Source organism: Gallinula chloropus, assembly GCF_964237585.1.
Source record: "Gallinula chloropus genome assembly, chromosome: 26".
NCBI classification, from domain to species: domain Eukaryota; kingdom Metazoa; phylum Chordata; class Aves; order Gruiformes; family Rallidae; genus Gallinula; species Gallinula chloropus.
In genome coordinates, this window is record NC_140111.1 from 1,181,699 (window position 1) to 1,239,660 (window position 57,962).

The following is a 57,962-nucleotide window of genomic DNA, read 5'->3' on the forward strand; positions in this document are numbered from 1 at the left end:
GGAAAACACTGCTGGAAGAGGTGGCATGTTCTCATCCTACAGCTATTCGATACATGGAACAGAACAGTCCATCAGACAGGAGCAGTTAACAATGCTGAAGTCAGTGTAACTGCAGCTTGTTGGAAAACCAGGCTTTCCCCAAACAAGCATCCTGAAACCTTGTTCAAAAGCCACAGAAGTTACCTCCATTACTGAGAACGCAAGGAACCTGAAGGAAGAAACAACCAGATTATAGGACACAACACAACCTCATTGGAATCAGAACATGAGGGTAAGACCAGTGACTGGACAGGTACAGTACCAGATATCAGAACTCCTTGGGCCAGCGCTGCTAGGAGCTTTATTTGGGTCCTATACAGATCCAATCCTTGCAACCTCATTGAGGCCGAAACATAAAGTTCCTCAGAACTAGCGTCTGTGGTGTGCACAAAAGATCTGGGCCAGAACAGTACCAAGGGGAACTGATCTTTCAGGAGGGTACTGTACCAGCCAATCACAACAGCAACAGAACAACAGAGATCCCTAGGGTACTTCCTACTGTTGGGGTTCACTGGCTTCAGGAGCAATAGACAGTTAAGTTCCCTTAGGAGGGGTCCATTTCAAACAGCTGGGATCCATTATCTTATTGCTGTTGGATCTTTTGGCCTCTTTGGCTATCCATTCATCAATCAGATCCTAAGGGAAAGAGGATGAAAGGGGAGGTTAAAACAGAGGATCCACAACGGACAGCTATCTGTGGCACACCACCACAGCAGAAGACAAGAAGCCCAACAACTGCTCAGCCTGACAAAACACCTTTCCTCCACGGTGCTTTCTGCACACTGACATGGATGCTTTTAGCTGCAGTCAAGTCTCAGGGAGGGGATGATTTGGGGAGTTATAAACCACTTGTTTGTACCCTCATTAGATTTAAGACAAGACTCATTCAGAATTCCACCAGTTTGGTTCTCTTCTACACCATCCATCTGTCCAGGAAAGGGCAGGCATGTTGGGAACAGCGATCCGCTGCTCTCCTAACAAGCTGCTTCACGATGAGCAACACGACTCCACACATCAGGAAAGGCCAACACAGCCCTTTCCACACCACTGAAGGACCAGGCTGGATGCCCACGGTGTGTTCTGTCAGTTACTGCACTTGGAAATCATGGTGCTCCCACCACTAGAATGAAAAGGCTGGAAAACCCAGCGCAGTGCAAAGGGACAGGCTGCCCAGGGGGTGGGGAGGCTCCTCCTCTGGGGATATTCCAGCCCCATCTGGACACCGACCTGTGTGACCTGTTCCAGGGACCCTGCTTTGGCAGGGGGTTGGACCCCATGGGCTCTGGAGGTCCCTTCCAACCCCTAAACTGTGATTGTGATATACTGCTGTCAGCCAGTCTGCACAAACCTAACAGTGAACTTCAGGAAGCTACAAATGCAGAAACAGCCAGATCTTACCTGTCTTTTCAGGACCAGGTGTTTTCCCTTCCAGTACTTGAGCATCTGAAGCGCCTGCAACGTGCTAACGATGTCGACAGGGTTCACTGCAGTCTCCTGGCTGATTTCTGCAAACCAGGATCAGTTTATGTTAAAACAGCAACAAATTCCTCTGCAAAATGGCCTATAATTGTTCAGTTTTTTACTACAGCTTTTATGCAACTCCTTTTGAAGCAATAAACACAAAATGCCTTGGGGATACTAAGGAGTTACATGCAGTACTAGTTGCTGTTGGACTCAGGGCTTTTGAGTGCCCTGGTTATCTGTAGCACCGTCACACAACTTCCCTTGGCTTATTTCACTCCTGAAGGACCACAGGTTATGGATGCAAACCACACAGAGCCCTACAGAAACAGCCCAGCTCACCCAAAAACTGAGAGCCAGCCTAGGTATCACAATGGTTTAGTGATCCTGATTTTAGGTTCCAAGTTACTAAGGTGCAATCCTCTGAAAGAAGATGCAGATGCTATCTCTATGAGATCCCATATGCTCCTGTGTGCCATAAACATAAACACACTATGAAAACTCCAAATAGTTTTAGTATTTCTCCAAAGCATTTGAAAGCCTCTCAGTGGAGCCATTTTTCTTTTTAAAATTAACCTTCTCATACAGATGGGGAAAGTTTTTTGCTGAATCTTTTTAAAAATTTATTTTTTAAAAGAAGAATCCAGTACACACTCTGCAAAGTCTGGGAGTTGGCTTATCCTTAATGCTCCAGACTGGAAAGGAGCCATACCCAGCTCTAGGAATATTCCACTAACTAACTGTGCTGCTACACTAACAGTGATGTGAAATAGTCAAGCACAACCTGCCTGACGTTGGAGGGAAATGAGTGACTGAGATGCACAGGTATGTTCCCAAACCAACTCACTACAAGCTTATATAAAACATACCTTTAATGGAGATCTCTTTTCCTTGGAAATTATGCAGGTAACGAAGGAGAACTTCCTTCCAGTAACTACGGTAGCTGATGAGACCTAAATCAGACAGAGGGCGTTCCGGAGAGCCAACTTTTTCTTCTACTTTAGAAAGCAAATAGCCTGTGAAGGAAAAACAACCCTATTTACCTTGAAACTCCTCTCTCCTGACCATGAAATTCTTCAGCACATGCAGAAGTTAGTTAGAACTAAACCAGCTCAAGCACCACCACGGATAGGTTAGATTCCTTGGTGGAACTGTCACGTTGGAGAGAGGAAGTTTCCAGAATTTCCCTCTCTCTACTTACTGAAGTCAATGAGCATTTTGCCGTAACCTTGCCTCATGTACTGAGGCATTGTCAGGATACAGGAAACATTGTAGTTGAGAAAAGAATTCTTCTCCTAAAAATAAGAACACAGAGAGGAGAGATAAACAGGTCTAGATCTGCACAAAGGGCACACCATAATCCCAACAGACCAAACAAGCCTGTACAACTGATACAATACAAGGGGGAAGAAGCAACAGAAGAAAAACCTGCCTGACAACAAGTAACACCATCGTCCTTCAGCTACCAGCCTGGCTTAGTGTCTTATTTTCTCAGCCATTAATTTGGGTGTTTGGTGCACAATTTTAAGCCTAGGATGGCTGGCCATGGAGTTGTACCTGGGAAGGAGCCAGCAACACTCTCACCACCACCTCTGTCATCTCCCAGGTTTCCATGCAATGAGAAAGCGACTTAATCGCAGTGTTCCAAGCACCTGGTGCACATTGAGAGGTTCAGCCAAAGAACAGACTCAGCCACACTTATCCTCCCATCAAAACAGATTTTTCTTTAGACTGGATTTTTTTTTAGATATTTATTAGGTTTTCACCTCCCCTACAAGACAGGCTGAGGGAGCTGGGCTGGGTCAGCCTGGAGAAGAGAAGGCTGTGGGGGGACCTCACTGCAGCCTCCCAGTCCCTGAAGGGAGCAGAGGAACAGGAGGGGAATCAGCTTGTTAAAGGGCAGAGACTGGCAGGACAAGGGGGATGGGTTAAAGCTAAAGAAGGGAAGGTTTAAATTAGATATTAGGGGGAAGTTCTTTGCAGAGAGAGTGGTGAGGGGCTGGAACAGGCTGCCCAAAGAGGGGGTGGGTGCCCCATCCCTGGGGGTGTTCAAGGCCAGGTTGGATGGGGCCCTGAGCAACCTGGTGTAGCTCCAGGCCTGGAGGTTGGTGTCCCTGCCTGTGGCAGGGGGTTGGAGCTCTGTGACCCTTGGGGTCCCTTCCAACCCAGACTAGGCTGGGATTCTATGACTTAGGTGGTTTAAGGAATATACTTTCCTGCACTTTCTTTGGGAGAGTATTCTCCCTACCCACACAATTTCACTGCCTGAGGTATCCACACTGCATTACATGCTACTACCAAGGCCGGAAGGGCGATTGCTTTTTCTGTCCTGAAATAAGACCCACCAGGAAACACGTTGCACCAACGTGCAGCAGAGATTAAACAAACAGATAGGCTGTTTTCTAGGTGACATGTCTGAGCAAACAGTTCAGAACACTGGCTCCTGCTCTAAGCTTGGCCAGCGACTTGTGGGATCTGCTTAAGCTGCTTCAATTGTATCTTAGCTTCTCCACCCAAAGACTTTTATTCCTTCACCTACTTTACTAAAAAAATAAATGGCAACTAATACATATTTTAATATATTTCTCTCTACATTTATTAATAATTTTGATCCTTACTTTTGCCTACATTTAAGACACTGTTATGCCTGCCAGCAAGAAGTTCATTGGAGCTGATTTGGATTTCACTAGTGACAAGGGAAGATGCTCCAGCAAAGCACCTGCAGCAGAGTAAGAGCAATTCATGCTGATCAGGTTTGAAACTTTACCTACTCCTAAAAGCAGCAAATACTGACACTGTAAAAGCTCATAGGGATGGTCCAGTACTGATAATTGGTGTCCTAAACCTCGTTCTAGTGAGGTAGTAACGCGTACGTGTGTGTTTTCAACTAACCTTGGAGAAATATCCTATCAGGTGACAGCCAGTGTTGTCAGCTTCTGTCATGACATAGAAGAGGAAGGGTTCAACATCGTAATACAGTGTTTTATGGTCCAAGAAAAGTTTTGCCAGCAGACACAGGTTTTGACAGTAGATCTAGAAGCAAAAGGAGAGTAGGATACAGCCATTTATTACAGTGGAACATCCCAAGAGTGGACAAACAACAGGCATACATGGGAAATGATAAGAGAGTCCTGAATCATCTGAGAAATGACATAGTCTTTCAAACAGAGCAGCTGGGCCAGGGCAGGAAACAATGTGATTTGTGATGAAACCTGATAAGCCCAAAGGGTGGGAACTGATGTTTGCAATACCAGCCTCTGAATGCCCAAAACATCACATCCTCAGTGAAGCGGAGCAGGAGGTTGGAGCTCTGCCTGCTTGCTCTGCAATGCATTAATCCCACGCTTCAAGGTTACCTCTGGTAACTAGAACAGACTCCTCCCAACTTCCACCAGTGGAGAATTTAGATTTAGAAACTGTTTCTTTGTTCCTTCCTCTAAAGCCTCCAGACCAGACACGAACAGACACAGGGCATAAGTATGGTGCTACTACCAAGCATTGAACCTGCAGCTGCAGATTAACACTGCACCCTTCAATTCAGAAACTGGGGTCACCCTCCCGAACACCAGGCTGCTCCCCACGCTGCCCCAACCCTGACCCTCACAGCAAACAGGAGAGGGGCAGCAGTGAGAGACACAGGCAAAGCACAGAGTCCCCCTGCTAACATTCAGAAAGGGGTCTTGATACACATCTCCAAACACAGCAGGAGACAACAGATGGAACTGCTGGAGCACGACAGGGCTGAGGAATAACCACAAAGAAAACACAGACAAATCTACTGCCAGAAGTGCACGAACAGACAGATGAGACTCTCAGCAGCGTTTCTGCAACAGGAGGGAGAAAGAGCCATTTGCATCGTTGCTCTGCAGGAAAAGCAGCACCCAGACCTCTGAAACACACTCAAGACTGACCCAAGGCTGGCAGTGAGTTACCTTGTTCTTCTTCCCGTCCACCTCGAACACCGAGATGGAGCCTTTGCGGTAGATTTCATCACCTGGAGGATGTTTCCAAACGCATTTTGCCTATGAAAGAAAAACAAAGTGAGGGTGTTTTAAGGGCAGAAATGGTTACCACAGCTGCTGGATACACCAGGAAACAAGCAGCCTTCTCACCTCCTAAAGCGAGCAACTGAACTAACAGCAGGAATCATAGAATGGTCTGGGTTGGAAGGGACTCCAAGGATCACAGAGCTCCAACCCCCTGCCACAGGCAGGGACACCAACCTCCAGGCTTGGAGCTACACAAGGTTGCCCAGGGCCCCATCCAACCTGGCCTTGGACACCCCCAGGGATGGAGCACCCACCCCCTCTCTGGGCAGCCTGTTCCAGCCCCTCACCACTCTCTCTATAAAAAACTTCCCCCCAATATCTAATTTAAACCTTCACTGCTTCAGCTTTAATCCATTCCCCTTTGTCTTGCCATTATCTACCCTTTAACAAGCTGATTCCCCTCCTGTTTCTCTGCTCCCTTCAGGGACGGGGAGGCTGCAATGAGGTCCCCCCACAGCTTCTCTTCCCCAGGCTGACCCAGCCCAGCTCCCTCAGCCCGTCTCCATAGGGGAGCTGCTCCAGCCCTCTGCTCATCTCCGTGGCCCTCCACAAGCTGACATCAGATGCAGGAGAGAGGGATGAGCTCTGGCCTCACCATGTGTCTGCGCAGGATCGTCTGACTCTTCATGTACTTGAGGCAGAACTCGCACATGTAGAGCCGGCCCAGGCGCGCGTACTCCTCCGGGTAGGGGGAGTGGTACCAGGTGTCCAGCTCGTAGCGCCCGAACGCGATGGTTTTAATCATGTTGCTGCCTTCTGTGATCTGGCCCTGCAGCCGCAGCTTTTCCTACCCGGGAAAACCAAAAGCAGGATCGTTAAAAGGAAGGAGGCAGAGAGGAAGAGAGCCCTGTTTACTTCCAGGAAGGAAAGAACTTTGTCTCCTGAATGAAAACCTTTCAGCTAGTGACCCCTTCCACAAAGCTTTCCCCGATCAAACCCCACCTGAGCCCTGTCCACGAGCAGAAGAGTTACTGCCTGTCCCTTTCATTGGGGAGCCTAACTGTACTCTAACTCTAGGACCATGCTCTTTCTGTCACAGAAGCAATATAAGCTTCTTGCCAGCTCTTTCTGGAGGGAGAGGCCTAATGTAAGCAAGAAAGTGTCTGTTGGTTCATCTCTGAAGACAGAAGGTCGCTGTGGAAAGCACCTACAGAAGCCTCAAGGTTTTGAACTCGATTCCACAGCCACCAGCTGCTGTCAAGATGTCTTCTGTTACCATCACTCCTTAGCCATTCTTCCAGCTAGTGAAGCTGTCTGTTCTTTCCCCAAAACCAAATACCTATTAAATGGGACTGCTATTAATTACTCCTCTTGCAGGCACTGCAGCATTCATGACTGCAAATGCTTTGCTCAAGCTGTACATTAACCATTATCCCATGTAACGCTGCTGACTTGGCTGGGCTGCAGCTGCTCTTACACACTGATTCTCTCAGCACAAGTACACCACCACCCCCCAGAAGTCAGTCGCCTTTCTAACCAAGACATTTGCTGTGAGGTGTGTGATGAGTTGGAAGCCTCACCAGGTCCTCAGAGGCCCGTGCCTGCGCTCTGCGGAATAGCTCAAGGTCATACTCGCTCGTCAGGTTTTCAAGCAGCGGTTCCCTAGTGTTGCCATAGGTTTGTCTGTGCTCCTGGAACAGGAAAACAACAGAGGTTTTGCTGCCTTGCTGCTAGGAAGCTGTGGCATCTTGCAGCTTTTTTAGCTGCAAATGTTTCAGGATGACTAGGAAAGCCAAGCTCATTCCAGCAGCCTCATTCCAGACAGGAGGGAAGGAAAGAATAAAATGACTGCTTTTACCATGTATTTTTCCTTTTGCTCCTTGCTCAGTCCTGAGTTTCTCTTCTTCCTGAGCTCAGCTACTTTCTCTTTGTATCGCAGCTGCCTCTCTGTCGGTGCCTGAAAGAAACCAGAGGTGGAAACAAACCCTCACTAGGCTTCAACCACCTCAAACACTTTTCTTCGCCTTCCCACTCTGTCCTGGCTTCCATTTTATCAGGTTTGTAGCTTCTGAACCAAATCCCACGCTAGTAAGGCAGCTCTGTGGGTACAGCACAGGTTTGTAAAGCAGGAAGCTGTTCTTCCTACTGCAGGTTGCCTTTGCCAATGCACCTCAGTCTCAGAGGACAGGGCGCTCCTTATGTGCTGCTTAATCATGTGGACAAGCTCAGAGCCAACTCATTAAGTCACTTTGACTCAAGTCCAAGACTCATGAACTGAAAAATGTAATTCCCCTGGGTTTATTCTTTTCTATTTAGTCAGAGTAAAATTGCAGTTTACAGTCCTGCAGGAATTCTCTTGTCCTGCACATCAAAGCACACAGAAAAAAATCATCCTGAGAACAGCTCCAGCCTCCTTTGTGCTATTACTGACCAATGCTCTCTGCTCTCACTACCTGCTTTGGTCCCTCATTTCAGGGACACAAGAGCTGCCCTTGCTGAAACAAACGAGATGACAACAGCTTACAGGGGAAGTGAAGAAGGGAGGTCAAGTTAAAATCATCGTTGCTGAAAACCAGGAGCTGAGGTTGTTCCACTTCTGAGGGAGCAGCCCCTCCATGACATGGCTTACCTGGTGTCTGGTGGCGTGCCTGTTGTTGTCGTCCTGCCGGTGGGCCAGCATTCTCTCCTCAATCTGCTTGTCCCGGCTCTGTGCTCGAACCTGGAAGCCAAAACTCATCTGTCAGTGCTACAGCAAAGCATTGTCGCTGCCTTGGTCTCTTCTGCTTCTCATGGAGGTGAGCAGTCATTCACAGATGATTCCATACACAAAATGCTGCTGCCTTACAGCTAAAGGCATCAGCCAAAACACACAAACTCTATTTACTGTTCATGAATCACAGGTGTTTTGTTCCAAAAAGGCATAAACAAGACAAACCACAAGACTTGATTACCTTGCACTCATCTGCAGAGAGATTATGATACAACGGGCATCCCGAGATGGAGAAGTGTCGCTCGTGCTTTCCAGTTAGGTGCCCTGCAAAGGATCAGAAAAAAGACCCCAACTTTTATGATCTGATCAGAAAGAGGTTTCTAAAGTCTCTCAGATGGGCAGACACCTCGTATGAGCCTCTCAGGGAGCAGAGCAATAGGAGGAGCATGCTCTGTGGTTCATGGCACAAGCTTTAAGAACAAAGAAGGAAAACCTTTTCCATGCTAACTCAAAAGCTGCACTCCATGCCAGCAGCCAGGTACGAGAGGGCTGCAATCACTTGTTCCTGAAAACCTGCTTCTGGTAGAGACCAGCACCCTACCTGCAAGGCTCTGCACCTTCCTCCCACACCTGTGCTCATGCTCCAAACTCAGGCTTTACTCTATCATCCCCCAAACTCTCCTAGCTAGAAAAAAAAAATGCCAGGAAGAATATACCTGGAGATAAGCTTCATATCCCTTCTCTATACCCACTTCTCAGCAATACTTCTGGCCCTAATTAAGTTCCTGTCATTAGGATGAATAACTCAACTGGGCGGGACTTTGAATATCACATCAGGAAGGCAAAACCCAACAGATTAATCCTGGAGCTGAAATTACCTAAAGAGTTACAACCAGGAGTGGGACATTTCATGTTGAAATTGTAGCTTTCATGGAAGCGGCGGCGCTTAGGGCGGTGAGACAGGTCACTTCCAGAATCCTTCATGGACATGTCCTTGGCAATGCTCTCATCATGGGATACATTTGGACTGGAGATATCAATATCAGACTCTGAGGAAGGGGCATTCCCGGTGGGGGTACGAGGTGGAGACTCATCGTGATCCGCTGCATTTTTTGTGTCTGAATAAGGATCAAGATATTACAAATTTGCCTGGAAGAAAGCTTTCAAAACAAGAGGTAAAGCAACCCCGGAGAGTCGTCTCAAACCATCTGTCCTCAGGAACATTACCCAGCGCCCGCAGAGAAAACGGGGTCACGTCATCTGCCTGACAGCACCCGGCGCACCCGGCGTACCTCTGTCCGAGAAGTCCACCACTTGCTCGGTCTCGGAGCCGGAGGAGCGGGTCTGCCGGAGCGGGTACTTCTTTGGAGTCACAGGGGCTGGCTGCTGCTGGCTGCGGGTCACTCTCCTCGTGGAGTAGACGGGCTCCTCCGCGCCGAAGGACGGCGGGTTGCGAACGGGGCTGGAATCTAATTCCACAGAGACACCATCGTGACCCCCGCAGGAACACGCTCTGAGGTCTGAGAGACCGACATCTGGTGGGAAGGTTGGACCAGGTGGTCCCTGAGGTCCCTTATCTGGTGGAAAGGTTGGACCAGGTGGTCCCTGAGGTCCCTTCCAACCTGGGATTCTGTGATTACAACTGATAACTGGGTGTCAGCAGAGCTCTGTCCTACTGCTGACCTCCACACATCATCACCAAGATAAGATACACTTTGTTCTTCTAAGCTTAAACCTTTGGACACTTTTACCAACACAGAGGAATCTGGAATTAGATCAGCTTTCTCTGAGCTTAATTAACTAGTAATTACAAACCAGCTCCTGTCTTGGAAAGCTGAAGAACCAGAACCGTTAGTTTAGATAAGAATTAACAGTGTTTAGACAACTCTTGGGAACAGCAAGACTGCTTCTGGTGTGGAGCTGTATTTGGGACCCTGTGGATGGTTTTGTGATCCCATAGTGATCCTAAGGCTATAAAACAATTATGAACTGCATGAAAATAATGCTTTTATAACCTAGGAATATCACAGGCATCCCATAACCACCCAACCCACCTTCCCTCTTGTTCTTAAGACCTAATTACAAGATCATCACACACGTGTATTTCTTAACAGCCTAGATGGAATGATGGAAAACCATCAAGATTCCTGTACCAGTCTGTATGGAAAGCAAATTTGTAGTGTTCTCAGAAAAAAATAGGCAAAACTGGCAGGAGCCACGGGGTTTGATTCCCACTTCCTTTAACAATTAGTCAGCTTAGCTTTTTGAGCTGAGTGTTGACTTCCAGCACCAGTATAATCTTTAGATGATGCTACCTCATTCGTGCACTTATAAAGCCTGCTTTTTGCAGTGCCTTGAGAGCCAACGGGGAGGGAAGTTTAATGTTTCTACTTGGGTGTAAACGCCACACATTTAAGCTCTAAAGATCAGGAATAAGGAGCAGATGGACCCTCTTGCTGCCCAAGAGGCTGCTTCGCTTTCCCTTAAGAAAATAAAGCGTTTACCTTGAGAGCTCTGACTGAGTCTGGCTGAGGACCGGGTCACTCGGGCGGATCGCCGTGACGTGCCATCGCTTTCAGAGCTGTCTGTGTGCTCAGGATCAGTAGAGAAATCAGAGTCTTCTGTCCCATCAGAGCTACTGCCCGCGTTCCTCTGCAATACCACAGACCCAGCCATTAGCACAGCAGCACTCAAACTTGCATGCTTTATTTATACTGCTAAAAGAAACGAAAATGTTTGATGCTGGATGGGTAAATTCAAGCTAGCACCATGATATATGTAAACTAGTAAGTGAGTGTTCCTAAGAAACATCACAACACCAGCCAGTTCTATTTAAAACAAAAGATAAAGGGAGTTTCAAGGCCGGACTGGGTATGCTCAGTGTTCTTGGTCCACCCTGCCAAGCCAACAGCACTCCTGCACCATCTGCCTCTCCAAACCAGCAGACAGAGCCCAGCAGCACACCAGGCACCAGGGGAGCAGGTGCTGGAGAAAACAGATGGGCTCCAGCAATGCCAAACTGACTCTTCACCCCTCAGCAGTTCAGGGCAGCGTCAGGGCTCCCCAGGGTGAAGCAAGGCAGAGGAAAGGCCTTCTGCACCGTGCAGTGGGGCTGGGCAGCTCTGGGCAGCAGTGGGCCCAAGGGGGGGCTGCTGGGGAAGGCAGTGGGCCTGAGAAAGGGGCTCTGAGGGGGAAGGGGGGCAGAGGGCCCAGGGAGGGGGCTCTGAGGGGGAAGAGGGGCAGTAGGCCTGAGGAGGGGCTGCTGGGGAAGGCAGTGGGCCTGAGAAAGGGGCTCTGAGGGGGAAAGGGGGCAGTGGGCCTAGGGAGGGGGCTCTGAAGGGGGAAGAGGGGCCATGGGCCCAGGGAGGGGGCTCTCAGGAAGGGCAGTGGGCCTGCAAAGGAGGCTTTAAGGGGGGAAAAGGGCCTGAGCAGGGTGTTCTCAGGGAGGCCAGAGGGCCCCAGGAGGGGGCAGCGAGCCCAGGGAGGCTGCTTCAAGCGGGGAAGGGGGACAGCGGGCCTGAGGAGGAGACTCTCAGGGAGGAAGGGGGGCAGCAGGCCCGAGGAGGGGGCTCCCAGGCAGGCAGCGGGCCACAGGAGGCGGCAAGCAGCAACCAGGCCTCCTCCTTCCCTCGCCCCGCAGCCCTGCCCGGCGGTAACGGCCGCTCGGGAGAGCCGGACCCGCGGCCGGAGCGGCCCCGGCGCAGCCGCGGCCCTGAGGGGAGGGGAGGGGAGGGGGGGGGGGGGGGGCGGGGCGGGGCGGGCTGCCGCGGCCCCGCGCGCACAGCGGCGCGAGCGCGGTCCCTGCGCCCCCCTCCATTTTTTTTTCATCCTCCTTTTTTTGCGCCCAGCCGAGCCGCGCCGGCCGCCAGCCAATCACAAGGCTCGTGGGCGGGGCCGAAAGGGAGAAGTAGCCAATGGCAGCCGCCAGAGGGAAAAAAGGCGTGGCCGCCGGGGGTGACTGACGGCGGCCGGCAGCCTATCAGCGCAAGCCTTGCTCCCACAGAAACATCAACACGGGGGGAGGGCGGAGTGGGATGGGGGGAAGGGAAGCGGGGAGAAACAAGGCACGCGCGGGGAGGTGACCGTTGGGGGCGTAGACAGGCAGCCGAGGAAGCCAATCAGCGGTCAGCCCGGCAAGGCAGTCCGGCCAATAGGCGAGCAGGTCGCCAACCACTTGCCCAATCGGAAAAGCCAAGAGGCGGGCCGCGCTCGAGGCGCGGGGGAGGGGAAACGGTAACCGTTGGGGGCGATGAGTGACGCGCAAAGCGGCCAATCAGCGCCCAGCGGGCCCGTGCGGGAGCCACTCGGCGAGCGAGCGGGGCGGGCGCTGGGGGCTGAAGGCCGCTATTTTCCCCCCGGTTTTGTGCCCGTGAGAGGTACCGGAGGGGTGTAGGAAGGGGGAAAAGCTGCGGCCCGAACGCGCCCGTTCTCCCGTCGGGCTCCTCCCCGCTTTCCCGGCCGCACTCACCTTCCTGCGCGGCATCCTCGGCGGGGGCGGGGGCAGCGAGGTTGGCTGGTCCCCGGCGCCCCCGGCCCGCGAAGCGGCTGTCGCCGCCGTGTTAGCGCCGGCGGGCTCCGTGGTGACAGCCGTGTCTCCCGTCCTGCGGCACGTCTGCTCCGGCGGCGCCAGCCCGCTCCCGCCGCCGCCGCCAGTCCCTGTTCCCTGCTCGGTCCCTCACGCTTCCGCCGGGACACGGTCCACACCCCCCACCCCCCCCTCTCCTCCCCCGTCACGTGACCCCGAGCCAGCCTCACGCCAGCGGGGGCTGCCATCTTGGATTCGGACAGGTATCCTGGTGAAGCTGCTGGCGGCCATCTTGGGTTCGGGCTGAAGGCTTTTCTCGGAGCGGAGGGAGGGCGGCGGCCATCTTGGGTGCGGGCATGAAGTCAGAGGGGCCTCCCAGCGACGCCCGGCGACGTCGTTTTCCCTTGCGGAGCCATATTGGATTCGGGCAGCCTAAGCCCTTCCTCCGGGGCCCACCTTGGGGCTGGGCAGGGGCGCGCCGCCGGCTCCGTGCAGCGACTGGGCGGAGGAAGGCGCTGGGTGAGTCCCCGTTGCTCTCCAGGCGGGCAGCGCCGCGCCTGCGGCTCCCGGCCCTCCCTTCCCGCTCAGAGCGCCGCTGCCGCCAGCCCCGCTGCGGCCTTGCTGGAGGGCGAGGCCTGTGCTGGGCCTGGCGGGGCCGCGCCGGGCGGAGGGGCGGTCCGCCCCCGCCTCAGCCCTCCAAACGCGCTTCAGGGGGGTTGGTTTGAGTCGCTGCCCGCTGGAGCTTTGCCTGCGTCGGTCTGACAGGCTGTGTGAGCCCCAAGGGCTGTTCCCGGGCCTGGAGCGGGGAGGCGGGAGCGGCGGGGCCGCTTCCCGCCCTAGGGCCGGGCTGGCAGCGCCTGAGGCCTCAGGCACCGAGGGCAGCAGCGCTCTGCCCGGCAGCCCGGGGAGGGACGGGGCTGCGGAGGCGAACGCGGGGCCCTGAGAGTTCCGTGGTCCCCGCCTGAGTGCCTGTTGTTTGGGGGTGACAGGCTGGCCCTGAGCAGGATCCTGGAGTGCATAAGGAGTGTGGGCAGCAGGAGGGGATCCTCCCCCTCTGCTCTGCCCTGCTCAGGCCCCACCTGGAGTGTTGTGTCCAGGGCTGGGCTCCCTGGGATCAAACAGACAGGGATCTCCTGGAGAGAGTCCAGAGGAGGGACAGAGATGCTGAAGGGCCTGGAGCATCTCCCCTGGGAGGAAAGACTGAGGGAGCTGGGGCTGTTCAGCCTGGAGAGAAGAAGCCTGAGAGGGGATCTGATCAATGGGGATCAATAGCTGAAGGGTGGGACACAGGGGGACATGGGCAGCCCCTTCTCAGTGTCTGTGGGGACAGGACAAGGGGGATGGCCTCAAGTTGGAGCACAGGGAGTTCCCCCCCAGTGTGGGGAAGAACTTCTTCCAAGTGAGGGTGAGGGAGCCCTGGGACAGGCTGCCCAGGGGGTGTGGAGTCTCCTTCTCTGGAGAGATTCCAGCCCCTGTCCTAGGGACCCTGCTTGGGCAGGGGGTTGGACTTGATGATTTCTGGAGGTCCCTTCCAACCCCTATGATTCTGTGATTCTGTGATCTTCAGGCAGGCAAATAACTCTGTTTCTCTCCTTCCAGCTTGTCACAGGTGTTCTGATCTCCCACGAAATGGTGAAAGGCAAACCTGAAGGAGTCAAGATGATGAAATACCTCTGCCCTAGCCCAGGCAGAGAGGGATGGGAGCCAGTATGTGTGGTACGTGAAGTGGGAGCGTGTGTGTCAGTCACAGATGGCCACATGTTTCAGCTAAAGACTCAGCACATCAAGCCCAGGAAAACCTAAGGGTGGGTGTAGAAGTAAGGCTGGTTAATTAAGTGGCCTGACTTGCAAATGTACTGAAAGTGGCAGCAGGAGAAAATGCTGCTCTGGAAACACATGTGGTTTTCCTGCCTTGTAAGAAAAAAGAATTATTCCTGGAATTAAATAAAACTTCAGATTGCTAGGGTAACAAGCACTGTGCTCTGGAGTTATTAGACTGATTTGAAATGTTGAAGATAAATGTGGGTGAAGTGAAGCATCACCTCACAGGGCAAGAGGAATGGAAGCCAAGAGGAGAGGTGCTATTCCTTAGTACTGAGAGGGGAAAGGAGGAGTTAGTTAGAACACTTTGTAGTTGCTTGTCTCCTGTATATTTTCTGGGACAAAGCCTGGGCCCCACAAGAGTGGATGTGTCTCATGCTGTAAACTGAGAAAAAAGGGTCTGGTGGAATTGGGCAGAGCTTGTGCAGAGTTTACAGATGGACCAGGAGAACACACTGCAGGGATTTAACTCACTCCTGCTGAGCTGCAGCTCACAGTCCAGCCTGAACTGGGGGAGCTTATGGCAGGAATACAAACTCAGGGAAATCCTGTGCCATGAATGTGCATTAGAAGATGCTTAAAGCCCTTGGCCACGTTCTGGTGGTCAGTAAAGAAGAAGCTCCAGCCCTGGCCGCTGTTGGGAGCTCAAACTGCAGGTGTTTCCTAAGGGAAAAACCCCACAACAGTGACAGGAGCGGCCAGCAGCGCCTTTCCCTTTGGCACCGCCACTAGATGTCAGTGCATGAAACGGCTTCAGCGCCCAAAACCAGCCACCGAGGTGGGGACCCGTTCCTTTGGGGTGGCTGCTGCTCACAAGGCTCCCTGCTGGGGTTAAGCTCCCTCAGTCAGGTTCTTGGGACAGGCTTGTGGTCTCACCTCTGTCAGAATTTTCCAGGTAGGAAAGTGGGAATTTCCTGATGTTACAGCAGAAGGAAGTTTACTGAGTGCTGGATGAGTTGAAATGTCATGTTAAACAACACAGAAGTGGTTTGGTTTCTTAATAACCAAGGATTTAAATACATGGAGGTGCCAGACTGCTGCTGATAGCAGTAACTGGAACTCTCTTGGCCCTGAAGATGTCACTGAAGCTGCTGAAATCTCTCTAGGTCTGTACAGGCTCACAAAAACTCTTTGGAATTTAGGGTCAGTTACATTTGATGTCATTAAAAAAAAATCAAAACCATCTCAATCTCTGTCAGAACCTTAGAAAATAGAGGCAATGAAAAGGGACTTTTCACCAAAACCAAGCTCTGTGAAGGCTACAGGCACTGAGGGGTTGAAACCAGATTAAAAACTCTCCTCTCCTGCCTTGGGTCCCACTTGTTCTGCAGACGTGGTATTGAAGCAGCTGCCTGGGGGATCTTGATGCAGCCATCCCTCACATTAGTGGTAACAGAAGTGGGCTTGCTTGTGCCAGAATTGCTGTGAAGCAGAAGAAATGCTTGTAAAGCACTTGAGGTGTTTCAGCTGCAGAGTGCTTTGTAAGTGGTAAAGCATTTTCTGTAATTGCTTTGTGTGGTGGTTGCTGTGGTGTGTTCCTGCAGGGCTCCTGTGCCTGCTTCAGGGCAAGAGAAACTCTATCTAATGAAAACAGGCTATAAAAATACCTGAAGTGCTACACTTGAGTAACTCTGGCTTGCTTTTAGGTATCATCTCAGCCCAGCTCTGGGGGCTGGAGTTACAGAAAGGCTGTGATGGAGGGAGTGCTGCAGGAATCCAGAGCGCTGCTGCACAGATCTGAAGATCCAGGGCAGCTGCTGCTTTTCCTTCTGCACCTTCAGGAGGTGAGTGGAGGTTTCCCACTGCTCTGGGGTCCAGCTTCATGGTTGTCAGTGTTTCAGGAGTGGCAGGGCTGGGTGGTGAGAGCAGCATTGAAGAACCTCTTGAGCCAAACGTGTCAAGCTTGAGTGGGAGTGGATCTGCCTCTCAGGGCACTTGTGTCATCCAGCAGCTGAGGGCTTGCTCCTGTTTGCTGGCTGTCTTCCTGGGCAGTGTCTCAGCCTAAATGAGCTGAGAAGTTTGAAGTTGGTTCTTCATGAAGTGCAGTCAGTGATGTGCAGACAGGTTAAAGGTGTATCCAGCTGGTGCAAGCTGCAGAATTTACTGTGGAGCCTGGGCAAGCAGAGAGCTTGGCTCTCTGCATCTCTGAGCCTTGACTTCTGTTTACAGCTGAAGAAGCCAAGCTCTCCAGGAGTCCTTAGTCCACCTTTGAACCAAACCCAACAGCAGTGACTGCATTTAGCTCAGACATTCCTCATCCTGGAGCCTGTGGGGTTCCTTTGCAGATTCACATCCTATTTTTCACATTCACATTAAAAAAAGAGATCTCATCAGCTGCTGCACCTCAGGAGAGCTCCAGTTCTTGAGAGAATGTCTTCGCAGACAGCTCAGCAAACAGCTCTGGGGTGTCCTTATTTTCCCTAAAGCCTGAAGCTGGTTTAAATGTGAATGGGTCTAGTATATAAATAATCACAGAACCCCCTGTGTGGAGGGTTGTGGTGTGGAGGATTGTGGCTGCACCATGCCTTGAGCTGGAGGTCTTGCAGAACACACCGAGCTGTGGGTGGGTGGTGGGTGTTTCAGTGAAGTTGATCAGAGTCCACGTGGCTGCTCTTTCCCAGGGCTCTGGCACGCTGACATCTGAGCAGCACCCCTGTGTTCTGGCACCAGGAGCAAGGTCAATCTCTCTTTGCTTTTTTTTATTGTAATGAGGGGGGGGAAAAAAGATCCAGTCTGAGTTTTGCTGAAAGCAGAAGTTTTTCCTGGAGTGACAGCTGAATATAGCCACACTCCCTGGTCCCCTCCCTCCCTCCCCTGGGCCTCAGAGGATAATCTAATTATTAAATAACTGCAGTAAAAGTACATTTTGCCCTGGCAGGACTAAAGCCTGTTGAAAAGCCAGATATTTTTATGCCATCCTCGTCCTGTTCCTGACAAAATGGGTTGTTTTTCTGGATTCTCTTGTCTGCTTTTGGATTAGGAATCTGTTCCTTTAATACATTCCTTCCAGGCTAGGCAGCCTCTCCAACTGCCTGGCACTGGTCGTAGTGCCTTGCTTCCTAATCAATCAGGGCCACTGCATGCTTCCTTAAAGGAAAACTCTGCTCATGGTGTTCAGCCCAACGACACAGGCTCCTTACACAAGGTGTAAGAAACTCTTGTCACCAACAATGACACTGATGGGGGAAGTAAAGGCGAAACTTCATCCTGTTGGGCACTTCTGAGCCCATCCTGTGGGCAGCTCTTGTTCCTAACACTGGCTGTGGAGGGCTGGCCACAGCCTTTGTAGCTCGGGTTTGATTGTAGTAAGAACTCCAGGGATATGAAGAACAGGTTATGTTGTGAGTATTGTAGGGCCAGAATTTGCCTTTGCCAGCTCTGCTAATTAAAGAGTGGTCCCTCATTACCATATGCTGTGCCTCAGGTAGTGGAAGTAGAGGGACAATTTAGGATGCGCCTGCTGTTTAGGTCCAAAGAGGAGGCAGGTAACAGTGAAACCAAATGGCACCCCAAACTAAAGGGTGGTGTGCACTTGTGGGCTTGGCCAAAGGGTAAGCAAACAAGCAGCCCTAAAGACCAGGAGTAAGAGAGGATTGGTGTAAGAGAGGATCAGAGTAAGACAAGGTGTGAGTAAGAACCAGACCTAGGCAGAATGACTTTGAGAACAACAAACTACTACCAGTTTGATACACTGAGCTGAGCTGTTGCTGGGATGGTCTGATTTACTCCAATACCAAATATGCATCAATTTTCCCTCTCCCCTGTTGAGGCAGGTTTATCTTTCCCTTAGTTTCCTGGGAGACTGATTAGCTCCATGCCTTAATGCTGCAGGAGCCAAAGAAACACCACATGGAATGCAAATTGCCAGCACAGAGTGGATGGAGAACAGGGGGGTCTATCTGGAGGGAGCCCGTTGCAGGATGGGAGCAGCAGCTTTTACAGGGCTGTGATACACCACAGATCACTGTCCTTTATACCTCTAAGAGAAAAAAAACCCCATCTCTTAGGTGGAGAAGTTTGTCAGCCAAGCAAAGACTGGGCAGAGCAGCGTTGCCTGCGCAGGGGCTCGTGTCCTGTGCGAAGCGCAGACTGGCTGTTCCCAGGATGAGGTTTCTGTGCCAGCTGGAACTACTGATTTCCTTTGAAACTCCTGGGTTTGTAATTATTCATGGCAAAACCAAAAGGTTTCTTCCCCATACGAACTCCTGGCTTGCTGAGCTCTGAGGTGAGCCAAGGAGGTTGTTTTCATCAGCATCTGCATTTTTTCCTAATTACGCTGTGCCGGTTCTTACAGCACCATTTTCTTCTCCTTTATTGCTCCTGAATTCTTAAGTTCCATGTTCTGGAAAAGTTTGTAGGCATTTCTTGGGGAGCTTGTCTTGGGATTGCCTTGTGCCTGTGAGGGAATAACGTTCTCATGCCAGATACCACTCTTTAGGTAAGCCTTTGTTTCGATGTCACGTTTCTAATGCTTCAGATCCAGTTTGGCTTCAGGGAATGGGGAGGCAGTGCTGTGTGACTGAGCTGCCCTGCTTTGCCAGACAGTAGCTAATGGATGAAGTAGAGCTCTAATTGCTGACACTCTTTAGTGCAAGCTGAGAAACCCTGGGTTTACCCAGCCTAAAACCATGGAGCTTCTTTTAACACCTTCCCCCAGGCGAGCTGTTACTCCGTAGCGGTGAATGTTTCACACCTGGCACAGCTCATGGTATTCAGGGGAGTCTTAAAAAGTCTCTGATGTTTAACTCCTGAATCCGTGTGGCTGGGTCCTCCTCCATGGGAGGAGAGACTAGACCCTCTCTTAGGATGAGTGGGATCCACCAGCACAGATCACAAGTCCCAGTGTCCCGCTGTCTGTCCCTTTGAACTGTCAAACACCAGCTGCTGCATAGACACACAGCCTGGCACAGAGCAGGGAACTGCTCTGAATGCCAGCAGTGCTGATGGTGGTGATAGAAAATGGGAAATCACCTCCCCAAACCTATGGAAGTGTGTGATGAAAGGATCCCAAAGAATGTAACAAACTTTGTCCCTGCTGCATCTGTTTTCCAGCAGGAGAAGCTGCGGGGTCACAGCAGTGGGGTGATGGCCCGGCTCTTGCAGGGGGCAGAAGGAACCCAGGCAGCAGTGGAGGGTGCTGCAGCAGCAGATATGGGACAGGTTTCATTGCAGCTGCAGTGTTGAGTCCCTTGCCTGCTTTGGGTTGACTTGTCAGGATGTGACAGGGTGTGACTGACGTGCTCCCCTTGCTCTCCTTGTGTTGCTGTACACCCTCTGGTACGATGTTGGTAGTGGTGGCCATCAGTGATTGCTCTTTAAGTGTGCTCTTTCTTGCTCTCTGGGATGTTGGTGATTCATGCTGTTAGGAGAGGCTTCCTGCCATTCTGTGACTTAGTGAAAACCATCTCTTTCATAATGCCTCCTTCCTCCTAGCAGGGCTTGTGCTCTGCTCCCAAAACTCCCACTGTTTTCACTGCAGGCATGACCAGACTGTGAAATAGCTTGGCTGGTCTGGTGAATAATCTGTTAGTCTCTTTTAATAAACTGCAGTTTTATTTATCTTGCTGCTCTTTAGAGCTTTTCATCTCAAAACATTTGAGTGCAGAAAACATCCAGTAGTGAAACTCAGCCATCTCTCTTGGGGATAGAGTGGGAGGCAGACAGGCAGGCATTTTACTCCACGGTTTAGAGCAAGAGGAATTTTGTTCAAGGACAATGAGGGAAAGCTTAGCTTGTATGCTGAATGACCCTTTGATCTTCCACGTTCATGCTCAGCTGATCAGGACTTTAAATCTAAGCTCTGTCTCCCTCCTACCCACAGCAAACAGCCAGAAATACAATCTCATTTAGGACCTGAGCGCTGGACCAGAACGACAGGACTGCTGTGGCAGCTCCTCAGCCTGTTTCCTGTTTGCCATCACCTCTCCAGTGGCACTGACAAAGAACAGTGGGAAGTGGTCCTGGGATGTGTAGTCAGAGGGGCCTGTGGGGAGCTGGTGATGCAGAAATCACTCTCCCTCGTGCCTGTAAACACTGAGGAGCCAGGCAGCCCTGTGCTGTTACCACACACAGGGAGAAGGTTGGTCCACAGCCACGAGGTGTGGTCAGTAATTCTGAGGTGTCCCTGGAGATGAGGTGACTGGCTTTCCAAAGCTCTGCGAGCTGGGAGGGGTTACCTGCTGGTGGGGTGGGTCAGCTCCCCTTCCCCACAGAGAGAGGAGGCTGCAGGAGCTGCTGTGGCAGAAGCAGTTTGGAAAGGAGCAGGCAGAGCGTGCTGAGAACTTGCATCCTTGACCCACAGCCCTGGAGCAGCCCTAAAAGGATTGTGTTACTGCTGCTACTACACAGCACATCGTTAGGAACCTTAATTACAGGGAGATGACTGCATTGTGTAGGCTGGAGTGGAGCCTGCAGGGAATGTGGGAGCTTTAATTTTATAACCCTGGCTCTGTGGTGTGTGGGGAAGGGCAGCAAAAGGCCTCTGCTCGTGGTGCATAAACCTGGCTGGCTGAAAACATGCAGCTCCTCTGAGCCAGAGTGGCTGCAGCCCCACTGGGTGGGTGACATGGGTAACATGGGTGCTTTGCTGCCTCTTCCTGCACGTCAAAGAAAAATGGGGCTCCTCAGACCTTCAGGGAAACACTCACTGAAAGCAAAGCTTGGATCTGAGAGGGAGTGCTGCTTAGCTTAGTTGTGCTGAACCCCTTCATTAGTCCTTCTTTCCCCCCAGTGCCCCCTGTTGTATTTATAGCAGGAGCTATGGTGAGAACAGAGGCCCAGCTGTGTGACCTCCTGCGTGCTGAAACAAGAAGGGGGGAGTATTTTTAGTTTGTTCCAGCTGTGGGTATTGGATTCAAATCTCAGGGCCTTAAAAAGAGGGTGAGGCAGAGAAACTGAGAGCTGAATTTGAATTTCTGGGTTGGAAGGACCTGGCTCTGAAGGGTTCCTAGACAAAGCTCAGCTACCAGGAGAGAAAAGAACCTGGTCAAAACTCCTACCTGGTGTTTCTTTTTCGTGGGAGTTCTGTGTTCTCCCAGACACCTGCACTTCAGTAGTTCCCTCTGCATTTCTTTTCCTCACATTTAGTTTCCCATTTCTTTGCTGGCAGCTACTGAGGACCTTGGGAAGGAAGGTGGCTTTCCAGGGAGAATGTCTCTGCCGTGCCCAGGTGGCTCTGTGCAGAGCAGGAGTGAGGCTTCAGAGGTGAGCTGGGCTTCACCTTGTGTCCACAGTGGGAGAGGGGACAGGAGGAACTTCAGAACAGACGCTTATGGCCCCTGTTTTGGTTTAAAAACGGGGGTGTTTTGGAAGATTAAGTGACCAGAAATACTGAACTGCCTCCTGGTGTGTGCAGTCCACTGAGAAATGCCCCAAGCACCAGAGCTGTGGGGAGCATCCCCTGTCCTGCAGCCCCCCTGAGCAGAGGTGGTTTGTGTGACCCCTCCTCAGGGGTCTCCCAGCACTCCTTGCCCAGGGGGATGGGAGGGATGTCCTTGCTGGGCAGCGTGTTGCTTGCTGAGATCTGTGGTCTGTGCCTTGGCTTTGCCTCGTGAGGAGCCACCTCGTGTCCCTTCCTCTGGGAGCTGCAGCCTTGTGCTGTGCACCACCCACCTCTACCCCCCCGTGGGGCTGTTCTAGGAGCAGCACAGCCTCGTGTCCCATCTGGGGCCCGATTACAGCCAGACACAGGCTGCTGGCCGGGCGATACGGGACGGGGACGGGGGGTGCTGCTGCGCTGCGATAGCTGCTGGGGGAGCCCGACTGCCTGCGGCTGCCACGGCCGCTCCGCAGAGCCTGGCACGGCGCCCGGGCTGCTTCACCCCCTCTCCTTATCTTGCCCCGCCACAGCTGCCCAGGCGCCTGGGGTGGGTAGATCAGCCTCACCCTTTGCACTCGGGACAGATGCTTCCCTTCCCCTGGACCCGCATGGCTGCGCCTGTCCGGGGGTGGAATGTGGACCCAGAGCGGGTGGGGTCTGCTCCTGGGTTCAGGCACCGCTGTGCCAAGGGGCCGTGGGGCAGGACGGGCATCCCAGCGTTAGCTAAGCCAGACAAGGCGGTTTAGGGGGTCCAGGGAAGGGGGGAGCCTGTGTGCAGCCAGGAAGGGAACTGCAGTGAGAGGTGCGAACGGGAGAGCGGATCAGGGGTACCCGAGGCTGGTGGGGGAAGGGCGGGTGAAGGACCCGCCCCGGGGAGAGGCTGCGGGCCCCTTCCCCCGACCCCGGCGTCTCCTGGGGGCCGAAGGAGGAGCCCTGGTCCCGCCGGGGCCGTGGTGCGGCTGGGCTGGTGTGGCTGCAGCCCCGGCGCTGGGCAGGGGGCGGGGGTGGTGCGGGCGGCGGCCGCCCCGGTACCGGTTGGCGTCGTTCCCCGCGAAGGTGAAAGAGAAACCGCCCGCCCGACCCGCCGCCGGACGCGGAACACAAACACTGCCGGGAGGGCAAAGGGGCGGGGCGCCAGGGAAGGCACGCGATTGGTCGTTCCGCAGGAGGGTGGGGTTTACGGGCTTGTCGCGTGTTGCGATTGGCTCAGCCGCCGCTGAGGGGCAGGGCTCGAGTGGCTGTTCCTCTTTTGGTTGGTCCCGGCACGCATCTTAAGCGAGACCGCGTTTCTGATTGGCTACCCTTCCAGTGCGTGCCGGGGGAGGAGCTCGCAGAGAGAGTTCTCATTGGCTTCTGTTCGGGAGGGCGGGACGCTTGGCAGCGGACAGCCAATCGGCGCTGGGCTTGTCCCACTGGCCCCGCCCCCGCAGCGTTGATAAGCGGCGGCGGCGGCGGCGGCGGGGGGCTCAGTGCGGCGGGATGGCGGGGGCGGCGGGCGGGTCCTGCTGCCGCGGCGGGGCCGGGGGGCTGCAGCCGCTCCGCGCCACCGTCCCCTTCCAGCTGCAGCAGCGCCGCGGAGACGGGGCCCGGGCAGGTAACGGGGAGAGGAGCCGGGAGCCGCCTTCGCGGGGCTGCGCTGGGGCGGCCCGCGCGTTCCCGGCACCGGCGGCAGCTCTGCCCGGGGCGGGGACCGCCCGGTCCTAGCGGGACCCCCCGGGGGCCGGACCCCTCCGCAGCTCGTCCCTGCGGGCAGCGCCGCCCCGGAGCCCGGCAGCCGAGACGCGTCCGAGGCGGAGCCGAGCTCGGCCCCTGCAGCGGGGGGTCCCGGTTCTGTGGCACCGCCCGGGATTAGCGCAGAGCTACGGGGGGTGTCTGCGGGTCGGTGCCGCGTGGGCGGAAGCGAAAGAGACGCGAGAGAGCGGAGGAGAGGGGAGAACAGACCGGGGAGGGGGAATGGTGGGGGCACGACCCCAAAGTCAGCGAGCGAAGGGCAACTTCAGCCCCTGGGACTCGGCCCCGTGGCAGCCGGAGCCCTGGGAGGAGCTGCCGTGGGCTGGGCTGGGCTGGCACACGCGAGGCGTGAGCTCTGACCGGGGCTCCCCGCGGGCAGGTTGACCTGCAGCCTGCTGGGGGGAGTGGGATTGTGAACCCCCCTCTGAGCCCCGAGTGCCGCTGAGCTGGTGGGACTGAGGAGAGAAGCGAGGGTTTGGTCTGAGGTAGTGACGGTCGCCCCAGGTCGCATCGCTGAGGCTGTTCTGGCAGCTTCAGGGAGACTTTATTGAAATACAACTGTTTGGTGACCCACTGACAGCCTTTGGCTTCCCGGGGTCTGTGCAGGGCCCGTGGTGTTTGGGCGCTGGGCTCTTGCTTGGCTGCTCGTTATCACAGGTGTCAGAACAGCAATGAAACGGGGGGGGTTGGGTTGAAAGCAAGATGAGAGAGGCTTTTGGAACAGAGAGAAGTATTTGTCAAGTTTTGGGCCAGCTGATCTCAGTGGTGCCTGTTCAGAGTGTTGGTCTTTGAATCTGCCGTGGAGGAGTGGGCTGCAGCCCCCAATGAGAATTGAAGTGTCGCTCCTGGAGACTCCCAGCCCTTCCTGCCGCTGGTGGGGTTGGTGTTGATCAGAGGGGCTGTTAAAAAGGCTTTATACTCAATTTGCACTTGAAACAAGTTAATGAAATCAGTTCTTTTGAGCACCGGTCTCTGCTTCCCCCTCAGCAGTGTGCTGAAACCGAGGTGAGGTCCTTAATGGGCAATTACTTGTCAGCTTCAGATGCTCATAGGAAATACAGCTCAGAGGAGAGCCTGGCTGCCTGTGAGCTCTGAGGGGTTAGAGCTCTGTGCTCTACCTACCCCAAAGCCTGGGGAACACCGTGCAGCCATGGGAGAGCAAACCAGCTGGACCTCCACTGGCATGAACCAGAATTGCTGGTCCTCATTTCTTCCTGGCTCTGTGCCTTGTTCAGGCTCTGGGAGCTTGGATTTTCCCTCTTGATGGTAGTAATTTCATCTACAGATTTGGAAGTGTTTGAATTTCCACTGCTCTCTGCCTCAGTGCTCCTTGTAAAGCTCCAGTTTGCTCCCTGTGTGCGTGGGGGAGCTGTAGCAGTTCACTGTCAGGGTTTAGCCCTAAGCTGGTGTCCTGGGGAGTCGTAATCCCACACTTCTGCTCCCACCTCTGGGGAGCTCAGCATGGAAACGTGTCACCGTGTCACTCCTTTGGCTCCGCTGACTCTCCGAGCCGCGCTCGCGCTGCGTGGCTGCTGGGGATGCCTGTGGTGCTGGCCCAGGGCTTTGAGAAGGGCTGCAGGGTGAGCTGGGGGTCTGGCCCTGCAGCTGCTCCTGCCATAGAGGATCCCATTGAGATGAGGAGCAGCTGCTGCCTTCTCAAAGGGCTTCTGTTGAAAGGAAGAGCTTCGGGCTGGGGGATGCCAGGGAGGAGCTCTGAGGGTGTGTTACGAGGACTCGCTTTGCTGTCCAGGAATCCCAGATGCTGGAGCTGCTTGTGATGAGTTTGGATGTCTGTTGTTGGGGTCAGTGCTGGTGTTTCTTCCGATCCCTCATCTCCTCAGTGGTGTGGCTGCTGGTGGTGGGGCAGGGGACGTGTCAGTGTTTGGATCTCCTCAGGTGCAGGCCAGGCCCATCCCTTGGTGCCTCAGGGGGGGCTGCTGGGGTGGTCAGAGCTCTGCTGGTGCCGGGAGGCTGGGCAGGTTCCGTGTGGTGGTGGGATGGGTGTTGTGGGGACTGGGAAGCTTCAGTCAGTCAGCAGCAGTGCTCGTGGGGTTTGTGGGCTGGGCTGTTTCCTCCAGACCCCGCACAGCAGCACGGGCTGGCTGGAGAGTTTCCATGCTCCTGTCCACACTTCGTAGAGCCACAGACTGCTGGGTGGGAAGGGACCTGTAAAGCCCACCCAGTCCCACCCCCTGCAGTGACAGAGACATCTTCACTAGAGCAGGGTGCTCAGAGCCCCATCCACCCTGACCCTGAGTATCTCCAGGGGTGGGGCCTCCGCCACCTCTCTGGGCAACCTGTCCCAGTGATCCACCACCCTCATATTGAAGAATTTTCCCTTAATATCCAACCTAAATCTCCCTTTTCCAAATTTAAACCCCTCACCCAGGTCCTGCAGCTGCAGTTCAGACCCTGAGACCTCCATCTTTGCACACCCCAGCCTGCTGCCTGGGGGTACCCCCAGTTCCCATGTCATGATCTCCTGAAGCCTGACACCAAGAAGTCTTTATCTTGCTTTTATTTCTTTCTTTTCCCCTGTATGATACAATAAAAAATAGGCTGGTTTTAATTAGCAGACCCACCAGTGGACATGGTGTCTGTGGGCACGAGTCTTGGCTGTCTGAAACAGTTTGTGCACAGGGAGGGAGAAGATGGAATGTGGTGGGAAAGCTGAGTCCTGCTGTACCCTACAGCTCAGCAGGTGCCTTCAGCCCACTTGTACCAGCAGTGTGATGGGATGAATACCTGGAGTTGGCTACCTGCTGCTCTTCTGAACAGGACTGGGATGGGTTTCCTGCCTCTGGCTGTCAGGGACAGTGTGCTGCAGGAGAGGGGCAGGGGCTGAGGCTTCACCTGTAAACCTGTATGGTTGCTCTGGGGGGTTCACAAGTGGCTGCACCAGAGCTGTGTCTGGCATGTGATGGATTTTGCACTAACCCCATGTGAAACTACAGCTTCACCCAGCATCCCTCTTGACTAGAATCAGAGAAATCCCCCCCCCACACCCCCAACCCCAGAACTACACGGTGCCCTTCAGGAAGCTACTGCTGGCTGGGCTGACTCATCTAGATGGGATTTGGTTGCTTGCCTGCTGAGCTTGCTTGTTTTTGAGATGTCTGGGTGGTTTTGCTGTGTGGATCCTGCTGGAAGCACTGAGCTGAGTGCTGGGTGTCTTTATTTGGCATCTGACCCAAGCCCGTGCCTGGTGCATCCCGCAGAGGCAGAGGAGGAGGGTCCTCTCCACAGGCAGTACCACCTGAGGGTGCATTTAATGAGGCAGAAAGGTTCCTTTGGGAATAGCAGTGCCTGTTCCCTGCTGAGCAGTGCTGGGGGATCGCTGTGGGTCATGATACAGAGCTGTGCTGCCTTCCTCTGGTTCTCCCCTCTGCTGCAGGGGTCTCCTCCCTCCACCTGCCTTAGACCTCAACTGCCTTTGACAGTGATGGGGTTTGTGAGCTCAGGGCTGGGTGTAAAGGCTTTCCTTACCGAAATTGGGGTCCAGATGGTGGTGGTGTCTGCTCTCAAGTTCCCTTTCATGCTCTTGAACACCTGTAGTTTTTCAGGGGGTGCTTATGCAAACGAAGAAGGGACACACAGGTTGACAAGGTTCCTATCCTGTACCCAGCCTGAGAGTGAAACAGCCCATCCTGCAGAAGGGCTGTCACAGTAGCAGCAGTGGCTTGGTCAGTATTAACCCTCCAAAAGAGAAACAAAGCCCCTGGAGCCAGGGGTGTGGAGTGCTGCTGGGGGGGGAAGGCTGTGCTGCTGCTTTGACACAGGCTTGGTGCTTCCAAACATTGGGATTCATCACTCTCATATAGTTCTGCCTTTGCCTTGAGGGTTTTGCTGTGGGTGAGCAGGCTGATAGAATGAAAGGGTTAAGCACAGATTGGGAGGGGAAAATAGTTACATAGGGACTGGTTGAGGGATGGGAAAATCTTGAGGACGTCCTGGTGCTGGCCTGGCCAGGAAGAATCCCTCCTCTGTCCCGTGGAATCAAGTCAGGCTTTGTGTGAAAGGCAGCTGAGCAGAATAGGTGGCTCAGGTTCGGTGGCAGAGCCTTGGGGGTGGCTTTGTTGAACGAGTTTCTGGTGCAGTAATTGGAGCCTGTTCATGGCATGGCAGCCCCTCTGCTGATACAGATCATCCCTTCCCTGAACCTGCTGCTCCCAGTTCCTTAGCCCCTGGATAGGGGTGTGGGAAAGGGGAGACAAAGGACACATCTCTAACTAACCTTGACTTGTGTTGACATTCCGTGGGTGAAACGAGTCCTTCCCTGCTTTAAAAACGCTGGAGATGACATTTCAGCACCAAGTCACAGGGGGGAGGGATGGGGCTGTGCAGTCAGCTGGATCCCTCCCTTCCCGAGCTCTGGAGGAACTGGGAAGCTCTCAGGTCGTTTACCTTGGGTGGATATTTATTTGTGAATCTTTCTGTCAGCTGGGGCTTACCTAACACCGTTCCAGGGACCCTAGCAAAGTGCTCAGCCTTGGTGTGGGTGAGCTGAAGGAGCCTGGGCAGCGATTTGTGCCGAGAAGCAGCTGTTCCAGATGTGGTGAATGTTCTTCTGTCTGCGTAGGACAGGAGAAAAGGGAGGGGAGGGGAGAAAGAAAACCAACCCCAAACAAGTACTTGGCCTAACCCTGAGAGGAAAACCCTCAAGCACCAAAGTGCAGCGAGTTCTCTTCATGCAGAGCCTGGATGGTGACACACTCTGGCAGCAGCCGAAGGGCAGCACCACGCTGAGCCCGGCGCGGCCCCGGCAGCTGGAGGGGATGATGCTGATGTACTGGCACTCACGGCTCTCCAGGAGAGATCTCCCAAGAAAGAACCAATATTGAGCCTGTAAAAATACCCCCTCTTGGTATTTATACTAAACAGGCCTTTTCTGCATTAAAAGTTGAGCTTGTGGTGCTGCCATTCAAACCCCCTGCTGCTGCAGGGCCATGGGAACGGGGAGCATCAGAGAGGGGGGTGTGGGTACCCTGTTCTTGGACAGGAACAGGGGGTGATTGCTTCCATGCTTGCCTGGAACCTGCAGCATGGCTTGGGGAGAGCTGCTTCTCCTCCCTGTGCCTCAGTTTCTCCTAGTTTGTGTGCCATCCTCTCTGGCTGGCCCATGGAATGGGAGTTGGGGAGCCTGTGGGGTTCCTGAGGCTGCACGTGGTGTACATGCAGTGCTTGCCCTGCTTAGGCTGGGTGTAATGCTGAGCTCATACTGGCTTTGCTGTCCTCTTGGAAGAGGCACTTGGGAAGCAATCAGAAGGTAGATCAGATGTGATTTTCTTTATTTTCTGGGGGTTTTTTCCTTGCTGGAGAGCTGTTTCAGTAGCTTTGCATTGTCACCCCACCCCAGGCAGATGGTGTAACTGAACTAGCCATAAAGCTGAGGCTGGGTGTGTGTCATAAAACATCAACATGGTTTCTGTTGGTTTATATACATAAAGGACAAGAAACCTCCTTTTCCCTTGCTTTCCACCTTGCCTGTAACTGGAAGCATCAAGGATGTCTTGCTCTGCTTTCATTTCACTTTGGTTTATCTGTATGGAAAGATTTCCACAGACTTGAGACTCAAAAGTTCCTCATCTGGAGGATGAGAGCCCTGTCACTTGCAGTGATCTTGATCCCTAGATGCTAATTGGGGGGTTATTTAAGTAGGGCTAATAAAAAGGGGGAAACCCCGACCCCCCAGCTGTGCCTCTGCTGGTTGGGTTTCGCTCTTCTGATGAGGGTGACAGGGTGACCCTGGTAGCTCCACAGTCATCTCTGTCCTCCTGGATCCAGCGTGACCAAGTCCTGAAGATCTACTGTTTGAACAAGTTTTTGCCTGTTCCTAAGCCTCTCTTCTTGCTTGGAAGAGGCTGCTGCCCAGCTGGTTTTTCCTTAGCTCTTCCCTGAATTCCTGGCTGTGAAGCTGGTCCAGAAGCACTCCCAGTCTCTCCCAGTGAGCAGGAGCTGGGCTTGCTCGAGGACCCCACCATTCAGCACAGGAGCGTTTCAGCTGAAGGCTTTGAGGATGTTGAAGTGCTGCAGTTTTATCATTTGCAAAACAAACTTTGAAAGGATAAAGTTAAAGGTGAAGAGTTCAGCTCTTTCCCTCCATCAGCTGCATGTTCAGCTCCGGCCTCGGGCCTTTGAGTCCTGCTGGAGGGAGTTATTGTTTAACAACATCCACATCCAAAATAAAATAATCCTAAAGGCAGCCTGACCTGCTGGTGTCCCCTGTTAACTTCCTCCAGTGATAGCTGCAGATGCTGTGGCCTTGGGGCAGCTCTCCAGCTGTACTCCAGCTTGTTAACCAGGGGAGTGATCACAGAGCCTGGAACTTCTTCCCTTGTGCTCCCAGGCCGGTTGTGAAGCCCCTGGGGTGGGTTCTGCCTTGTGTCAGACAGGAATCCAGCTCCCCAGCCCACTCTGGGTTCCTCTTTGCCTTTGGGTTTTGTGCTTTGCCAGTGACCCCCCCACTCCCCCCAGGGCTGCTCCTTCCTGTGCTGCTCAAGCATTGAAGCAATGAGAGCTTCTTGCAGGGGGTTGTTGGGGACCCTGTTTTGGGAACAGCAGGTACTTTTTTGGGTGTCTTGGGCTGTGCACGTACAGTTTGAGCAAGAGTCAGGAGGGGCAGTGTGGTTTAACCACAGCTTCTGCCTCTCCTCCGGAAGGTGCGATGGATTTCAGCGCTCAGAGGGTTTCACATTTCTCTGCTCATGTGTCCTGAAATGAGCAAAGAGCTGTGAAATCCCATCCTGGCATGGGTGTGAATTTCCCCTCGGTTGTAAGCCGCCTGTGAGGGTGAGGTGGGGGTGGCATTCTTACATTGAGAGGTGCAGAACACTTATGCAGAGACTTGAGGGGGAAAGGCCTTGGTGCCAGAAGTGACTGCTGTGGATGTGTTAACTCTCCAGGAGCAGCTGAGGGTTGTGTGTGTCATCACCTTCTAACCTCTGCCTATAAATTCCAGGCTCACTCTCCTCTCCAGAGCTGCCCAACATTCAAGTTGTGCTGTTTCTCAACCCATAGGTACCGATCACAGCTTGTCATCCTGCTGCCACCATCCCCTTGTGTCACCACTGAACACGGCTTTCCTTCTCACTGCTGGGATAAAGGGAAACTGAACTCAGGTGTTCAGTCTGGAGGAGAGGAGGCTGCCAGAGAAATGAGATGATATTCAAGCAGGTTAGGAGGCTGCAGCTTCAGTTGGGATTGGGTTTGGGTGGCCCTCACACCCGTTGTCTGCACTGGCAATGCCCATTGAAGCCGTTTTGCTCCTCACCAGTGTTTCTGATCAAGCACCATCTCTGAGTGAGGTCAGAATGACGCCCCATGGTTTGGGGATCGCTGCTCTTCACACCCCCTGAAGTCCTGTGCACATCTCTCACCCAGCTGTTTCAGAACCCAGGAGAAGAGGAGGGGAGATGCTGGGTGTCCTGCTGTGTACCAGCCTCACCTCCCGCTCCGTCACATCCCAGCCAGCGAGCGTGGGGCGATGCTGCAGCTTGACACTGGAGCTCTTGGGTAGAGCTGTAGCTTGTTAAGCTGCACAGCCCTGTTTTAGTGCTCTGGCACGGTAGGATGGCTGATTTCCCTCCCAGCTCCTGCCCTGGTAACCACCACAGCAGCCCCAGCGCTGTGTCCCTTCTGCTTGTGCCACCTGAGCTGTGTGCGAGCAGCTGCCGTGCGGAGAACCCTGCGCCTGGTGAAGAGATCTCCCAGCCAGATTGGCTGGGGAGATGGTAAAGATCGAGGAAGTGGTGCTGGGGTGCAGCAGAGGACTCAGATACACATCCAGCAGCCTGCTGTGGGGTGGATATTTCTGTAAGAGAGATGCTTTTGTGTCGCAGGGTCCTGCTGTGGTTTGCTGGGCTCACGAGAAACTCAGCTGGGGCAGTACCTGAGTGTGTCCAGCCCCCACGTCAGGAGTGTCCCTGCTGAGCTGTGTGTCCCAGAGAGCCTTAAAAGGGGTAGATGGGAGAAGCTAAATAATTAGCAGTAATTTCTGTTAGGGTAGGGTGGAAGATATTTGCATAGGTTAATTATTGATGGCATTGCTTAGGTTCTGCCTGAGAAGCTTCTCTCTCAGAAGCTTCTCACTCCTGCTTGGGCCAAGAAACAGTCGTGCAGCCGGCGCTGTGACGTGCGCCCTGGTTTTGCAGGTACTGTGGTGAGGCTCCCTTGTGTGACACAGCCTCATCCCATGGTTACCATGAAAGCTGACTGTATTTAACCAGGAACCCTTGGTTTAGGCCTTGTTGCTTTAAGATAGACCTTTGCAGGGATGTACTGGGGGGGTTGGACCCTTCCAACCCCTACAGTTCTGTGATTCCCAAACCATCAGGCTCTGCACAGCCACAGCCCTGTGTTTCTAACCAGCCGCCTGCTGTTGAAGGGTCACTTTCCCTGGGGTGAAATCTGGAGGGGGAAGGAAGGAAATTTTACAACTCTGAAGTAAGTAGTAATGGGAACTCTTGGTGTTTTTACTCGCTGTGGCTTTAGGATGCAGCTGTACATGTTCTGCCTTGAAGAGCCACCCCAGAGATTTGCAAAAGTTCACTGAAGACTTCAATATTTCTCTGTTTAAATTCAGAGATTGCCTTGGCCTAGAGACACTGTTGAGGAAGCTCTGAGCTCCCTGAGGGTTGGGAAAGGCTAGGGATGCTCCCACCCCTCCTGAAAACTCTCTGCTTTTAAACACACACCTTGCAGCAGGCTCTGGCTCGGGGCTGCACCAAAGCTCCCTGCAGCGAGCGGAGGCAGCCGGGCGGCTCCCAGGAGACACAGCACTGTGGTTCTGTTATCTGTGGCAGTTTGACTGTCAGGAGAAAAGTAAAAGCACCACAACCTGATGCTCCTCAGCTGGCTTGGACCTGCTCCAGCGCCGGTGGCCAGGTGGCAGCTGTGCAGGCTCGGTGCAGAGGGCTGATAATAGCTCGGAGCTGTAAACAGGACGCTCCACCCTGCCCCAGAGGCTGCTCAGCCAGCCCTTGCTCCCTCAGGAGGGGCAGCCAGCTCCCTGCTGCCCCTGGCAGCCTGCTCCCTGCTGCCCCTGCCCTGCTTAAACCCAACCCAGTTGTTGGGGAGAGGAGTTGTGCTTCGTGAGTGGGAACAAGGGTTCCATCTGTGATCAGCTTGAGGTGTTTGTCAGCCGTCAGATGTGGCTGTCACCACGCAGAGCTGCATCTCTGGTCCATCCAGGCTGGTTTTGATGCTGCTCTGTGGAAGGTCCAGAGTGTGAAGGTGAGCTTGGTCAGTCTGGGTGCGAGGGGGCTGTGGGGGAGAGGGTTTGCCCCACTGCAGTACCCCTTGGTGGTTCTGCTGCAGCCTGGCTGGGGAGAGCAGCAGGGGAGGAGGACACAGCTGAAGCCCCACGGAATGGAGATGCAGCTTGAGGGGGCACTGAGGAGGAAGCTCCAAATACTAACGAGTTCCTAAATTGGAGGTAGTGGGAGATGTCCCAGACTGAACTGGAGCAGGAGGGTGCCTGGAATGCCAGCTGGACCCAACACAATGAGCCTTTAATCCAGTGTGGACCTTAGAGGTGTGGCTGAAGGACTAATGCTCCTCTCGCTTCCCATGTGGCTTTTTGTTCCTACCCTTTTGTCACCTAGAACTCGAGTTCCACTCCTCAAATGGTTTTTCAGCTGATAAAAAGGTGTATTGAACATTTCCCCAGAGCAGAGGCTGGACCAGCACCTCTTGTGTAGAGGCATTTGGCAAACACAGCACCGTGCTGAACAGTTGTAGCTCTGGTTTTAGTGGGGTTAACTCTGTTACCCACCTGCCAGGTCCCTGGTTTGGGCAGGAGGAGGGAACACCTGTACAGAGTGTGGGGAGCAGAGAGCTGTGTGTGGCTCTGATACCTTGCCAGGAGGCCATGGGGCTGGTTCTTTGCATATCTGGTTGAAATGAAAATGCAAACAAACTTTCCTGCTGGCTTGAACTTGCCTCTTCCTTGGGACCTTTGTGGTCCTGGTGATAAGGCCTTTCCTCAGCTACAGGGGTGGGGATGGGCTGTTGGCCACGTGTGGGTCCTGTGTAGTTTGGAGCTGGCTGGGATGTGGTGGAGGAGATGGGGAAGGGGAGAAAAGTGTGTGCTCTGCCTCCCTTCCCTGCAGAGAGACCCGTGGCTCTCCATCCCTGCAGTGGGGTTGTGCTGCTGTGCGTTGCTGCTGACAGCAAGCTGAAACCAGGCTTAGTTATAAAGCCTTTCTGTTGGGCATGGGTCTGGCTCTGCTTTAGGAAAGTAATGCCTGAACAGGCAGCACGGCCGTGCTGTGGGACAGGGCAGAGCTGGAGCTGCTGGGCTGGAGCAGGGAGCAGGTTGCACATCTCTCTCTCCTGGTCTTTGCTGAGGGAATTCTCGCGCCCCCTGATGATGCCAAACACTTGTGATGCCTCTGGAGGATCCCTGGCATCCTTAAACTGGAGGCATGCAATAGCCTGCTTGCTTGGGGGAAGCTGAGGCACACAGGCTGCCTTTTGCTGTTGGGTCTCACTGTAGGTGGGTGCTGCTGGAGCTCTGTGCTCCAGCTGGTACAGCAAGCGGGGCTGCTTCTGCTGCAGGGTCCAGGGGAAGCAGTGTGGGCGTGTGGAGTGTTGTGCTGGGCTGTGTCGTGGCTCCCTCAGCTTTGGCTGGAATGTCTTGTCAGTGGCCTCAAGCACCACTCCAGGACTGCAGTAAAGCCTCTGCTTCAGAAGCAGTCTGTTGGTGATGGCTGGATGTGGCTCTGCAGAGAGGAGGGCGCAGGGCAGGCTGGGCAGCTGGTCCAGCAGCTCTCCCTGGGCCACTCTGCCCCAGCGCTTCTGGTGCCACTTGTTCTCCACAGCTGGCTTGAGAACAGGGGGGCAGGAGCTCACTGCCATGGTAGAATCATGTCTGGGTTGGGAGGGACCCCAAGGGTCACAGAGCTCCAACCCCCTGCCACAGGCAGGGACACCAACCTCCAGCCTGGAGCTACACAAGGTTGCCCAGGGCCCCATCCAACCTGGCCTTGAACACCCCCAGGGATGGGGCACCCACCCCCTCTCTGGGCAGCCTGTTCCAGCCCCTCACCACTCTCTCTGTACAGAACTTCCCCCCAATCTCTCCTCTCCCCCTTCCCTCCTCCAGCTTCACTCCAGCCCCCTTGTCCTGCCAGTCTCTGCCCTTTAACCAGCCCATTCCCCTCCTGTTCCTGGGGTCCCTTCAGGTGAAGCAGCAGGACTCCCGATTTCCAAAGAGCAAATGGGCTCCTCGGGGCTGTGGGTGCTAATTAATTGTGGGCTCGTTAATTGTGATAGCTGCTGCTGAAGCCTGGCTTTGGAAGTCTGATCCTCTTGTCTTTCCCCCCTTGTTTAGCCAGTGTCCCATGTGCTGCCCCCGTGGAGAAGCCCTGCCGGCCCCGGCAGCCCCGCGTGCGCCGCACCTCCTCGCTCGACACCCTCGTGGGCTCCTACTTGTTGGGACAGTGGCCACGGGACACCGAAGGAGCTTCTGCTTCCTGCATGAATGACAAAGCTACCCAGGTACAAACACCTCCAGTCTCTGGGCCAGGCTGGGGCTGGGTGAGCCAGGGGTGAAGAGGGAAAGACGTTCTGTTCCCACCCACCCAGCTGCGTCTTTCTAGGAAGAGTTGGGCTTGTGTCCCTGGCTTTGTGCTTCTCAGCTTCACTCGATTCCACTTTGGTGCAGAGTTGGAATTTCCTTGGCCTTGTTAGGAGGCAGATGGCCTCTGGCTTTCTGCTCCAGTATTGGCTCAGTGCAGTTCCCTTACTTTTTGGTCTTCTGGCTCATGTTTCTGGGCCAAGCCCTTACATAACGCTCGCGGGCTGCGTGCCACACGCTGCGAGGAGTCAAGGGTGCTCTGCAGAAGGGCTCAGCAGCACAAACAGCTCTGCTGTGCGATGGAAAATGCTCCAGACCTCGAGGAACTCTTAGCAACCTGTAAATATTACTGTATGGCAACAAATTGTGTTTGCTGTCTGCAGAGGTGAAGGATTTGAGGAGGGATAAGAGCATCCGTGTGCTTGAGGAGCCGTTGATCCAGCGCGCTTGGGCTCTGATCTTGGCTGTTCAGCCACTTGTCACTGGGCTGTCTGCAGGAAACTCAATCAGATCCCAGCTTCCATTATCCCTTTCCAAAGTATTCCTGCCTGCTTTTGTGTCAGTTCCTGTGCCTCAGAGCACTGCTGAGGGCAGACAGCGTGCTGGAAAGGAAGGGGAAGAATTTGGCTGGCTGTGTCTCTGAGTCAGGGAAGTGAGCTCTCCCTTTCTGTCCTTAGCAGCAGTGGGATCCATGTCCCACATAGAGCCACACAGGACCCACCCCCTGTGGGTGCTTGGAACACTTAAACCCCATCTTTTAAGTGGGAAGGGGGAATGGATTACAGCTGAAGGAGGGGAGGTTTAAATTAGATGTTAGAGGGAAGTTCTTCCCAGAGAGAGTGGTGAGGGGCTGGAAGGGGCTGCCCAGAGAGGGGGTGGGTGCCCCGTCCCTGGGGGTGCTCAAGGCCAGGTTGGATGGGGCCCTGGGCAACCTTGTGTAGCTCCAGGCCTGGAGGTTGGTGTCCCTGCCTGTGGCAGGGGGTTGGAGCTCTGTGACCCTTGGGGTCCCTCCCAGCCCAGACCAGTCTGGGTTTCTATGATCTTTTGGGGCTAATTAGTTCTGCTTGTACGTGTCCCTTTTGGGGAGAGGGGAAAGGCTGAAGAAGAGGGATGCCTCCTCCTTCCTGAATGGCAGATACTGTGATGCCAACTCTGCCTGCTGAGCGTGGAGCTGGTCACTCCCCACACCGTGCCAGTGTCCTGCAGATGCTGATTCCCACCCATGCATCTTGTGACCCACGAGTGACAGTCCCCTCCTCCTGCCCAACTGTCTCTTGAAACCTGGGAACAAGAGTCCTCAGGTCTCCACCACCCTGTGTGCCAACAAAACGCTCCTCATCACAACCTCTGGGACTTTGCCAACCCTTCCATGGTTTTCAGGCTCAATTTATCACACCCAGGACTTCCTCTGCCAGCCAGCACGTGGTTACTCCCCTCCTCACACAGCTGCCCACGGGCTGGTTTGCAGAGCTCTCTCCATCTGTAGGGTGACAAAGTGAGAGACAGGACTGGAGGTGCTGGGCGTGGGGTTGAGGGTGGCAGTGCTCTTCATGCTTGGAGCTTGTGGCTTTGCCTGGCTCTGCAGAGGGCTGTTTCTCTCTCTCCCCCTCCTGAGGAAGCGGTTTTGCCACAGTTAGTACAGAAGGTTCCGTAATTTCCTTCTGCCTTGATCGTCTGCCCATGAGAGGTGGGACGTGCTCTTCATCTTCAGGCCTCCTTATTGCAAACTCATCTCTTTTTTTCCCCCTTTTTTGCCTTTTTAGGCCCTTTCTGTGTGTCTGAGGGTTGGTGCAGTGCTGCCTGTTGTGGCAATAGTGAGTGACTCCTCAAACAGGGCGCAGGGGCTTCCAGAGGAGCGTTGGCTGGACTGTCCTCAGCAGCCTCTGGCAGTGGCGTGGGGCAGGGCTGGGGCTTCACCTCTCAGACCTTTGCCTCTTCTCCTTGGCTGTACGTGTGTGAGCTGCTGGGATATAAAAATGCCACCATGCTTTGGGCTGACAGCCAAATGACAGCGTTGGAGCTGCTTAGGAGAGGCTGTTTGAGGTGGGAGTGAGATCAGCTGTGCCCTGTGCAGGAGCAGCGAGGTTGGTCTTTGCTGCTGGGTTTCCCATCCCCTGGGTCTGGTGCAGATCAGGGGGAGCAGGGGGTGGCTGTGCCCGAGTGCTCTGAGCTTGCCAGGGCCTCAGAGCAGCAGTTCAAGGATGGATTTCAGCTCAAAGCAAACCCAGCACCATAAATCAACAAGAACATCCCTGGTCTGTGCTGTCTGCTCCTTGCAGGCCCTGCAAGACACTGAGGTGGGCAGCAGACGGGTTTGGCTGAAGAGAGTGTGAGGAGGGGGCTTCATTCGGAGCCCCCAGAGTCTGGGGAGGGCTGGATTTCTGCCCGGAAGGACTTGTCACCCTTTGCAGGAGGGCAGTGTGGTCCCTCTCGGGGTGCCTCGCCTCGTGCCTTGGGTCTGGGTAGTTCTGAAACCCCGTTTGGAGAGAAGAGGCTTCTGTGCGGGGCTGCTGGGAGCAGCTGCCGTTCCCGCAGCCGCCTCTGGGGAGGCGCCTCAGCTGCTGGGAGGGGGACGGTTCTCAGGCCCTTGCGCCTCCTGGCAGCCCCTCGCTGCGCAGAGGGGGGAAGCAGCATCCCAAACCTCCCACGGCCGCGGCGGGCAGCGCTTGAGAGGCGCAGAAACGGGACGCTGGGGCGGGGAAGGGGCTGGGCTTGAGCACGAAGCGCTTTGGGAGCGCTGGGGGGAAGGAAGTTCACACCCGGTGCTGATCAGATCAGCCGCTCGCCCTGATTCCCACTGACACTGGTGCTCTTGCTTGGAAAAGCAGCTGCCTCAGGTGGTGCTGAGGAGAGTTGTTCCTGCACCGAGGGAGAGCTCAGCTGGGAACTGGGGCCCTGCAGACAGAGGGAGCGGAGCTGGAGAGGCAGCTGGGTGCTCCCAGCGCCGCAGCAGCCGCTCTGCAGGCCAGACCCAGCGTTTGGTGACACCTTTGAGCTCCTGCTGCAGGAGCCTGAGGTCTGAGAAGCCAGTTGTGTGTTCTCACAGGTGGGTGAGGCTTTTCCTCTGGTGCACGGGGTGCCTGCAGCCCCCACGTCACCTGCCCCAGCCGGGAGCCTGAGCGAGCGGCGGTTGCGGTGGTTCCTCCGGGGCTGGTGGCTTCATCACCACACCAGGTCCCTCGTAGCCCTTTAAGGTGCTGCCTTCTGGGGCAGGTCCCTCCACCCTGCAGGTCTGTGAGGTCCAGGTTCCTGACGGGCACACAGCTGGCCCAGACCACTTTGAAGAGATGGCTGTCTCCCACCACGTGGTACGAGCCGCTCCTGAGGTGGGGGATGAGGAATAGGACTGAGGATGGGAGGAAGCTGATCACTTGCTCTTAGGGCTCTACCCACCAGGAGATGACGTGCCTCTTCTCAGCCCTGTTTCTCATCACTCCAGACTCCGGTGTCCTGGCATGAGGCGGAAGTGGGGAAAGCCATCTCCAGTGTTCACAAGCGTTCTGCTTCTTGGGGTAGCACAGATCACCGCAGAGAGGTAAACCAGACCCCTCCCAACGCTTCAGCCAGGTCTCTGGCAGTGCCGGACGCACAGGAGGCTCCTGCTTGCATGGGAGGGGAGTGGGAGGACAGGATGTGATCAGGGGGGAGACCTCAGCCCTCCTGCTCGTCTCTCACGCCGCCGTTCGGCTGCAGACTGGTGGTGTTGGCTTCCTCCAGCAGGCAGCTGTTGTAAAGCAGCTCTGCTGCAGCTCAGTGTGGTGCTTGTCGCTGTCGTGGCCGGTTCCTGTCGCTCTGTAGGTGGAAAATCACCCAGACCCAGTGGAGGAACTGGGGGAGTCTGTGCCGAGGCCTCGGAGTACTTGTGGCTCATCCCTTGAGGGGCGGCCAGAGCAGCTGCTTGTGCGATTGAAACCAGCTCTGTTCTGGCACTTCCTTGTGGGCTGGAGGAGAGGGGGAGGAGAGAGACAAGGCAGGATCCTTTCTGGTTGGAGGTGTGTTGGCTTCTCTGGCTCTAGAGCTGGAACTTTCTTTGCTAGATTGCCAAGCTGAAGCAGCAGCTCCAGAGAACAAAGCTAAATGGCCGGAGTGGCAAAGAGAAGGAGAAGAGCTGCCCACTGCAGGGTGACCACGCTGTCCTGGCATCACTCAGGGTACGTTCTCACCTGTCCCACTCTGCTGTCACCATACATCCTGGTGAGATGGGGAGCAGACACTCCTTTGAGCAGGTGTCTGAGCTGTTCCCAGGCTGCTGTTTGCACGCCTGAGAAGGGAGAATTTGGTTTTGTCTTCTCCAGTCTCTTCCATGTGTCCCTGTGCCCTGATCCCCACTTGTTGGTGTTTATGTGGCTGCTTCCATCAGGCTCCTGGAAGGCTTTGGCTGAGCCCCAGAGAGCTGTGGGAACAGGACACAACCTCTGAGCTGGGGTGTGATACAACTCTGACTGCTCTGATTCTGCATCGTTCCAGGACTCTTCTCCAGGCTTCCTTTCTCCGTGTCCTGTTCTGAGGCTCAGCCCCTGCTTGCACAGGAGCCTGGAAGGGCTGAACCAGGAGCTGGAGGAGGTGTTTGTGAGGGGGCAGGGTGAGGAAGAGCTTTTGCGGGTAAGTGAAGGTCAGGACAGTGCCCCAGGTCACCTGGGAGGGCTTGGAAATCCTTTCCTCTAGGGACACGCTGCCTGTGTGTGTTTTCTGCACCAGGATGGGGAAGAACTTCTCCCCAGTGAGGGTGAGGGAGCCCTGGGACAGGCTGCCCAGGGGTGTGGAGTCTCCTTCTCTGGAGAGATTCCAGCCCTGTGTGCCCTGTCCCAGGGACCCTGCTTGGGCAGGGGGGTTGGACTCGATCTCTGGGGGTCCCTTCCCACCCCTCCAGCTCTGTGCTCGGGTTAGTTTGTTCCAGGTGTGTAACTACCTCAGTTGGTTCAGGCAGCTGCTGGCTCCCCTCCAGTGTGCCCAGAGATGGGCCAGTGGTAATCTGGGCCCAGATGTCACCTTGTAGACAGGTTTAGGGGACACTTTGGGCATCCAGAGGCCACGTGGTGTGGTGCAGGTGTGGGTGAGGTGATCTGGGGCAGGCTGTGAACTGTGGTAGAGAAAGGCCGATGTCCTCCTGGTTGCAAAAGGCCACCTGGCTCCCTGAAGTGGATCCAGCACCCTGGGGAGCTGCTGTCTGCAGCTGCAGCCACTGCTCAACCCCTTTGCTGGTGAGCTGGATTTTTCTTGCCCTGCTAAGTGAGGCTTTGCTCCCTCCCTAGATTTTGGATGTTCCAGACGGCCACAGGGCACCAGCACCTGCCCAGAGAGGCTCTGGAGATGCGTCCCTGCCTCTGGAGCCCAGCAGCAGCAGCTGTAGCAGCCTCTCCCCTTCCCCTTCCGTGCCTCTCCGCCTTTCCCCACACACCCCGGTCAAACTGGCAGCAGAAGAGCCCTGCCCAGGGGCAGAGGAGGTGCAGCCAGATCTGAAGGAGAAAGGTAAAACTCAGAGGGGCTGGGGAGTGTGCAGGGAGGGGGGTCAGTGCTGCAGAAACCTCAGTGCAGCAGCTCCTCTGTGTCATGCTGGGCTGGAGGCTGCATTAGGGATGGGAGATGGGGTCTCATCCTGAACCAGAGTGGGCAGTGAAACCTCTGGTAACTGCTGTGCCTGGGTGGGTGGGTGGTTTCCAGTACCAGAGGGAGGGGGTGAGCTGGGAACTGCGCAGCTGAGATGCTGCAGCTTTGGGGTGTTGGAGCCCGTGGCCCCAGGGGCTGGAACAGCCTGTGTGTGGTGTTAGAGGGGTGCTGGAGTCTTTTAAAACTTTCTCAAGTTCCACCTTTTCCCTGCTAGGAGAGGGCAGCCCTTCCCCAGTCCTGGCCTTCGCTGCTTCTCCTCGGCCCAACCACAGCTACGTGTTCAAACGGGAACCTCCGGAGGGATGCGAGAAGGTCCTGGCCTTTGAAGAAGCCTCGTGAGTACAGGGGGTGTTGGGGGAGGAGAACTCGTGGGAGGGGGCTGGGGCTGGGCTGGGGGCAGCAGAGGCTTCTGTTGAGGCAGTTCCCACTCTTGGAAAAGGAGGGATCAGCCTCTAGGAAGAGCTCCCAACACCAGCGTGGCTGCGCAGACCCTGACAGCTGAACTGCCAACCCTTGGGAGGCTCTTGGGATTCTTTGCCTGGCCCAGCAGAAGGTTTTTCCCCCTCTGGAAAAGCCTCCTGAGGAGGAGAAGTGGCTCTGTGGACAAGAGCCCTTACAGAACGAAACAGGCTCTTCCTCTGTACCTGGAGAGCAGCCCAGATCAGAGGAGTTCAGCTCTCAGTTCAGCTCCCAGTCCAGCCCCTCTCCAGCACCAGTCTGTGTGTTTCCAGGGGCTGAGTGTGGCCTCCCTGTGTCTCCCCCCCAGCTCCCCCAGCCCTGACCAGCCCTTCCAGCCGTCCTGCCCCGATAAGAACAAAGTGCACTTCAACCCCACCGGTTCTGCCTTCTGCCCTGTCAGCCTGGTGAGACCCCTCCTCCCAAACGTGGGGTTCCTCTTCAGGGGGTTTCCAGCTTCTCCCAGCACCGGCACGGGACCCTTTGCATCCTGCCAGCCCCTCGGGGCGAGGAAGGAGGCGGCGGTGGAGAGTTTCACTGAGGTGCCCAAGTCTCCTGCGCTGAACTACGAGCCCTGGAAGCGTGGCCAGCCAGAGGAGAGCATCTTCCACAGCTCCCTCGTGGTCTGAGGCCTCTGGCAACGGCAGCGCCGGCTCCTCGGGGTGTCCCCGGCAGCCTGTGGAGAGTTAGTGCCTTGAGGGTGGGATGTGACAGCCCAGGGGTGGCCCTGGGAGGGAGAACCACGACTGGCTGCCTCCAAAGGTGGTAGAAACTGGGCAGGACACAGCGTGCCCCCGGCCTCCTGGCTGCTGGGGGGGTTGTTTGGCTGAACCTCCCCTGGTCAGAGCACTTTCCTGTGGTGAATTGTCTGTTTCCTTTGTGATTGTGCTGCTGGTGAGGAGCAGCCGGGTGCTGCTGTGGGGAGCAGAGGGAAGCTCGTGCTTCATGGCTGCACAAATGGGGGTGAGCTGGGAGAATTTTTGGGGGGGGTTTCTTGCACCCCTTTCCCCTGTGGCTGCTTGGCCCCTGAAGAGGGGGAAGGGGGTGAAGGGCCCTGTCAGCTGCCTGCCCCTGGCTGACTCGGCGTGGGAGCTGTTGTAGATCTGCACAGCTTGTCTCCCTTGAGCCTGGGATCCCAGTCCCACACCTCCCAGGACACCTTGACCCTGGGAACCAGCCTGGAGCTTTACCAGCACCCTGGTACCGGGCAGAGCCTGGTGCCTGAACAGAGACTCCCCCAGCCCCGTGTCCCAAAACCACCTGCCTCCTGTCCCAGTGCCTTGGCCGTGCTGTGGGAACTGGGGCTGGGTGGGAGAACCGACCCCACACAAAGGTCCCTGTTTGAGGCGGGTCGTTGCTGCTGTAGAGAAGTGGGGCTGGGGGCTGGGCCCCCTCGGGGAGGGTCTGGCCTTGTGCAGGGGGGCGGGGTGTTGTGAAGCCGCCTGTTCCCTCCTGTATCGGCTGTGGGTGCTGTTCTGGATGCACCCCAGGCCTGGGGGGGCTGTGGAGCCCCGGCCGGGCCTCTGGAGGGGGTTGGGGCGGCTGCTGAGGGGGGTGAGGAGACAAAATAAACATTTCCAGCAGTGAGTGTGTCTGTGGAGCTTCAGTCTGCACCCCCCCCCCCTCCCCCCCCCGCGCCTGGGGGGCTTCACTCTGCCCCTCCACCCCCCCTGCGCCCGGGGGGCTTCACGGGGCGGCTCCCTGCGCCCCTGTCGCGGGGCTGAGCACCCCCCGGGCCCCGCACCGCTCTGTTCTCTGCCTCAGCCGCTCCCGGGGTGACCCCAGCTCGGCCTGGGCGGGGGCCGGGGGGGCAGCCAGGGCCCGGCCTTCGGCTGCGGCGCTGGGCGGTGCCGGGGCGGGCGGGCGGTAGGACCTGCGCGGCGCTGGCGGGGGCCGGGGCGGTGCCGCCCGTTGCGCATGCGCACACCCCCTGCCCGGGTCGCTCAGGCGACGGCGGGAACGCCGACCGTCCGCGAGCTCCGCTCCCCCCGCCCCGCAGCCAATCCCCACTCTCCACATCGCGTTGCGTCACCGCGAGCGCCGCGCACAGAGAAGGGCCCCATCTGGGGCTGCCCAAGGCGCTGCCCGCGTTTTCGGGCCGTCCCGCCACCGCCAACGCCGCTGAACCGCGGCGGGTGCCGCCCCGGAGCGGCCCCGAGGAGTCTCAGAGCGGCTGCTCCGTCCGATCTCCCCGCGCTTCCTTCCCGTTTCCGCGCTACGGCGAGTCCGGCAGCGCGGCGGGCGGGCGGGCCCCGCCGAGCCGGGCCGGCAGGGTCCTGGCTCCGTGGCGGGCGCAGGCCGGGCGTATGAGGCAGCCCGCTCCGCCGCCGGCCGCGCCGCGGGATGCGGTGCTGGACGTGGCCCCGGCGCTGAGCGGCCGCGCCGCCGCCATGGGCACGGGCACGGGCGCTGCCGCGCTGCCCGAGCGCCTCCGCCTGCCCGTCTGCTTCCTGGGCGTCTTCGCCTGCTACTTCTACTACGGCATCCTGCAGGAGAGCATGTGAGCGGCCGGGGGGGGGCTGGGGGGGCCGGGGGGCCGCTCCCGCCGCGGCCCGGGGAGCGGGCATGGGGGACAGGGGTCGGGGGTCGGGCGGGTCCCCGCCGCCGCCTCACCGCGTCCCGCTCTTGCAGCACCCGCGGCCGGTACGGGGAGGGCGCGGCGCAGGAGCAGTTCAGGTTCGCGCTGACCCTGGTGTTCATCCAGTGCGTCATCAACGCCGCCTTCGCCAAGCTCCGTAAGTGCCTCGGGCCGCGGCCGGCGGCTGCCGGGAGTCGCCGCTCTCGGGGCTCCCCCCGCAGCCCCGCCGGAGGGGCCGGTTCTCGCGCAGAGCGTCGGTGCGGGCTGCCCCCCCCCCCCCCCCCCCCCGCGTCTCCGGCGCCGTTCTCGAGGCGCTTCGCGGCGGCTGCCGCCGGCTCTCCCCGTCCCCTCACTGCCCCTCGGGTGTTTCCCTCCCAGTGATCCACTTCTTCGATGCCGTCAGAGCAGACCGCACCCGCAGCTGGCTCTACGCCGCCTGCTCCCTCTCCTACCTGGGGGCCATGGTCTCCAGCAACTCGGCTCTGCAGTTCATCAGTTACCCGACCCAGGTGGGGTTTGGGGGGTGTGTGTGGGGGGAGCAGCCTCAGTTACCCCTAGCACATGGGGGACCCCAAAACCAGGCACCGTGCTGGGGAGGGGAGTGCAGTGGGAAGACCCACTGGTGAAACGACTGGGAGGGGAGCTGTGGGGTTGAGCTTTACTTTCCTGGAGCTGCGTTTGTGGCAGCGCCGGGTGCAGAGGGGGGGTCAAAGAGCTCAGACTGTCCCAGGGAGGGAATACCGACCCCTGAAAATCCCCAGGGCTCCTTGGTTGGGGGGTGGTGCTGGTGGTGAGGTGGCTTCTAAAACCTTTGCTGTTAAGGAGCAGCAGCCCCGTGAGGGGGGTTTTGTCTCTGTCCTGTGCAGCAGCCGCTGTGTCTACAGGAGGGGGTGTCGGGGTGCTCTGGCCCCGTGCTCACCCTGCACATCTGCGCTCCTTGATGGGATGCAGGTAGTTACCATCCCCTCTTTGTTTTCCAGGTCCTTGGCAAGTCCTGTAAGCCCATTCCAGGTACGCAACCCTCCTGTTCCCCTTGCACGTGCCTGGGGGTTTCTGTGCCCTCAGGGTGGCCCCCAGCTCCCAGCTCAGCCCCGCTGCTGAGGCACAGGCTGTCTCTTATCTGTGTGTTGTGCTGCTGGGCCAAGTTAACCCCCCACCCCCCCGAAGGAGGTTTGGGAGCGGTTTGTGATGTGGCTTCTTCACAGTCATGCTTTTGGGAGTGACTTTGCTGCGGAAGAAGTATCCTCCTGCCAAGTACCTCTGCGTCCTCTTGATCGTGGCCGGTGTCGCTCTGTTCCTGTACAAGCCTAAGAAGGGGGCTGGGAGCGATGACCACGTCTTTGGCTACGGGGAGCTGCTCCTGGTGAGTACTGCTGAGGTGCCCGTGGCCCTGGCAGGGGTGAGGAGGAGCGAGCGGTTGCGACACAGATAAGGCCCCGTCCTTTGTACCTCAGGGGCACCCTAAAGCTGCCTGGAAACGCTTCTGCAGGAGGACACCCGGGCTTGAGGGGTGAGCCCCTAAGCCAGGGTGTGAGGTCAGGGTGTGAGGACAGGCTCATCCCTCTGTGTGCTGGTTTGGATGCTGCTCAGTCCATGTAACACCCATTGAACATTGATTGGCTGGGGTGTAAAAAAAGGGGGTGAAGGCTCAAGGTTTTATCCCGTGGAGGAGAAACAGGGAGCGGAGGTTTCCCTTCCTGCCTCTTACCTGGTGTGTCTCTTCGTAGCTGCTGTCCCTGACCTTGGACGGGCTGACGGGTGTATCTCAGGACCACATGAGAGCTCACTACCAAACCGGCTCCAACCACATGATGCTGAACGTTAACCTGTGGTCCACCTTGTTCCTGGGGGCTGGTAAGGAACGCCCTGGGGACACCACAGCCCTTCCACGCCCTGTGGCACAAGCCCCAGAGCACCTTTTGTAAAGAACTCGATGATTTCCTTGGGGTGTTTTGCCCGGGTTGGGTGTAGCTCCTCTCGGGCCCACTAGAGGACAGCGCTCCACACAGAGCTCTTCGCTTCGGAGCTGTCCCCTCACAGGCTGCTGCCCTGCAGTTTGTGGTTGCTGCTTTTGTTAATTAACTAGGAAGGTGATTGGGTTTTTTTCCTCCTGTTCTCTGTGTTTTCCACCGTGTGGAATTTAGTCTTTGCTGTCGGGAGCTCCTGCTGGGTGATCAGTGTAAAAGGGAATTGGCACCACGTGGGCAGCAGTGGCTCAGGTTGCTTTTGGGCTCGTAATTCATGCTTTTCCCCTTGCTCCCTCCTCCAGGGATCCTGTTCACTGGAGAGCTCTGGGAGTTCTTGAGTTTTACAGAACGCTACCCCAGCATCATCTACAACATCCTCCTGTTCGGCCTGACGAGCGCGCTGGGTCAGGTACGTGCCCTTCCCTCGTTGTGCAGACTTCACCTGGGGCTGGAGAGAAGAAGCCTGAGGGGGGATCTGATCAATGGGTATCAATAGCTGAAGGGTGGGACACAGGGGGCCATGGGCAGCCTCTGCTTAGTGTCTGTGGGGACAGGACAAGGGGTGATGGGCTCAAGTTGGAGCACAGGGAGTTCCCCACCAATCTGGGGAAGAACTTCTTCCCAGTGAGGGTGAGGGAGCCCTGGGACAGGCTGCCCAGGGGGTGTGGAGTCTCCTTCTCTGGAGAGATTCCAGCCCCATCTGGACTCCGACCTGTGTGCCCTGTCCTGGGGAGCTGCTTTGGCAGGGGGTTGGACCCCATGGGCTCTGGGGGTCCCTTCCAACCCCTGTGGTTCTGTGACTCTGTCTCAGCAGCTTTTCAGCTGAAAATACAGTCTGTGTTGTGCTTTTTCCACGTGGGGGTGACAAAAGGCGTCTGTTTGTGTCTCACCAGAGTTTCATCTTCATGACTGTGGTGTACTTCGGGCCTCTTACTTGCTCCATCATCACCACAACCCGCAAGTTCTTCACCATTTTAGCGTCTGTCATCCTCTTTGCCAACCCCATCAGCACAACACAGTGGGTGGGGACGGTCCTGGTGTTCCTGGGTAAGTCTGGGCAGGAAACCCCTCAGGCCCTGTCCCAGTAACTCCAGCGGGGACGGTGAACAGCGAGGGGGGAGCAAACAAAAGATGCTGGGCAAACAATACCCATAACTGCATCGGGATGCTCTTGCTAGAGGAGGGTGTTGGGAGCTTCTTGGTGCCAGAAAAGAGGAGTGGGACTTGTAACAGATCTGTTGGGTCATTTTATGTCCCCCCGACACCGGGTGGGTCAGCATCTCTGGGGGATCCTTGGTAAATCAGTGCTGTTGAGCTGATTTTTCCCAAAGCTCCTGGCATGTTGAAGACTCTGAAGCTGGTTTCTGTGCCCATGGATTGTCCTGTCTCTTTGCAGGCCTTGGACTCGATGCCAAATTTGGGAAGGGAGTAAAGAAGACGTCGCATTGAGGCAAATGGTTGATCTCTGCAGTTGGAATGAACTTTTAATTTATTGTCTTGTACCTCAGAATCTGTTATGGAACTGGACTCAGGATAGGTGATCAGAAGGGCAGTGTTTGTGTTGGAGGTTTGTTTTGCTTTAGTTTGTTTTTTTTTAAATTCTAAATTGTCTTTCAAGTGTAATACTTTAGTTTTAATTGTAATTAAGCTGCTTTGTTTTGTCTGTAATCGGGGCTGCGTTCCTAGATCCTAGCAGCAGGATGAAATTCTTGCCTTAACAGGGGGAAAAAAAAAAAACAACCCTTCATATCTTTATTAAAGAAAAAGTGACAATGGCCACTCTTCCAGAACTTTGATTTCAGTACCGTTGGCTGCTCCTGGGTAGAAAGAGCAGCCAGCTCTCCATGGAGAGGACTAGTCGTAGAATCATGTTAATTCCTCCAGGTGGCCTGGAAAGATCTCTGGATTAAAGACTTGTGCTGGAGAGAGCCCCTTCTGATTGATTGATTGATTGATTGATTGGCTTCTCCACAAGCTGGAGCAGCCAGTTCTGTTAAGATATGAGTACACTCTGAGATGCAGCATGATGTCCTTCATCCCAGCCCTTCTAAACCAGAAGCAACTCTTGGCTTATGTAAAAGTTTACTGGAAACCTGTTTAACCAGTGGGGCCCTAATGAATTCTTTCTATCCCCCCCCACCTCTGCTGATGAAGGAACAGGACCCTCTGCTGCTAAAACCCTGCCAAGGTTGTGTGACAACAGCTTCTAACTGTTGAAAGGGGCCTCGTTAATTAACCGCCATCGCGGTGAGCTGCCGCACACCCGCTCCTGAGCACAGGCAGCTCCCCAGCGTGGCACGGGGAGGAGTTGTTACCATAATGATGCCTTCAGAGCTGGAGAGCACAATTCTCCACAGAGCAAACTTTACACATGAAAGCATGTTCCCACCAGCTGTCGCTTGGTCTCCATCTGTTCATGGCTTTGGCCTTTTGCCCCTCCAGATGGGATCTTGATCTCTTTCCTGAGCGGCTGTTGTGAGTCTCTCTCTCTCCCCCCTGCTCCCCTCTCCCCAGCCCCAGCTTTTCTTACAACTTTTTTTGGCTTCAGACTTGGTTTTCATTTAATCTGTCTTGCTGTCCTGTAGCTCTGCCCAAACAACATGTTTCTTGCAGAATTAAACCTGAGGCTATTAAAGGGTTTTCCTCTGCCACCCTCACCCCTTTGCTAACTTACATTGTCTTAAAGGTCAAGCGATAAGTAGCGAGCAAACATGCTCTCAGTAGTAGAGAATCCTGAAGTAAAAGCCTCTGTGGCTGAACTCCATGGATACTGCCTGGTGAACGCCATGTGCTGGCATCTGATCCTGCACAGAGATTCCAGCTGCCCTGAAGACAGTGGCACTTCCCAGTATCTCTAAGGTAATGAATCCTACTCCTGTTTTACAAAGGAGAGCAGAGAAATTGCAGGGCTTGTTCATGAACACTGTGGCAGAGAGAAGAATTAGTTCTCTTTTGTGTGTCTTGATCATGAAACTCTTTTCTCTGTATTTATAGGACTTGTGCTGCTCTTTCTCTCACCCTGTCTTAAACGTGACCGGTTCTCAAACTCAGCAACCAAAAGCATCTTGGTGAGCTCTCAGGCCTGTTGGCTTTGCAAGCTTGGTTTCCCTTCTATGAAATCAGTAATGTAGGGATAGAGGCAGCTCCCCCTCACTGTGCAAGCAGAGACCTGACATTATAAATCACTTCCTTGTGATAATCTTGGAATCTCTGGTCAAACATGTCACCTGCTGAGAACGTTTGAGTTGCTGCTACAAACCACTACTCTAGTGCATGTGCCTCCAACTAAGGGGAAATCACTCTTGGTTTGATTCCACCAGAGCAGAATTGCTTATGGGTGACAATTCTGTGCTGACTACAGCTCCTGAGAAGGTCTTTGGTCAGGAACAGGGACTGAGACAGCAGCAGCCTTTCTCCCCTCTGCTGTCAGTCTGTTAGCAACAACTCAAGCCGAGTTGTCTCTTGTGTCCACAGTAGGAAGACAGCTCTTCCTGAGCTCTTTTCCCTAGGTCTAGGTGTAGCTCTGAGAGAAGGTGTCTTTCAAACAAGAAAACCGAGCAACAAACCCCAAAGATTTTGTTAACTTTCTTCCTTTAACCATAGCAAAGAAGCCAGCAGTTTGAAGGGAACTTGTGCTCAAAGCCACAGGTCTGTCTCCTTCCCCAGACTGCAGCAGCCCAGACAACCAGCAGAAAGAAGCTGGGAGCTTCCTGGGGTCTATTTTCTAAGCCAAGATCTGTCTTTACCAATATCTTCAACTTGTCTGTATTCAGAGCACAGATTTAAAGATCAGTCTGCCAAGAAGAAAGAAAATAAAGGAGATTTTCTCTCTCCTGTTTGCTGCAGGCTCCCTTGACCCACTTTAGCTCTAAAGCCTATTCCTGGTATTGCTCCAGCTTGGTTCTTGCTGCACCTCTGACTCTTAGTCAATAATAATTTCTTAAAACCAAGGCAGCTCTTGTACCTACCTTGAGCCTGAACCCTTTGGGTTTCCCTGGACAGCTTGCTGTCTTCTCTCCAGACTTCATCTACCACGAGATCCCAGAGGAGGCTGCAAAAACAATTCAAGAAGCTGTTTTCAAATCAGCACTGACTTTTCTTCTTGGACAGTTCTAACAGCACTGCCACAAAACAGGTCCCCAGCTTGGAGCTGCCAGGAGCGTTGCTGTAATACCTCTCCCCAGTGACAGACTGGTTACCACACTTGGAGGAGCCTGCCTGGTGGCTTGGGGGGGGTGTTCCTGCTTGAGTTCAGCTGTCTCTATGTAAAGACAGGTAGAATCCAAAGGAGCTGGGTTAGGATCCAATAGAGTTTTCATCCCCTGTGTTACTCTTTCCTGTTAGAAATTGTAGCTCCTCTTTGAGGCACCTTTTGAGGAGGGATGATTATGTTTAACAGCTCCTTGGCACGAGTGTCTGCAGAGGCAACGCTTGAATTCCTGGTCAAGCATGAGGAAAGGCTTTCTGTCTTCAAGTAAGAGATGGGGAACATACAAAGTGTTGGCAGAACCTACTCTAGTTTTACTGGTTACTGCCTAACACCCAGGGTGCGGCTGTGCAGAGGAGCCTTTAGCTGCTGCTGGGATGTCACCCTTTGCTGGTTCAGAGCAGGAAGCAGCCTGTGCCAGCCTGTGCACCTGTACAGGGGTTCAGAGGTTCAATTCAAGCCCAGTGCCCGGGTTCTGTACCCACAGTCTGGGCTTCACCAGTTCTGCTGCCACTCACTCTGTCTCTCCACTTGGTTAGAAGGGTGTGATCAGAGTTAAATAAAGAAGACTACCTGGTTCTTTTCAGTCCTGTGTGTTTGATCTGGCTTTATTTCCCCAGCTGTAGGCAAGCAGTGGGTTTCTGGTTATCTGTATCGTTTCCAAAATGAAAAGGTTTTGTATGGGAGGTGTAAAATATTCCCCTTTGTGGCCAAAGGTGGTGGGTGCTTTGGGCACTCGCTGTGGAACGGTTTTGAGTCTGGGCTGACCTGCCAAGGAGTTACTGAAGGTTTGCCCTTTCCTGACAAGGTGTGAGTGGCCTTCCTCTGAGTAGAAGGGGAAGGGAAATCAGTTGAGGATAATTAATTAAGTGCCTTAGAAAAGCACTGCAAGTGAAAACGTGAAGGTCAGGCTGAGAAGGTAAGAGGAGATTCCATCTTCCCTCTGCTGTGTGTTGGCTCCAGAGTCCAGTTGCCAGCAGGGGGAACTCTTATTTCAATAATTTTCAAGAAATACAAGGAGAAAAACAACCAAAAAAAAAAAACAAAAAAACCAACCAGTTCCTCTTTAATTAACAACATAACACTACTTCTAGAGCCTCTGGCCTGGAGTAAAAACATCATGGAAATCCAGGTTTTCCTCCATTTTTCATCCTGCTTAATTATTCTTGACCATCAGCAGAGCTCACGTTTGGAGTCGTTGGAAGCTTTGAGACCATCACTCTCTCTTCTGCAGAGCTGCCTCCCTTCCCAACAGCAGGGATGGAAATCAGCATGTGCACACCTGCCTGTCCTCTTGTCCTCACGTAACACAACCCAGCTGGGCTCCTGCTCAGCAGCAGCCCCTGGCACCGCAGCCGAGGGCTCGGAAAACATCTCTGCCAGAATCCTCCAAGGAACCTTGTCAGTTCGTGGTGGTTCTGGGGAGAGGAGAAGAGTCACGCACAGACTGAGAGCAAACAGCAGGCTCTGTTGCTGTGGTGTTTGTGCCTGTTTGTCCCTCCAGGAGGAACTCGCTGATGGATCAGCTAAGAAAGGTGAAGTTTTATTTTGTAGCTAACTGAGACGTGGCATCCGTGGGGGGGGGAACTTGGCAGCTGTGTTCTTTTCCCTTTCATCTTCCTTGTCTTTACGAGCTCCTTCTGCAACTCCACTGCAGATGTTTTTAAAAAACCCCAAATGTTTAGAGAGCACATAGAATGAAGGAGATGGTACTGTATGTGCTTATGTTTTCTAGAGGTGGATGTAACTGTAATGCTAATGCTTCTCTGGTCACTGGACAGTAAAGGCTTGGGGAAAATTACAAAGCTCAAAGAAAACAGCTTAAGGGATAAGGAAGTTATAACTGAGAACAATTCGTTGCCAATCTTGAAGATATAACGTTAAAAAATACCCAACTGTAAGCATTGTTCTTCAAGAACAACTAGGATTTGTGCTGCACCACTACTCAGTTAAGAGCGAAGAGATGCTGGGAGTTTATCCTGCAGGATTCCACACGCTCCTGCAAAGGAAATGAGAATCCCTGTCAGGTTTCATGGACTGAAAAACACATGAGAACCAAAATAGAGCCCAGTGGGGCAACTACACACCAGCTTTAGAGTCCCACTTCAGCCTGTAGTAAGCTTATGCTGGCTAGTAGTAGGAAGATGTTGGTAAGGCCAGGAGGGATGGGGTATGAGTTGGAAATAGATACTCGTAATAAAGAGTCTCCCCCTTAGGCTTGAAGTTCATAACTAACAGAATTTCAGCAACAGTTACTGCCTCAGACTGAAACCAAGGCAGCTGGATGTCACACAGGAACGAGGTATTGAAGGTTTTACATATTTTAAAGAAAAAACTAAGATGAAAGCTGCATTTAAGGCTTCAGAATTAAATGAGTACAACTATGGCTTTTCCTTTTCCTTGCTGTGCTTTTCTGCAGTGCTTGTATTGGCCTTTTCATTCATACTTCTGCACATACAGGACCCTGGACAATTTTAAGATCATCAGCACAGTTCAGCTCCTTTGGTAAGCTCGCAGCCTGTTTCCAGAGTTTTTCTGAGGAATTAACCTCTTCTAAAGCAAAGGGGGGAACGAGCACGTTCAGCAGACAGCGTGGCGCTCACACAGTGCTTGTTGAAATAGGGCCTCATTCTGTGCTTCACTAGGAGAAGGCAGAGGCTGCCACAGTTGGGGGTGGTGGTGTGGGGGTGTTTTTTCTCCTGGAAGCAGGTTCAGGCCCTTTATTGGTTCTTCAGGTGCTCCCAGAGCAGCGAAGTGCAGCGTTAGGCAATCCCAAGAGTGGTTGTGTCAGCACGGACCAGATGCTGAAGAATCCATGGGAGTTAAAATCCAGCCAGGTCAGTCACAGAACCCTTCTGTCACTTGGAATAAGTCTGACTTGTTCTGCTTGACTCAAAGGGGACTGAAGTCTGAAATATTTTAACTGGGTGTCTGTAATTTTGGGGACAGCCAGGAACCATTTTCCCCTCGTGGTCCTTAGACATAGCGCTGTGCTTCTCTGCAGGTGGGACTAGCACCTCACACTTCCTAATTAAATGTCATTGTAATCTTCCCTGTAATAATAGTGGCTGTTTAAAGACAACACTAAGGAATTGTGGGGTGGCCCTGGACCCCAAACAGAGCTGGGCACATCTGTAACAGGCCTGGTGTGCTCCAGCTGTCCTCCAGAGGACTCTTCCCATCTAAAATTAAACAGTGTGAGGCAGTAACAATCTCAACTGTCTCAAGTCCACTCCAACAGTAGGGATCAGTGTTTCTGTGGCAGTGGAACGAGTAGACAGTTGAGTTTGTGTCCTCTGGCAGCACGATTTGCCTGACACTTGTTAGCTAAACTTCTAATCACTTCCAGAATCCTGGATTAGCTGATGCTGCCCGTGCTGTGTGGGACCTGTGTGGCAATCCCCTAACCTGTTTAACTGATGACCAAGGTCTGTATCACTGTGCAAAAGGCTGGGCTAGCTCTGCAGAGAGGGGGTGTTCACAGCCACACGCCAGGAGAGCTGACACTTGGATCTGAACACACAAAGCACAGCTGAGTTACCAGCTTCTCTGAATAATAAGGCCTGAGATACATCAAGTTGGGCACTTAAATTAGTGCCTAGTTCTTGACAAGGTGTATTTTCCCTGGCTTGATAAATTATAAGATTTTCTTTTCCCCTCTGTGTTGCATGAAGCATTTTACCTCTTGAATTCACAGGGGTACTAGTTAAGAGAGCTTTATTAATATTTCTAAGCAGCAAGACACCATTATCTGATAATTGAGGAAATGCCCCAGAAGAAATTAATTATCTTTGCAGTCAGTAAATATTTCAGGAAGTGTGAGTAACATAAAGCTTGGGAACCCATGCAGGGGGCAGCATTTCATGGAATCATTGGGAAACTTACCCAGTCACAGAAAGCCACAGCACAGTCCAGTGGAAAAGCTAACACTGCCCATGCTGAGTTGTGATCCCTGCTTTGATGGGATGTGGTAGAACACGATCTCTGAGGCCCCTACTTCTCTTTCTTGGGAAATGTTGATGAATTAGAAGGGTTTGAGGGGTAAGAAGATGGGAACATCAAAAACATGAGCTTTATCTCCTTCGGAGACCAGGTTAAAGATAACATGATTGTACAGTTAAGGACCACAGCCTGTGGATATCTACAGTAGAACCAAACTATCACATGGACAACCTTACTTTTGCTTCTGAATACTTGGTTTTGAAGGAAACAACCAAACTGTAGTAGGAAACAAGCTCCTTCAAATGAAATTACACACCCGAGCACTCGCTGCTGCCGTTTTGGTTGCAGTCACCTAATAATGGTCATTGCAGGGTGTTGCTGCTGAGGAGGCAAAACCCACTGATGAGCTCCACATCAAGCTGTTCCGTTCTCGAAGGATGTTCTAGAGTAGCAGGATGTAAGTCACTTGCTAGAGCTTGTGCAATGAAGTGCATACTGACAGCTGCTGCTGATCTCTATCCTCCTGTGGGAATTAGAGAGCTCTCCTCTCTTCCAGCATTAAAAACCAGAATGAGAGTAAATGCCACCTCGGTGAGAACCCTCGTGCTCCAGAACTGAGACATTCTTGGTTTGTGGGTACCTTAGAAACCCTGCCTTTGCCTCAACTGTTGTTACTCCCTGCAAGGTTCAGACTGAAAATGCCCTTTCATGTCTTTCCTTTACTACTTCACTTCACTGTTCCCCACTTCTTTCTCTTACTGGATTTACTTCCTCTCTTTTTTTCCCTGCAGCTGTTTAAGCCCTTTATGCTCATTCATACTTTCATGCTGTTATACAGAGAGAACCTTATCCTCGATTTTCAAGTCTTTTGTCCAATTATCTCTCTGTACCTGTAGAAGGGGAAAACAGCGGCGATAAAACCCTTCAGACTCTGTTGCAGTCCGTTCCCACTTCTCCCCTCAGGAAGATCACTGTGATAACGTTGAAGATTAATTATTGTTTGTGGAGAAAAGCTGGTTTGAATAAATCAGAAGAGTTTTTGACAGCGTTCTGAGCTCCTCTACTCCGCAGGTGCTAGCAGAGTTAACAGCATCTTGGAGAAAGGAAAATAATTTCACAGACCATTAGGGCTGGTGGGAAGCAGCAGGATCAGGTTTTAATGAATACAGGATCAAAAGCATCTTAAAGCAAACCGGCACTGAAAACAAGAGCAGGCTCATCAGGGAAGACAGGAGATGCTTCTAACAAGAAACAAAGCACAAACTCAAAGACATTAGGGAGTCACTTTCTCACAATAGTGAATTTTAAAGTATAATTTCCTCTTCTAAAAAATTAGCTTTGATACTTTTCCAATATGTGTAAAAATAGCTCGATGAACAGATTCCTTGCAATTAAAATCTCCCAAGTCAGAGTTTTTCCAAAGGAGGTCAAGATTTTTTTTAAACAGTGTTTGTTTTCTCAGAGGCAAAAGTAGTTTTTAATCACAGCAACAATGACTAAGTTACCTGAGAGTATTTTGAAGTCAGGAAAGTGAATTCTGACATGAAGTACCCAGAGCAGTAAACTCAGACCTGAGAATGGTTTGTAGGTGAGAAAGGAGACTATCCCACCACTTCCAGCAGGCACTTTCTCCTACAAGTGCCAACCATTTCTGTGTTTTGTACAGAATTTAATGCTGTATGTATGCTGTAGCTGTCCTACAGCTAGTTTATCCTTTCAAGCTCATGGGACATAGGTGCTGCTGGATCCAAATGTGATGGAAGTAGGAGCTGGTGGGTGACGTGCTCACGCAATGATGGCTTGGAGCACATTGATAACCAGACATGGGCAACACTCAGGTGAGCTTTCAAGTCAGAAAGGGCAGCACCTGAAAAATGTCAGTACCTGTAATTTTGTACATCTGTTGAAAGAATTGTTTTCAGTTGTAGTTTTGAATCTGGATGCCTAAACACCACCTAATCCCTGTACTCTTCTGCACCTCAGCTTTGTTTCCCCAATTATATTCTTTTAAGCTTATATGATTATGCTGCTTGACTTCTCTACACTGTTACAAGTGTTGAAAGATGGGCAGTATTCAACTTACCCTCCTACTCCATCCAACGTGGGATGTTACTTAATTTCTAATGAAGGAAAATTGAGGAGACTGGACTCTCCTTCTAGCTCAGTACTTGTTATTCTGCTGCAAATTACATTTTGAGGAAAAAGGGATGCGAAAGAAAATGCTCACCAGTTTCCTTTCCCTGGAGGATCTTCAGACTTAACATGGTTCAAAGAAGCCAGCAACTCGGAAGCTGTTCCTTTCATCACAAACCATATCAGCACTCACTGTCCTCTGGCGTGCTCCGCGAGCGCCAAGGCTCAGGCTCCTCTGGCAAGATAAATAATAACGCTGCCTTTGTACAGGGCTGGGTGGGAGCCTGACATTTTCAAGAGGATGGAGATACCCCAGCAGAAGTCAGATGGGAAGGATAACCTGTTAGATGCCAGATTTTTTAATTGGCTGCCACACAGATTCTGCTGTTTCGCAACCAGAAAAGCCCATAATATCAGGATTCTTTTTAGGTCTTACATTTAAAACACACAAACAGTGACCCTACCCTCAGACCAAGCAACGATCCCATTGCTCTGTGGGAATACACCACAGCATTCCTTTTGCATCACGTATGGAAAATGAGTTATAAAGATGTCCCGCTGGTGCAGGAGAGGTGAATCAAGCAACTTGAAATGTTTGTGTGACTGTTGCTTATATAAAAGCCTCATTAAATCTCCCCAGCGACTGGAGATGGGTTTTGTTTAGGATGGTTTTGTTTGTTTTTGTAACAAAGATAGCAAATACAGGAAATAATAACTGTGTTTTCATACTCTCCCAATCATCAGGAGCTTATATGAGATTTTAATTAGTGCTGCATTTTCAATAACTCCGTATCTGTACGTGTTGCAGATTCTTTCCTGGATAACAGGGAGATAATTATGAGAATCCTGTTTTTCAGTCTCTCACTAAAGGGACGGCTGATATATTTAATCATGATGTAGAAATGCTGGCAGCTTTCTCTGAGTTCAGCCTCTCTCTAATTACATTTCTAGATTTTTTAGTAAATTGAAAGGGAAAATGTAGGAACAAAATAATTAAAACCAAAGAGGAAGTGAATATTAAAAAGCAGGAGCTGTTTAAAATTCTTCCACACAATTCTTTCACGGACATCAGTTTAATCAGCTTCACATAAAAATCAAACTTACTTACACACAAACCTGTATGTACATGAGCATCTACTGGTTCTTCTCTTACAGAATAAACAACCTGTCTTGTATTGCTCAGATGATACTGAGAATAAAGCCCAAAGCGAATGCATTGGAGAATTTGGTACCCTGACATGCACAGTAGTGTCAAACCACGCAGCCATCAGCATATCCCCATGTGAGTTTTCAAGGTTCAAGCAGTATCCACACCTAGGAATTGTCCAGCAGTTATATGACAGGCTCGTATTAAAGACAGAGGGTGGTAGGGTTTGCAAAGAGGGACAGTATTTCACTTCTGTCTGCCACTGAGGAGGGCAGAACTGACCCTAAATAACTCTTTCAGATGGAGGGGAGGTGAAATTCGATCTTCATTTTCACAGATGCCCAATTTAATTTTCCTCTTCCCGGGAACAAGAGGATTTTGATTAGGAGAACATCATAAACTGCGAAAGAGGTTGACCTCCGTACTGCTAAGTGACACATGGCCACTGTTGAATTGAAGGAGATATGTTTATTCTAACTAGAAAACCTTTGTAGCAAGACTCCACAGCCTGGGAGATCTAAGGGAGGGGAGCAGAAGAGGGAATTTTTTTTTGTTTCCCCTAAAATTGCTGGTTTAATTTCCTTCTGTAAGAGAATAAATACATCAGCAAAAAAAATCCAGAGTTTAAATTGGGAATATAAAATCCAGGATAATGGACAGGCTATGTAAATAAGTTTCTAGGAGAAATGTGTAGCCAGAATAGGAATGCTAATACCAATTCTGTACTTCCCAAGAGGCAGTTTTATGGCATTT

General features: G+C 53.6%; 3 protein-coding genes across 6 annotated transcripts; 2 read left to right on the forward strand and 1 right to left on the reverse strand.

Annotated features, from left to right (window-relative positions):
- Window positions 1–456: 456 nt before the first annotated feature.
- KAT7 (lysine acetyltransferase 7) lies at window positions 457–12,790 on the reverse strand (the record flags this gene model as incomplete). 2 transcript variants are annotated; one of them, XM_084275347.1, is made up of 15 exons in its annotated part: window positions 457–675; window positions 1,438–1,544; window positions 2,370–2,516; window positions 2,702–2,795; window positions 4,393–4,533; window positions 5,433–5,522; window positions 6,145–6,336; window positions 7,070–7,180; window positions 7,348–7,446; window positions 8,119–8,208; window positions 8,441–8,523; window positions 9,078–9,317; window positions 9,492–9,668; window positions 10,704–10,851; window positions 12,668–12,790. In XM_084275347.1, the coding sequence occupies 15 exons, from the start codon at window positions 12,680–12,682 to the stop codon at window positions 574–576; spliced, it is 1,836 nt and encodes a 611-aa protein (XP_084131473.1). In that variant the 3' UTR covers window positions 457–573. The 2 variants fall into 2 exon arrangements, with proteins under 2 accessions (XP_084131473.1, XP_084131472.1); XM_084275346.1 differs by lacking the exon at window positions 12,668–12,790 and having other exon boundaries at window positions 10,704–10,875.
- A 350-nt stretch (window positions 12,791–13,140) lies between these two features.
- On the forward strand, window positions 13,141–42,666 carry FAM117A (family with sequence similarity 117 member A). Of its 3 annotated transcripts, none has more exons than XM_084275657.1 (10): window positions 13,141–13,243; window positions 14,324–14,440; window positions 16,192–16,329; window positions 34,927–35,093; window positions 38,612–38,707; window positions 39,210–39,323; window positions 39,640–39,774; window positions 40,425–40,641; window positions 40,994–41,114; window positions 41,546–42,666. In XM_084275657.1, the coding sequence occupies exons 4-10, from the start codon at window positions 35,073–35,075 to the stop codon at window positions 41,862–41,864; spliced, it is 1,023 nt and encodes a 340-aa protein (XP_084131783.1). In that variant the 5' UTR covers window positions 13,141–13,243; window positions 14,324–14,440; window positions 16,192–16,329; window positions 34,927–35,072; the 3' UTR covers window positions 41,865–42,666. The 3 variants fall into 3 exon arrangements, with proteins under 3 accessions (XP_084131783.1, XP_084131784.1, XP_084131785.1); XM_084275658.1 differs by having other exon boundaries at window positions 41,555–42,666; XM_084275659.1 differs by lacking the exons at window positions 13,141–13,243; window positions 14,324–14,440; window positions 16,192–16,329; window positions 38,612–38,707 and having other exon boundaries at window positions 35,042–35,093.
- An 875-nt stretch (window positions 42,667–43,541) lies between these two features.
- SLC35B1 (solute carrier family 35 member B1) lies at window positions 43,542–47,557 on the forward strand (the record flags this gene model as incomplete). The annotated part of the gene is made up of 9 exons (XM_084275481.1): window positions 43,542–43,735; window positions 43,867–43,970; window positions 44,192–44,322; window positions 44,794–44,824; window positions 45,019–45,176; window positions 45,541–45,667; window positions 46,083–46,189; window positions 46,674–46,827; window positions 47,177–47,557. The coding sequence occupies 9 exons, from the start codon at window positions 43,542–43,544 to the stop codon at window positions 47,227–47,229; spliced, it is 1,059 nt and encodes a 352-aa protein (XP_084131607.1). The 3' UTR covers window positions 47,230–47,557.
- Window positions 47,558–57,962: the final 10,405 nt, after the last annotated feature.

Coding starts and splice junctions, on each gene's coding strand:
- FAM117A (XM_084275657.1), top strand. CDS start 35,073: ATGAATGACAAAGCTACCCAG. Junction 40,642..40,993: donor GCCAGATCTGAAGGAGAAAG/GTAAAACTCAGA, acceptor TTTCCCTGCTAG/GAGAGGGCAGCCCTTCCCCA. Junction 41,115..41,545: donor CTGGCCTTTGAAGAAGCCTC/GTGAGTACAGGG, acceptor TCTCCCCCCCAG/CTCCCCCAGCCCTGACCAGC.